The 72,089-nt window shown below is 38.9% G+C and overlaps 1 long non-coding RNA gene across 1 annotated transcript; it reads right to left on the minus strand.

Moving 5' to 3' along the window:
- Positions 1–12,709: 12,709 nt before the first annotated feature.
- LOC125175673 (uncharacterized) lies at positions 12,710–48,112 on the minus strand. The gene is made up of 4 exons (XR_007155922.1): positions 47,919–48,112; positions 15,456–15,609; positions 13,822–14,041; positions 12,710–12,831 (listed from the first exon to the last, which is right to left on the minus strand). It is a non-coding gene; the product is annotated as an uncharacterized LOC125175673 (long non-coding RNA).
- Positions 48,113–72,089: the final 23,977 nt, after the last annotated feature.

Here is a 72,089-nt window from a genome sequence, read left to right on the forward strand (position 1 = left end):
TAAGAAATCTAAATCACCTAATGGTAACACATTAAGACAGTGAGCATAACACAAAAAAATATAATGTCATGTACAGTACTTTTCAATAACCTTTCTTCTTTTCTCAAAAATGAAATTGGAATTGCTGAATAGCAAGAGCAGATCTATTTTTTCCTGAGCCATATTTTTTAAAGTCACCATTTAATAGAGACCCTTTATCTTAAATCCCCCTATTCCTCAAAAGTTATATATTTTTCCTTGACCTTTTCATCACCTTACCAGAGTAGACATGATGAAACTTAGGACATAAAATCATTAGCCAAAATGACCTCATATAGAGATACTCAAATCATAATAGGATATGGATATTGAATGATTAGGGTTTATGAATATCTAAAATATTTTTAACAGACTCTCTCCAGTTTTTTCCCCATTATACTGGTTCTTAAAAATGCAATAAAAAGCTAAAATAAAGTGAAGCACTGTATCTGCTAATCTAAAATAAATCAGATACACTGAAAATTTAGACTAGAGGAAGACCACCTCAAGGGTAAAGGTGTCTTCTCAGAAATAATTCACTCTATAGAAACCTACAGAAACAAGTTTCTTAACACAAGCCAATAACCACCTCCATGCATCTGAATATTGCTCACTCTGACATGTGCTACTTTGAACTGATGTGGAAAATTTGAAAACTGTATGCTTCAGGCAGGTTGACTCCCCTCTAGACTTTTCATTGTTCCAATACTGTGTCTTATACTATGTAATATGAATTACATAAGTAGCATATATTTGAGTAACAAGGGACTGTGATTCATAACAAATGGTGAAATGCCCTTCTCTGCCAGTGATCAAAGTTTTCTAGTCCTGGCAGGGTAAGGACTCTGTTTTCTCCTATATTTTCCTATGGTTTCTCCTATATTTTTCCATGGATGATAATGGTAACAAAGCAACAGCAACTCAACACTCTTACTCAGTTCTTATGGTGCCAGAAGTTTCAGCATTTAGTGTATTATTCACTCTCAGAACAACTCTAAAAGGTAGGTATTATTACAGGGCACTAGTACAGGTGAGGAAATGAAGGCTAAAGGGAAGTTAAGCAGATCCCCCCAGAGTCAAACACCTGTAAGTGTCGGATGCACACCTTGAGCTATCTGATCCCAAAGTTCATGCTCTTAACCACTACATTGTATGGAGCCTCCTGGAAATGAAATGTCATAACTAATACCAAGGGGAGAATAGCTGTTATAGAGTCTGATGTTCACCTCTAATTTTTTTTTCTATACAATTCTAATAAAGACACAAATGGTCCTGAGGTGAGTTCTTTCCAGACCTCTCATGTTGCTCTTGATGAGTGCTTGCAGAGATCATGGCCTCCTTTTTCTCTGCCATTCTGCAAATTGGTTGTGTGTGATAAGGCAATACCCAGAATCCAGACCCTCTCTCCAAGGCTCATGCAAGCCCAGAACTGAAGAAATTCTGGGGATAGTTAGGAGAGTAAGATTGAAGAAAATACAAATTTATACAGTACGTTTTCCTCAGGTCAAAGTGGACAGAATTATAGTCTTTAATACATTGTTTATAAAGTGTACATTCGTTATGAAATTGTTCCATAAAAATAATGAATTATAAAACTAAAGGGGTATTTATAAAGAAACTTCATTAAAATTTCCCTTTGAACATCGACAATGGTACTTACCTATGAATATTATCCAATGAACAGATATTTTCAGTATTTTTTAAGAGATGGCATATTATTTGACCAATGTCAGGAACACATTTATTTCATAAATATTTCATATTTACTAAATCAACTCAAGTAGATTTTTTTTATTACCAGCTTAAGATACTTGTATATTTAACCATTAAAACATGAGAGAATGTTTTAAATTGCATTTTTCTCAGTGATTTGCAGGGAATTAGGTAGGGGCGGCTATGAAAAATGAGCCCATCTTCCTAGTTTGCAGTGCGTTATATATAAATAAAATTAAACTTGTCAATAGATAAGACTAGTCACTAAATAATGGTCATTGAATGAAAAAAAATTAAATCTGTTTGCATCAAAGTAATGCCATTTGGCAGACGATGTTAATGAAAAATAAATGTTTTGTTCTATACATTTTTGAGTTTATCAAACACATGTACCATATCTAAAGATATCTTTTTACACAAGTCTTTTCTGCTACATTCTCTTCCTTATCAAACTTCACATAAGCAGCAAATTAATGTGTCTGATGTGACAGCCTAACAACTTGATCTTTTCTGAATCCAAAATAAGATGAAGATTTTGGACTTTTCCCTGAATGAAGTCCTCAGTGTGATATAGACAAAAACTCCCACCTATTTCATCATCTTCCTTTTTGGTACAATATAATCCTGGAATGGCAATCCTGGCCAAGATCTCATTACATAGGTATATGACTGGCAATGTGCTCTAACAGCAAGGGCTCGGTTAACACTTTCACAGTTCCAAATATATATATGTTCTTCAGGAAAAGTGACAGTAGGCCTTAGCAAATTCAATCTCATTGAAAATTATTCTATAAGGCACATAATAAAAATGCATTGACATGAAAAATTGTGCAGAATGGGCACAAATACAAAATAATCCAGTGAGCAGACATATTCTGGGCTATAGTATGCAAGGTTGGTGAGATCCACAGACAGTAAAATATTGCCAGATCCCCTCCCTCTTGTTCATCTATCATGCACATTCTCATTACATCAGTTCATGTGATATTGATGCTGTTTTTGTCATTTTCCTCATTACCGGTCTGACCATGACTAAAAAAGATGGTAATAGCAAGGTTTTAGGTGCGAATTTTAGCATAAGAAAATTATTTGGAACAGAACATCTAAAAAAATTGGAAGTATGAAAGTATTTTTAATCTATATAAAATTCAAATGGAAAGCCATTTTTAAACTGAATTTTCCTAGGATATAGCAAAGTATTTCAGAACCATGCCATAATCTTAAGAAGTCCAAACAGTTGGGCTCCAATGTGTAGCTGGTGTTTTCAATGGGAATGGAGTGTGGGCATTTATCTCAATGGAGAACATTTTTCAAAATAAGGGCTGGGGCACCTGGTTGGCTCAGTCAGTTAAGCATCCAACTGCAGCTCAGGTCATGATCTTATGGTTTGTGGGTTCAAGCCCTGTGTCGGACTGTGTGCTGACAGCTCAGAGCCTGGAACCTGCTTCAGATTCTGTGTCTCCCTCTCTCTCTGCCCCTCCCCCACTTATGCTCTGTCTCTCTCTCTCTCTCTCTCTCTCTCTCTCTCTCTCTCTCTCAAAAATAAACACTAATAAAAAAAATAAGGGTTGATCCCACATTTCTACCCACTGCTCTTTCTTATCTCTTGAATTTCTTTAAAGTTACATAAGCGGCTCATCTAAATTATCAAGAATGCCACTAAAATAAGACATCTTTTAAATCTCTCTCATCCATCACTGCCAAAGAGATTGTCCCACCAAAGAAATTTAAACATATTACTTTCCATTTTCTGCAAAACATTCCCTGCCTCATGACCCACTCCGAGTTTCCTCAGTTAGCCCACTGACAGTGTACTCTCCTCTCCCCATAATACAAAACAAAAAGGATAGGCTTTGAGCCTGAAAGACAAAATATTCTCTGCATTAACCAGGGCACGTGGCACATACCTGAAATGTGGCAAAAGGCTGAAGACGACATTCTTGGTATCTCAGAGTTTTTTTTTTTTTTCCAACGTTTATTTATTTTTGGGACAGAGAGAGACAGAGCATGAACGGGGGGGGGGGGGGGGGGGAGGAGGGAGACACAGAATCGGAAACAGGCTCCAGGCTCTGAGCCATCAGCCCAGACCCCGACGCAGGGCTCGAACTCAGGGACCGCGAGATCGTGACCTGGCTAAAGTCGGCGCTTAACCGACTGCGCCACCCAGGCGCCCCTCTCATAGTTCTTAAAATGTTGTTGAAAGACTCTACTGGAGAGGGCCTCGAAACTGGGTTCTGTGACTGGTTACATATCTAAATCTTGCCGAGTCTTGGTTTCCACACATAGATAGGGGTAAGTAATAATAGCATATGATAAATAGCCCATGATTATTTCAGAGAGCAAGTGATATGTGTGAAAAATCGTGGCAAATCATGAAATCACTCAAGTTATTATGAAGTGCTGCTATTACAGCTGATGGTTGTGCAACTCTCTCCATAGTGCAGCAAAAAGAAACATGGATCCAATCTGGTTTGTGGATGGCGAAGGGGCTATGTGGTAAGCATTATGAAGAACACAAATCCTTATTGCAGAATGAAGTTTGAAAGTGGAAAACCATTCTCAGGTCCTTACAAAAGACACTCATCTAGTTTTACACTCTCATGAATATAAAGACTCCCTACTGACTTCATTAAAAAAAAATTTTTTTTAAATGTTTATTTTTGTGAGAGAGAGTGTAGGGGAGAGGGGCAGGAAGAGGGGGTAACAGAATCTGAAGCAGGCTCCAGGCTCTGAGCTCTTAGCATAGAGCTGATGTGGGGCTCGAACTCACAAACCGTGAAATCATGACCTGAGCCCGAGTCGGATGCTTAACCTCCTGAGCCACCCAGGCGTCCTCCTACTGACTTTAAATTCAATTCAAACGATGGCTTTTTACCACCTGTACAGGAGAGCTGGATGCTAAGGGCATCCACAGGAATCAACACTCAGGGAGGTTCCTCCCACTGCCCGTGTTTTGCCCAAAAAACTCACTAGTTTCTTTCTACTTCTTCCTTTAGATACAGTGTCAGCAAAGTTATGAAAGTCAGAGGACACTTAAAAACAAAACCAAAATAAGCACTAATCTGGGAGAAATTTGGGGTGTGAAGGGAACTTTAATGTAAACCAAAGTCTGTATTTTGGTCAGATTTAAGCAGGTTGTCAAGTTCCTCTCCATAGAGAAATGAACAGTCTGGGGGAGTAATGTTATCTGAAACGCTGCTGAAATTCACGAACTGTGTTTGGCTTGGAAGGGCTTCAAACAATTAAAAATATCTTCCAGAGCAGCCTGGCTGGCCCAGTCAGGCATGCAACACTTAATCTTGGGGTTGTGAGTTCGAGCCCCACGTTGGGTGTAGAGATGACTTAAAAATAAAATCTTGGAAACACCTTCCATAGTGTATCAGTTCTCTAAGGCTGCCATAACAAATTACAACAAAATGGGTGGCTTAAAACAACAAACATTTGTTCTCTCAGAGCTCTGGAGCTAGAAGTAGGATTGGTAGGCGTTGGTAGGATTGTATTCCCACTGAAGGGTTTAGGGAAGAATCTTGCCTCCTTCCTAGTTTCTGGTGGTTTATGGCAATCCCTGGCTTGTAGGTGTCTCATCCCATGTCTGCCTCCATGTCCCCATGGCCTCATTCCTTTGCATCTCTGCATCCAAATCTCCCTTCCTCTTCTCTTATGAAGATATCAGTCCTCAGTTTTTTTTTTTTTTTTTTTTTTTTTTTTTTTTTTTAAAATTTTTTTTTTTTCAACGTTTATTTATTTTTGGGACAGAGAGAGACAGAGCATGAGCGGGGGAGGGGCAGAGAGAGAGGGAGACACAGAATCGGAAACAGGCTCCAGGCTCTGAGCCATCAGCCCAGAGCCCGACGCGGGGCTCGAACTCCCGGACCGCGAGATCGTGACCTGGCTGAAGTCGGACGCTTAACCGACTGCGCCACCCAGGCGCCCCTCAGTCCTCAGTTTTAGGCACTATGCTAATCCGGGATGAGCTTAATTTGATCACATATTGTTGGTTCAAAACCTCCTCAGAAGCTTGTCAGGTATAATCTGAAATCAGGCCCCATATCCTGAGGTCAGAGAGAGACCAAAGAAAGAGGCAGGCCACTCCAGACTGCTAGGGCTGGGTTTAATAAGCAAGAGAATTTGTATATGAAGCTTGCCTTGGGCAGCTGCGAGATGAGATCTCTGTACCCACCCACCAAATCTTAAAAGTTTATACAGAGGCCTTAACATAAACTGTCCAGATGATCTCAACACCACATTGCTGTCTCAAGGCTGTGTCCTTGAAACGGCTTCTGGCAGCAGGGAAGCCCAGCAAAATGCACATTTCACAGCCTCTGATCGCCAGGTTCCAGCTCACGGGTCAACTGGAGGTCATGTTCTCTGGATGGCCTCCCCTAACACATTGGAAAAGACTTATTTCCAAATAAGCCCTCAATCCCAGGTACGAGGGACTAACACTTGAATGTATCTTTTGGGGGGACATAATTCAAACCCCTGCACCTAGTAAAAGAAGGATTTCATTCAAGCCTGAAATATTGGAGGAGTAATAGATAAAACAAAGTGAATTAAGAATTAGGGATTAAAGTACTAAATCAGACCTCTGTGTGTTTCTTGAAAACTGGCTTTAATCTAAGCATATAATCTTTTAGAAAAGTAGTATATGCTGTTCACCTTTAATTTTTTTTAGTGTTTATTTATTTTGGAGAGACAGAGAGACACAGAACACGAGTGGGGAAGGAGCAGAGAGAGAGGGAGACACAGAATCCCAAGCAGGCTCCAGGCTCTGAGCTGTCAGCAAGGAGCCCCATGCGGGGCTAGAACTCACAAACGGGGAGATAATGACTTGAGCCGAAGTCGGCGTTTAGCCGCTGGAGCCACCCAGGCGCCCCTCTACTATTCACCTTTATATGCACAGCAAATATTTAAAAGTTGAGAGAAAACATTAGACATGAACAAAATAACAGTTGAAATAAGTGATACAATAAATGAGTTTGATAGTCACATAAATTCCATGAAAAAAAAAAAAGAATATTGAATCAGAATGTATAGTACTATCCCCAAAATCACAAGGAAATGATAAAGAGCTAAAACAAAAGGGGAAGCTAGGAGATATAGAATATAGAAACAAAAGTGTCAATATCCACAAGATAGATTCCTTAAAGGAAAGAAAAATAAAAAGATTGCAGGAAATATCCGACAAATAATGAAAGTAAATTTCCTAGAATCAAAGGAAGATGAAAAACATCAGGTTGAAAGGGTTTATCGAGTGCCAAACAGAAAAAAAAACAACTTGTGGAAACATTATGGCGAACTTTAAGCATATCAAAGACAAAGACAGGCGCCTGGGTGGTGCAGTGGGTTAAGCCCCACCCCCACCCCCAATTTTTGATCACGACTCAGGTCATGATCTCACAGTTCATGACCTTAAGCCCCACATCTGGCTCTGCTCACTTGGGATTCTGTCTCTCTTTCTCCCTGTCCCTCCCCGGCTCTGTGGTCTCTCTCTCTCTCTCTGTTTCAAAATAAATAAATAAACTTAAAAAAAAAAAAGAATATCAAAGACAAAGAGGAAATTCAAAAATATTTCAGAGAGAAATAGAGGACCAACAAGGAAATGAGAATAACCGATGGACATCAAACTTCCACTCCTAATTTAGATTTCTTCTATTTTAAATGTTAGAATTTAACGGAGAAAATAAGAGACCCACAAATGTTGAGGTATCTGGAAAGCTCAGAGCAAATTCTGCTGATAAAAGACACTCTCAATTCTATTTTTTTATCTTGAAACATGTAAATATTTTAGCCAAAGTACTTTCACACATTCTGTCTTTTTGTTCCATCCAAAAGGCCTTTCTCTGATATTTTTATAAAACAGAATTTTATTCTTTTCAATGTTTTGCCAGGCATACGGCTACAAAACCATAGTCATCTTCAATTCTATTGCATTGTGGCCTAGAATATAAATTTATCCAATTAAAGACAGGAATGCTAACAAAAAAATCTTCGTGTAAGTCAAGAAATTCAAAATAACCGTGTTTAACTTGAAATTGTTTACTTTGAAAATTGAAACATTTTTCATCTTCCATTGTTTGATACATGCAGTTCTTCCTCTGCTTCTGTGGTAATAATTTTAACCATCCTCTTGTTTCTGATCCATGTTTTCAACAATTGCAATTAGCCAAAAGTCTCAAAAGATTATTTTTTTTCAGTATTTGGTATGTTAAATACTTTGATCAAAGGTTTCCGAGTTATTAGGAAAAAAAAAATTAATGTTTATTTTTGAGAGAGAGAGAGAGCACAAATGGGGGAGGGGCAGAGAGCGAGGGAAACAGAAAATCCGAAGCAGGCTCCACACTGTCAGAGCAAAGCCCGGCATGGGGCACGAACCGGTGAACCAAGAATTGGATGCTCAGCCGCCTGAGCCACCCAGGCACCCCCGAAGTAATTTTGAACAAAATAGAAGGTTTTTTGTTTTGTTTTGTTTTTCTTTTTGTTTTCGGTTCTGGGGGCACATTGAGTTTGTAATAAGTTTATAAAGTAGTTCTTCAAATTCAACCTTTCTGCAATTGAACTGATGATGGGCAGTAGGGAGAGAAAGCATGCGCCATCACGTTAAAGTGCCTCTCCTAAATTCAACATTAGCTTCTTCACAAATATGTTGTAGTTCATTGATTCTACCCATGTAATATATACAAATTTTCGTAAATTTTGACAAGTCTTGATTTCAACTTCGATCGGTAGGGTATCAAAGATTATACTGGTTTCTGTGAGTTGTGTATGCATTACAATCAATCAATTCCAAATACGATTCATCTCGATCAGTCTCTTAATTTAGTCAGTTTTTTTCTTTATATCATGATATAGCACTACACCAACATTTATATTCAAATAATTTTATCTTCAATGTTGAAAATTTTAACCAAACTTAGTATAAATTTTTAAAATTTATGATAAAATTTGCAATAATTGCAGATATTTCAACTTCTTTTTAATGAATATTTGAAGCTTTATTTTGATTACATAAATTGAAAATATTGACCTATGATTGGAATTAATTTGACTGATTTTTCTATTTGAGACATTTAATGACACTGATGTAAAAGTCGTATCTTTCGGTCGTTTGCCAAATTCTTCTAATAACAGGTCCAACTTAACTAACAGCTATCTTTCACTTTTCATGCCTGCACAGGAAACCACTGGGTCTAAACTGTGTAAAATAAATTTAGAAGAGCAACCATTTGATCTAAATGAATAATCATGTAATAAAAATAAAGCACACGTCCTGCTACTACTCATGTTAAGTTGTCATCCTTGGGCATTTCTTTTTAATAACTACCAATTTTTGAAGTGTACATTGTTGTTCTGTAGCAGATTTGTGTCTTCCCGTTCTCTTGCAGTTAGTGATAATCATGACAACACTCATAATGGATGATAAATGTTTACAAATATTTTGTGCAAATCATACAGTTATTATCACTTTCTTGGGAAACAGAAAATCAGTACTTAATTTTAACTAAACATGGACTTTCATTTCTCATTTAGCTTGTTGCTGTCAAAAAGGTTTACTGAGGGGAAAATATATTATGAAATAAGAAGAAACAGTTATAGAAGTATGCCTTAAAATTATTGACAAAACCAGCGAAGCAAGGGTGTTCAGATTGTTATTGATATACCCTACTGCACAACTTCAGCCTTTATTTCCCTGACATATTTCATGAACACCTAAATTATAACTTCCCATGTTTCCAATGGACTCCAACTGACTCTACCAACTGGCTGCTGACTTGTGTCTTCATGCATCTCACAGGCCACAGCATACCTTGCTTCTCCCACCACCATCCACGCCATTACCAATGTCCAGAACACTTCATTTTCTCAGTAAGAGCCCCACTTGCGGTTTGCAAAAGGGAGGGGTTAGTTGAGTACATCTGGAAAGGATTGAGAAAGAACATGGATCATGTTCCCAATTTAACAGTGTGTTAAAGTGAGAATTCTGTTCACTGCATATACATCCCACACACTACAAGAAGACACCAGCTGGAAAGACACAGTGAAGGTTTATCAAACCCATCCAGCTTTATTCTAATACAACTATAACTAGTAATACCATATTTGAAAATGATAAATTCATAGTGAATGCTAGACAGAAGGCAGGGCACCAGATTCCAACGTGTGATTATAGGATGTCTAGTCACCCTGTTTAAGGTTTATATAATGATTTAGTACTAAAGATGCCAAAAAGGCTTCCAGATTTTACATATAATTGAACAATAAAGCTATTAATACCATGGCCTATTCCTGATGGAAAATGAGGGGAGTTCCAGTTGCCCCCTGATTGCATCTTATTTTATTGCAGGAAAAGTTTGAAAAAAGAAGTCGCAGTTACTTAAAAACTACAAACTCAGAAATGGCAAATCTCAGAATGCCAAGAGCTAATTTTAAAATAATCTTTTGAAATAAAAGAACCCTTATTTTAGGATAGCAGGTTGAGAACAGAAGTATTAACCATCTAGTAGTTTTAGTTATCCAAAATTAGACATGTTTCAGATTGGCTATAGGTTTTGTTAAAAATGGGGCTGGAGATTTTCTGCATAACTCAAGGTTCATACGGGGAGATAGATCTGGAGTACAAAGATCCTTTTTGCCAGTTCTTCTCCAAGATGTTACAATTGCAGTTACCCAGCAGCTTTTATGATCCAAAACATCATAATTCTTCACTTAAAATTTTTTAAGTCAGTATCGTGAGCATGCAGGACACAACACGTACCATTATTACAACACTAAATCTATTCACTAGCTTAAGGTAAAAGAGAACAAAAGTGAGTTTACTGAAATTAAGAATTGATGTGTTTTTAAACGGAGCCCATTTTGAGGTCATCAGATTTGTTGCTATGTCTCTTGTTACATGGGTTTCAGGGAACAGCACATATCCATGAATGCCCGAGGCCATGCAAAGCTCAGAAAACAGTAGTTTCTCCTGGATCCTTAAAATTCTTATTTCTTTTTAAGCAATCCTTTATTTCTTGCTTGATTTCATTATTAAAAGGGCCCTCTTTAGGTTAAAGTGATCTATTTCCCAAGAGCTGTGTAGTAGCAACTAAAAAACATAAATAAACTTGAGTCAAGGAATAATGGGTTTTCTACTGTTGAAGTTCAGCATGACTCCAAAGATCCTGTTTTCTTACTCAGAAGCCATTCTTCACCAAATTATCACATGTCTTTGCTACATGTTTTAGATGCCATAAATTTTACAAAGTGCTATGTGGTACTATAGGGATTCCATCCTGTGACCCAAAGCATCAGTCTGTGAGCTCATCGTCAAAGCTATGGAGAGAAGCAGTGGGGTTGAATGTATGACCTCATCCTCCCAGTTTCCAAACTTGACGCCAGCCAGATACATGCAAAATGATGTCAGAAATAAAGTTTGCACTTGGGGCCTAAGTGGCCTATTTCCTTTTCTTTCCTTTTCCCACTCAGCCATTTTAATGTTTTTCCAGAAATGTTTGTGAAGTCTTCTGCAGTGAGAGCTTGCTTCTGCCCTGAGTGGAAATATATCAAACTCTGCTGATACCTCTGGAAGTGACATATTTGAAAGACACTCCTTTACTCTTTATTCATGCTCCTTACTAATACCCTTTAATGGCTTAGAAGAGGAAGAATAGGCACTCACTGGCTTCTCCTCTGTTATATGTAATGAATCTCTCTATGGCTGTGGTGAGCCATTAGAAGGACCTCACACAAAGTTTTAGGCCTTTTCCAGAGCAGCCAGATCTCCTGTGCAAACAACCAGAGAAACAATAGCCCTCAATGCGTGACCAAGAAAAGATGCTGAAAAATAGAGGGAGTGTTCTGACTAAAGCATGCCAAGTTCTCTAATACCACTCACTTGACTGATAGACTTTACCCTTTCTCTAAGTACCTAGACCAGTGGTGGGCAGCTGAATGCAGCCCCCTTCCCCTCCGTCCAGACATAAACGTATCACAGGAGGTGCCTTGGAAGAATGGAGGGGGTCTCTAGGAGCATGTGCAGCCCCTATCCTGCTGAGCCAGAGAAAGGAAAATTACACTCCTCAGAAATAGGAAGCATGCTCGCCCACCTCACATTGGCTTTCTTTTGTTGTACTAACACGGGAAGTGCCTCTGAAAGCAAAATGATTTACAAACGAAGTACAATACTTCTCCCCAATATAATCTTTGACACCTAACTCATGAGTGGACCCTACTTGACTTTTTGGAAACTGTACTGTCAAACATGATAGAACATCAAAGGCAGTTATAAATATCCCACAGGCCTTGAACAAAATCACGTGGAACTCCAAATGCCATTAATCTTTAAAGAGCAAACTGCCCAGCAATTTGCTTTAGAAGCCTGATGTTAGCACTCCAACGGTTCAGCCTGAACAGAAAGTTGTGAATTGCCGAAGTCACGGGTATCAGTTTTGAACAAGATGGTCCTGGGGCATGGGGAAAAAAGACAACCCAAAACTATGAGAGACACTGATGTGCTTACAGCAATGGAGGAGGAGGCAGAAAGGAATTGAAGTTTTAAAAAAGTTGTGTTTTTGTTAATGTTTTATTTTTGAGAGAGAGAGAGAGAGCATGGCCGGGAGGGGCAGAGAGAGGGAGACACAGAATCTGAAGCAGGCTCCAGGCTCTGAGCTGTCAGCACAGAGCCCAACGCGGGGCTCGAACTCACAAACCATGAGATCATGACCTGAGCCGAAGTCGGATGCTTAACTGACTGAGCCTCTCAGGTGCCCAGGCACTGAAATTTCAAACCACGGTCTTGAGTATCTAATTACTGAGTTGACTTCCCAGCATAGGTATTGTCATTCTGCAAGGCACTGTGCTCTGGGGGCCTCTGAAGGAAAGGAAGGAAATCAACGTCTACCGAGCATAAGCCATCGGACAAGCCTTCAACATCAACTTGCTCTTTCATCCCCGCGATAATTTTATGAGGTTCATTAGATGCACTCACAACATCTTCACTCACCGGACATTGAAATGACTGATTTTCTTCAGCCTCTCCATGTGCCAAGGGATGTCTGCAGCCAGCGGGGAGGCTGTTTTGTGTGCTCACTGGCTTCTGCTCTCACCATTTGAGTTGTTTGCCTGCCAAACACCAGTTGCATCACCTTTCAAACCACTTGCAATTATAATTAGGTAATCTAATGCGATAGTTAACATATCAATGAAAAAGTGAAAATGAAAGAAAGCTGTGGTTTCTATGAAAACTGAGTTGAGTGACCTAAAAGGACTTGTTTTAAAGGCAAGTCAGCTAAAACAAACGAAAAGCTGTAATCAAATTTGTCACGGGCCACACTCTTGTAAAAAAGTAAAAAAATAAACAAAGGGTGGAGATAATGTGAGTGGGAATAAAGATCTGGAATGATTGTTTACTTAAACTGAAGTGTAAGTCTTCAATCCCTTTAATAACAAAAATACAAGAGAGGTGACAATTCATCACGGGCGTCACTTTTGCAAGAAAGGAAGGACTCCAGCTTTATTCAGAAAAATGCTTCAACCCTGCACCAAAATGTTGGGTAATAAATGCACTCTCCTGTATTTTAAAAAAATATTGCCAGTATAATGCCTATCATTGCTCAAAACTGCACACCTGAGCTGTTTGTTTGTTTGTTTGCTTGCTTGATTTTTATTAACTGACCAAGTACTGGCCCTAATTGTGTCACGTATGAGGACTGTCACTAAATTTTGACCCCATATTATAGACGAAGAAACTAAGGATCAGAAAGAATAAGTTGATTTCTCAAAAAGCCACAGCTGATGAACGGCTAGAGCACTAGACTTGTCTTTCTGCTATATCTAACATGGAATTAGTTGATTCTGTGGTTACACCTTTCAAATCCCTATTTATTCTTTCCTTGTCATTTCACCCTGTGTTTCTGTCCTTCTGTGAACCACCTCAGAGTCTTGCAGGCTTCCTACAGCCTACGAGGTCAGATGGCCTCCCATCAAGCGCTGAGGAAGCGTCAGCACAGAGTGCCTCAGCTGAGGCTCCCCCTGGGATTCCTCCTGAGCCCTGGGTCCTGGAATCTGCCCTCCTCCCCAGCCTCTCCGGCTGACCTCTTGGGGCAGACTTACTGAGCTCTAGTTGGATCTCTCTGACCTCATGCTCTGTAGCTGGTACTACTCCTCCCAGACCTCGAATGTGACCTGGCATCCTGGAACCTCTGCCTGGGTCTGGTGCCTCCAACTTCCACTTGTCTCAGAGGGCATATTAGGCACCCATCATTTCTTCTCGTCCAGATGACTCCTTGTGGCCATTTGCTCTAATTTCAAGGAGGTCATGTTTTCCTACACCCTGGGAAGAAACCAAAGTAGAAAAATTTCAGTTTAATTCCAGAGTCACACTGGTAATCTGAATCTTCAGAATCTTAGTCCCATCTCTAAATATTTTCATAGCCTCCTTCTTAATCTTGTCTGTCGCTGGGCCCTGGAGAAAGCTTTCCATCCCCTGTGAAGATGCAAAGTGATCAGCCACAAGTCTTTTCTTCATCCTCGTCTTGACTCCCTGTTCTTACTGCGTCTGGAATTAAGGCATTCTCAGTCAAGACCTAAAGAGAGGACTTGTACTTCAGGCAATTTGACTAATGTGAATTCACAGCAAAGATGAGTGTTCTCTAGAGCTCTACACATCCCTCACTGAACTCTTTTCCACCAATCCACCACTCTGAGGGGAGAAATAATTGTAGCTAAGCAGAACTGAGCAGCTTTTTTACTTTCTTCAAAGAAGAATTTTGAGTATGATGTCAAACAGTGGAATGTCAGGGGTTTATTCATTTCTTTTGGGGGGGGGAGCATCAATAAGCAGCTAAAACAGGGATTCATAATGGATGGCCCAGCTTACCCCTAATATTTCACTGCTCCACATTGTCATGACACAGCTGTACTGAACAGTGTGAAATCATCAGAAATAATGAGTTGTCTGTGAAAATGTTGCAGGCTGAAATCCTAATGAGCTATTTAGGCTGAGAAGCTTAAATATTTTCATTACTATAGTAGGAGCTTATACAAATGAATTTATGGATATAAATACGATTTAAAAACTAGAAAATGGTAAAAAGAATGTTAAGTGAAGCTTCCTCTTCCATGTATTGGCCCAATTTGAGTTGTCATACCAAAACCCAGACCTCTGCCCCATATCCCTCGACGAAAAAATAACTTCAGCCATTGCCAAGGGAATTTGCTTCTACTGACTTCATATCAATGATAAGTGATCTCTAGGTTCTCAAGAAAATATTCTGGAAGACAGAGCATGTTTTCATTTGGGGTGAACCTGGGCTCATAAGAGTGGGGGGGAAGACTCTTGTGTTGAGCTGTTATACTTTGAGTCTCTTTCTCACAGCAATTTAGCCTACCCTACCTAATACATAGGTTAATAGTATGGACGGGAGGGAAAGATCTGGGATGGTAAGCTGGATGAGGTGCAACAGTCTAGGCAACCCTTCTACCATTGACTACTGTCACCCGCCATGACACTGCTCCTCCCAGCCCCAGCCAAGCTTGGGGAATGGAACTGGAGAGGCCAAAGGAACAAGTTCCTCCAGCTCTGGGTGAGCTGCTAGAAGGTTTGGATCCCAAAGCCTTTTGGGGGGCCTTTCCCAAATCTTTGACTCTAGCCAAATAATCACTTGAATTAGTTTGGACCAAACTGGGATTTTCTAGTGCCTCAAATGTATCATAAAAGCCAGAAGTTTCATAACTAATCCACTTACCTATGGAGTTTCTAGTGATTCCCGTAGCAACAGAGGCACCAGGTGCTTAGGGAAGGTTATTTAAATAAAGGGGTTTCACCAGAGGCTGCCAGGGTTAACCCGTGGAGCAAGCACTTTGTTTTACAGGAACATGTTTCTCCTTTCTTACTGGTGACTGTAGAAAGAACAGATGTGCGATATTTAGGTGTGGTGATAAACACCTATGGTGCAGATGAGAACATTTGCATCCTAAATGCAAACTTAGAGTTAGCAAAGGGAAGGCAAAATAAATAAACAATGATCCACCAAAGATTTTAGATACCTACTGTATGTCAGAGAGAGCACTAAAACTATCATGTTAAATCAAGACCATTAAACACACTTAAAATATCACAAACATTTAGGAATGATGTCCTGAAAATAACACATAACTTTACTCAGCCTTTTCAAAAACTTTTAAGTGCATCTGTTAGATCATGTCAGAGTTGAGATTTTCTGATATAACATAATAGGCTCCTAAACACTGTCTGAGACACCTAGGGAGATAATTGGAGAACTCAGTAACGTTTGTTACGTTTTTGCAAATCTTTGTGATTCTCAGATATCATAATGAGGATAGAAGTGTGGAAAATGCTTTCTTTTTTCTATGCCTTAGAAAAGAAAATGGTGGATGCCCACTTAACCACAAACAGAGATGTCAGTCATAATTTAATACCAAATTTCTAGGCTTCTCGGGTTATGCCGACAAAGGATAGTGGCTCAAAGATCTAAATCCAAGAGTGCAGACCATACAACTCTTAAGAAGAAAATGGGGGTGGGGCGCCTGGGTGGCTCAGTCGGTTAAGCATCCAACTTCAGCTCAGGTCACGATCTTGCCCTCTGTGAGTTCAGGCCCCACATCGGGCTCTGTGCTGACAGCTCAGAGCCTGGAGCCTGTTTCGGATTCTGTGTCTCCCTCTCTCTCTGCCCCTCCCCCGCTCACGCTCTGTATCTCTGTCTCTGAAAAATGAATAAATCTTAAAAAAATTTTTAAATAAAAAAAAAGAAAAAAATAGGGGAAAAGCTGCTTAATGGCATTGGATTTGATAATGATTTCTTCTCCATGACACCAAAAACATAAGCAGCAAAAGAAAAAATAGAACTGGATTATATAAAAATTTAAAATGGAGACCATCAACACAGTGAAAAAGGCAACCCCACAGAATATTTGCAGGTCATACATCTAATAAAGGGTTAGTATCTAGAATATATAAAGCACTCTTACAACTCAACAACAACAACAACAAACCCAGACAGATTAAAATGGACAAAGGAGTTGAATAGACATTTCTCCACAAATGGCCAATAAATACATGAAAAGATGCTCTACATAATTCATCGCTAGAGAAATGAATATCAAAACCACAATGAGATACCACTTTTCACCCATTAGGATGGCTATTACCAAGCAAAAACAAAAACCAGAAAAAAAGTATTGGTAAGGATATAGAGAAATCAGAATCTTTGTGATTTCCTGGTGGGAATGTAAAATGGTGCAGCTTCTATGGGAACCAGTATGGCAGCTCCTCAAAAAGTTAAAAATAGAATTACTCTGATTCAGTAATTCCACTTCTAAGCATATATCCAAAGGAACTGAAAGCAGGGACTTGGACAGATATTCGTATACCAGTGTTCATAGTAGGATAATTCCCAATAGCCGAAAGGTAGAGCAACCCATGTGTCCATTAGTAGATGAATGGATAATAAAGACAGTGTGGTATACAGATACCATGGAAGATTATTAAGCCATAAAGAGGAAGAAAATTCTGACACACGCTACCAAACGGATGAATGTTGAAGACATTATGACAAGTAAAAGAAGCCAGTCATGAAAGGACAAATACTGTATGATTCCACTCCTATGAATTTCCTAGAGTAGTCAAACTGATAGAGACTGAAAGTAGAATGGTGATTTCCAGATGCAAGGGGCAAGGGAAACCCAGTTAGGATGTGTAATGGGTATAAAGTTTCACTTTTAGAAGATGAAAGAAGTTTTGGAGATGCATGGTGGTAATGGTTGTACAACATTGTGAATGGACCCAACACCACTGAACTGTATGACTCAGAATGGTTAAAATGGTAAATTGCATGTTACGTATATTTTACCACAATTTCCTAAACAAAAAACAAATTAAAAAGGATAATGGCACATATTGTGAATTATTTAAAAAGCACTTTATTCTTAGTTACATATATAATTTAGGAGTAAGGGCTTCAAGAATCTGAATTATTCAGCAAATCTGTATGCAGAGACCTAGTCTTTTGGGAGATGAATAATCTGCTAGGCAATTTTATTCCCGTTAAGAAAAAAAAGGTTAAGTAAGTTGATTGTGGTTATAGTTTGGAGTATTTTATTCAGGTCCAAACTCTTTAACTGCTGTCCTTGCCCGTGATGGTTCCCCCTGTGTCTTTTACTACTATGACCAGCAGCATGCATGCCATATATACTATGAGTCTACACCCCCTCTATGGCTGATTGGAACAACAATAGTCACCTGACCCAGCTTGGGGGGTGCTTTGCCGGGGAATGTGGAATTAGGAGACAGAGAGCATGTAATAGGTACCCTCTTAAAAGACCCCCAGTGATCTCTATATACTGGAATGTATGCTCTCTTGAGTGTGGACTGAACCTAGTGTCTCACTTCTAACAAGTAGAATAAGAAAAGGTGATGGTATGTCAACTCTGAGATTGGGTTATAAAAAGACAGCAACTTCCATCTTGCTCTCCCTTTCATGCTCAGTCTGCTAGAAACCAGCTTCCATATTGTGAGTTGCCCTATGAAAAGGCCCATGTTGCAAGGAATTATGAGAAGTCAATAGCCAGTGTGCTCAACAACCTCCAAGGAACTGAATCTTGCCAACAGCCATATGAGTGAATTTAGGAGCAAATCCTCCTTCAGTGAAAACTTTCAATAAAACTGCAGCTCTAGTCAGCATTTCAATTGCAGCCTTGTGTGAGATTTTGAGGAAGAGGCACCCAGCTAAGCCACACCTTATTTCCTGCCAGCACAAAAACTGTAAGATAATAAATGTTTGTTGCTTTAAGTTACTAAGCCTTAGGGTAATGTGTTATACAGCAATAGATAACTAATACAAAGGGACAGATGTCATGACCTTTGGGGAAGCAAAACTTAAAACATATAAATATGGCATTTGAAGGTGGCAACATGATGCCATGTAAATAAAGGAGCAGAGAAATGTCTCTTAAGAGAAAAACAATTAAGGATAGACGCAAAGAGAAGCAGAGACCAGAATCTGAGTGAGTATACGTCTAGGTTCCCAGGGGCTTCCTAGTTCCCCATACTTCCTGAGGCCTGGCTGCATTCCTGTCTTTGTGTTCCATGAGGTCCCTGGCTCTGCACAATAAATCGTCCAGTTTTACTTTATCTCAGTTGATTTTTATAACTTGCAATCAGGATGGATCCTAAAATCTTAGGATGTATCAAATTGTATAGTTGGATAGGACCTATCAAGTCTCACCCAAGGCTGATTATTTAAGGTCTTCAGATACTTGACACTGAGTTTGACCGTTTAGAGCTCTTGGCCTGAGAGGCACCTGAGAGGCATATGCTAAGCCACTTGACTTTGGGTCAAAAGAAATTGAGCCAACTTCAAGAGTAACTAGCTGTCAATCTACTGCTCTAATCAATGATCAACCATGGCAACATCCATCCGGTATTAGTTGGTTTGGATAATATTTGTACGGAACTTAGAGATCCCAGCTGAAAGCTGTTTGAAATAGACAATGTTGCTGTTGATACAGAACAAATTGTTGTCCTTTCTTGCAAAGAACACAGTGATATTTTTGGAGCTCCCTTATTATGTTATATGATACAAATACATATCCAGAGGAAGCATATTTTAATTCTTAGAAACAGAGTAACTACATAAAATGTACTATCCTTCTCTCTTAATCCAGTTAAATCTCTTTGTTGTTTTCTGTTTTAAAGTCATATCACTGTCTAATCACTCACTATCTTAACAAAATTCAAAGCAGTTTGTGTATTACAAGCTTGGCAATAAAATAGGGACTTAAAAGCAATAAACATCTTTGAAACAATTCATCAAGCCCTAAAAAGGTGCCAGAATGAGTTTTGGAATGATAAGTTTGAATTTAAAAATCAAAATTTGTTCTCAGGCTGGGACTTAAAATGTCACCAATACATTTTTATAGCCAAGATTTAAACCTTGAAAAATAGCCTAGACCTCCAAGCAAATACAGATGAACTGTAGTCGTTCTGACACACCAACAGTACCCCGTTTTGGATCCATGAATGTGTGTACCCCACATGTGTGAATTATCTGAATTTCTGCCTTGTGTCTTATGTCCTCATGTTTACCATTCATTCTTACATTGAGAGATGTGGGTCTGGCATGATATAAACACCATGCTGGTGTGCCAGGAGTCTGTAGCCCCACTCCAGCTGACTACAAAAACAAGAGACACATGACCTAAAGGCATTCAAACTCATTTTTTAAAAAACATTCAACAGTATATTAACTGTTATTATCCTTAGGCCAAACAAAGCATCCTCAAAACAAGGCCTCAGGCATACAGCTGTCAACCACAGACAGAACTTTTCTTTCCTCCCAGCTCATCCTTAAACTATACTGGTCTGGTATCCTGTCCCTCCAGGACCCATCTGCCATGTACACCTAGGTGTGTGTCACATCTATCCATAGATAAGTTCTTCCTACCTTCCCGGATGATCCTATTTGCATAGTCAGGGCTACTGGGCCCTGGATGCCAGGATCTTGACTGCAATTGTCAATGGGGTTTCCCATTTTCAGGTAACTCTTTTGAATAATAGCATAAAGGTTTTTTTTCAGTTCTAACATTTATGGTGCCAATAAAATTGAGAATATCTGGTGAGAATATTAAATAAACTCTATGCAGTTTACCAGTTTGTTCACTTTGGAAAGATATGTGCCTGTGCATGTATTCATCGCATGAATGTCTGTCTCCTCAACAACACCTGTGGCCTCTCCTTGGGCTTCTGCCTTCTCTCCTCCAGATACCCAGCTCACTCCTTTCTCTTCTTTAGGGCTCTGCTCAAGTGTTGCCCTATCACAGAGCTTTTCCTTGACTGCCTGTATAAATAGCATTCCTGTCCTTTCACACGCACTCTCTCTCCCTTGTCCTGCTGTATTGTCCTTCATGACACTTAACCACCCTCTGACATGCTCTTGTCTGTCTTCCTACAATGGAATCCAAGTGCCCAGAGCATAGAAACAGCTGGCAACCGAAGCCTAGACAGAACCTGGTCTTCAATCAGTTCTCAATAAATATGTACTGCATGAATAAATATGTATCTTACATATACATACCAAAAAATAAATCCAACATTTCAATTAAATGTGGTTATAAGGACTGATGAAGCTTGGTCAGCACTAGAACCATTTTATTTTGCTCTTCGGGATCTTTCTTTTTGTATCACTAGAACGTCTTTCCTGCATTCTTTTCCCTGTTACACTGATCTGTATCAAGTTGCTCCCTTGTATATCTGAAATACTGCTTTGCAGAAAAATATTACTCTCTCTGTGGCAGCTTCTCAAAGTGGTCATTATAGGTCAAGTTTTGATCAACTCTATACCTCTAATTATCTCCATCACTAATGGCCTCTATACAACTCTCTGCAGTCTGAGAACAAGAAATTTCCTCCCTTCTCAAAAGTGCAGTCAGCAAAAGTAGCAGCAGAAATGATCTAAAGTGGCTGGCTTTCTTCTATGCTCTCTTTTCTTGTGTATGGTTTGGGCATCACCCCAGACCCGCATACTTGCCTTGGTGTTGCTTAGAGTCATGGAGCTTGGTTGCTGCTGCTCCTTCTTCTGTAGACCCAGGGCTCTGAGTCACATCCCTGGTGTTGTGTGGGTGCCTCACCTTACAAATTCTCTAATGCTCCCCTGTTGCTGCAAAGTGCAAACAGACGTGCATCCAAAAAGTAAAGGATATAAGGGCATCAACATACTACAGATGCAAGTTAAGATCAATAGGAGTTGGAAGCCAGTGGAATAATCCTTCTCCCTTTCTCCCCTTGGAATGATTGTTGACAGATCTAGTGGCATTGTGTGTACTTTCCAGAGCTTCCTATGGCACCGAGAAAGCAATTCATCATAGAGTGCAGGCATCTCTTTTTTTATAAATTAAAAAAAATTTTTTTCAATATATGAAATTTATTGTCAAATTGGTTTCCATACAACACCCAGTGCTCATCCCAAAAGGTGCCCTCCTCAATACCCATCACCCACCCTCCCCTCCCTCCCACCCCCCATCAACCCTCAGTTTGTTCTCAGTTTTTAACAGTCTCTTATGCTTTGGCTCTCTCCCATTCTAACCTCTTTTTTTTTTTCCTTCCCCTCCCCCATGGGTTCCTGTTAAGTTTCTCAGGATCCACAGAAGAGTGAAACCATATGGTATCTGTCTCTCTCTGTATGGCTTATTTCACTTAGTATCACACTCTCCAGTTCCATCCACGTTGCTACAAAAGGCCATATTTCATTTTTTCTCATTGCCACGTAATATTCCATTGTGTATATAAACCACAATTTCTTTATCCATTCATCAGTTGATGGACATTTAGGCTCTTTCCATAATTTGGCTATTGTTGAGAGTGCTGCTATGAACATTGGGGTACAAGTGGCCCTATGCATCAGTACTCCTGTATCCCTTGGATAAATTCCTAGCAGTGCTATTGCTGGGTCATAGGGTAGGTCTATTTTTAATTTTCTGAGGAACCTCCACACTGCTTTCCAGAGCGGCTGCACCAATTTGCATTCCCACCAACAGTGCAAGAGGGTTCCCGTTTCTCCACATCCTCTCCAGCATCTGTAGTCTCCTGATTTGTTCATTTTGGCCACTCTGACTGGTGTGAGGTGATACCTGAGTGTGGTTTTGATTTGTATTTCCCTGATGAGGAGCGACATTGAGCATCTTTTCATGTGCCTGTTGGCCATCCGGATGTCTTCTTTAGAGAAGTGTCTATTCATGTTTTCTGCCCATTTCTTCACTGGGTTGTTTGTTTTTTGGGTGTGGAGTTTGGTGAGCTCTTTATAGATTTTGGATACTAGCCCTTTGTCCGATATGTCATTTGCAAATATCTTTTCCCATTCCGTTGGCTGACTTTTAGTTTTGTTGATTGTTTCCTTTGCTGTGCAGAAGCTTTTTATCTTCATAAGGTCCCAGTAGTTCATTTTTGCTTTTAATTCCCTTGCCTTTGTGTCAAGGGATGTGTCAAGTAAGAGATTGCTACGGCTGAGGTCAGAGAGGTCTTTTCCTGCTTTCTCCTCTAGGGTTTTGATGGTTTCCTGTCTCACATTCAGGTCCTTTATCCATTTTGAGTTTATTTTTGTGAATGGTGTGAGAAAGTGGTCTAGTTTCAATCTTCTGCATGTTGCTGTCCAGTTCTCCCAGCACCATTTGTTAAAGAGGCTGTCTTTTTTCCATTGGATATTCTTTCCTGCTTTGGCAAAGATTAGTTGGCCATATGTTTGTGGGTCTAGTTCTGTGGTTTCTTTCTCTTCCATTGGTCTATGTGTCTCTTTTTGTGCCAATACCATGCTGTCTTGATGATTACAGCTTTGTAGTAGAGGCTAAAGTCTGGGGTTGTGATGCCTCCTGCTTTGGTCTTCTTCTTCAAAATTACTTTGGCTATTCGGGGCCTTTTGTGGTTCCATATGAATTTTAGGATTGCTTGTTCTAGTTTCGAGAAGAATGCTGGTGCAATTTTGATTGGGATTGCATTGAATGTGTAGATAGCTTTGGGTAGTATTGACCTTTTGACAATATTTATTCTTCCAATCCATGAGCAGGGAATGTCTTTCCATTTCTTTGTATCTTCTTCAATTTCCTTCATAAGCTTTCTATAGTTTTCAGCATACAGATCTTTTACATCTTTGGTTAGATTTATCCCTAGGTATTTTATGCTTCTTGATGCAATTGTGAATGGGATCACTTTCTTTATTTGTCTTTCTGTTGCTTCATTGTTAGTGTATAAGAATGCAACTGATTTCTGTACATTGATTTTGTATCCTACAACTTTGCTGAATTCCTGTATCAGTTCTAGCAGACTTTTGGTGGAGTCTGTCGGATTTTCCATGTATAATATCATGTCTTCTGCAAAAAGTGAAAGCTTGACTTCATCTTTGCCAATTTTGATGCCTTTGATTTCCTTTTGTTGTCTGATTGCTGATGCTAGAACTTCCAACACTATGTTAAACAACAGCGGTGAGAGTGGGCATCCCTGTCGTGTTCCTGATCTCAGGGAAAAAGCTCTCAGTTTTTCCCCATTGAGGATGATGTTAGCTGTGGGCTTTTCATGAATGGCTTTTATGATCTTTAAGTATGTTCCTTCTACCCCGACTTTCTTGAGGGTTTTTATTAAGAAACGGTGCTGAATTTTGTCAAATGCCTTTTCTGCATCGATTGACAGGATCATATGGTTCTTAACTTTTGTTTTATTAATGTGATGTATCACGTTGATTGATTTGTGAATGTTGAACCAGCCCTGCATCCCAGGAATGAATCCCACTTGACCATGGTGAATAATTCTTTTTATATGCTGTTGAATTCGATTTGCTAGTATCTTATTGAGAATTTTTGCATCCATATTCATCAGGGATTTTGGCCTGTAGTTCTCTTTTTTTACTGGGTCTCTGTCTGGTTTAGGAATCAAAGGAATACTGGCTTCATAGAATGAGTCTGGAAGTTGTCCTTCCCTTTCTATTTTTTGGAATAGCTTGAGAAGGATAGGTATTATCTCTGTTTTAAACGTCTGGTAGAACTCCCCTGGGAAGCCGTCTGGTCCTGGACTCTTATTTGTTGGGAGATTTTTGATCACTTATTCAATTTCTTCATGGGTTATGGGTCTGTTCAAGCTTTCTATTTCCTCCTGATTGAGTTTTGGAAGTGTGTGGGTGTTTAGGAATTTGTCCATTTCTTCCAGGCTGTCCAGTTTGTTGGCATATAATTTTTCATACTATTCCCTGATAATTGCTTGTATCTCTGAGAGATTGGTTGTAATAATTCCATTTTCATTCATGATTTTATCTATTTGGGTCATCTCCCTTTTCTTTTTGAGAAGCCTGGCTAGAGGTTTGTCAATTTTGTTTATTTTTTTTTTCAAAAAACCAACTCTTGGTTTCATTGATCTGCTCTACAGTTTTTTTAGATTCTATATTGTTTATTTCTGCTCTGATCTTTATTATTTCTCTTCTTCTGCTGGGTTTAGGCTGTCTTTGCTGTTCTGCTTCTATTTCCTTTAGGTGTGCTGTTAGATTTTGTATTTGGGATTTTTCTTGTTTCTTGAGATAGGCCTGGATTGCAATGTATTTTCCTCTCAGGACTGCCTTTGCTGCATCCCAAAGCGTTTGGATTGTTGTATTTTCATTTTCATTTGTTTCCATATATTTTTTAATTTCTTCTCTAATTGCCTGGTTGACCCACTCATTCTTTAGTAGGGTGTTCTTTAACCTCCATGCTTTTGGAGGTTTTCCAGACTTTTCCCTGTGGTTGATTTCAAGCTTCATAGCATTGTGGTCTGAAAGTATGCATGGCATGATTTCAATTCTTGTATACTTATGAAGGGCTGTTTTGTGACCCAGTAGGTGATCTATCTTGGAGAATGTTCCATGTACACTTGAGAAGAAAGTATATTCTGTTGCTTTGGGATGCAGAGTTCTAAATATATCTGTCAGGTCCATCTGATCCAATGTATCATTCAGGGCCCTTGTTTCTTTATTGACCGTGTGTCTAGATGATCTATCCATTTCTGTAAGTGGAGTGTTAAAGTCCCCTGCAATTACCACATTCTTATCAATAAGGTTGCTTATATTTATGAGTAATTTTTTTATATATTTGGGGGCTCCCATATTCGGTGCATTGACATTTATAATTTTTAGCTCTTCCTGATGGATAGACCCTGTAATTATTACATAATGCCCTTCTTCATCTCTTGTTACAGGAGTGCAGGCATCTCTGAAACACACTCCCTTGTATTTGCTCACCCTCCTTCCTAGCCTCACTCCATTTCTTTCTCACTCCTGTTTTCCTGGGATTCACTCCTCAATAAAGTATCATCATATAAGTTTTGTTTTAAGCTCTGTTTTCTAGAAGGGATCAAAAGTTTACTTAATGGGGTCAAGAGTCTAGAAATCTCAGTCATAAACTTCTGCCGTCTGAGTGCTTATATTTGGTTATGTGTTCCAATATAGCTGTTAAAGGACATAAGATAACTTTTAGGCTGAGAGCTACAAAAAAAGTAAAACAAACAAAAGCAAAGACAAAACAATAATCAAAACTGTTCTATTGTCTGGAAGTTACTATCACTGTTCTCTCCCATGTCATAGAATAAGAAATCTTCCCTATGTAGAGTTGCTTGATTTTGCTGTTTAATTATTTGCTCTCCAAAGATGTGTGGGTTTTAAAAATACTTTAAAATATACAATGCTTATTCATACACATCATCTAATTTCCTCCTGGGTTAGGAGGACATGTGCTGTTGACCATGTTACATTAAAGAGTAAATTCAGCTCCTCCCATACCACACAAGAATCCTTTGGCAATAAAGCACCCCTAAGCTAAGAATGAAAGGGTAGCAATGACAGTTTCTGCAATGTGGGTAGAGAAGGCAGGTGAGATCTGTGGGCTCTTGAAGTATGATGGGTGCCTCAGATCAGACCACATTGGTAATTAAGATTTTAGCTTAATTGTATTTCTGCCTCTAGTGAAAAGTTAATCCACATTATTTGTTGGTTCTCTATAATTAAGGCATTCAGATTTGTTTTTCAAATTATAGATGCTTTATGATTTGGGAAAAATAAAGAGATTTCTTAAAAATCAACTTAGAAATGTTAACATAAACAATATATAGAGAGCTTAGCACCACAAAATGAGAAGGGATAAAAAGTTTACTTAAGGTGTTCAAGAGTCTAGAAATAATCTCAGTCATGAACTTCCACAATCTGAATGCTTATACTTAGTTATGAGTTCCATTAAAGGCAGTTCAGGGCAGGGCACCTGGGTGGCTCAGTCAGTTAAGCAACCGACTTCAGCTCAGGTTGTGATCTCAGGGCTCGTGAGTTTGAGCCCCACGTCGGGCTCTGTGCTGATAGCTCAGAGCCTGGAGCCTGCTTCAGATTCTGTGTCTCCTCTCTCTATCTGCCCCTCCTCCACTCATGCTCTCTCTCTGTCTCAAAAATCAATAAAGATCACAAATAAAGTTTTAAAAATAAAAATGTTAGTTCAGGGGCAACTAACCCACTCCTTTGAAGACTGGCATCTCTAAGTCAGTCATTTGGAAGTTGGAACATATTTCCCATGGGAACAATATTCTACATGGTGATTAAATCTCAATGCTTATTTAACCCATAATGCAGATGAATACTACTTCTAGGCCCATTTGGGTGAAAGGAGGAAGAACAAAGTGAGAAAATGAACTTCCCCTGGTTTCCCCAGCTTAGGGCCATCCTGCAGCAACTTTTGAAAAAGAACATATTTGACTTTGGCTTCATCTCACTTCTTTTTCTTCAGCTCTTTCTTCCCTTTCAGCATCCCCCCAAGACCTCATCAGCATGGAGCCCACATATCACTCCAGGCCACGCCCCCCACCTTTCCATCAAGGCCAGTGCCCCCCAGGGTCTGTCTGTGATCCACAGGATGGACACCTGCTCCACGCTGCTATTCTCAGATGATTGGGATGAACACCACCCACCCGACTAATTGACATGAATGTGGGACTGGCCAGTCACTGGCCAATCATCAATACCTTTCCTTAAGTGTAGACCTGCTTACATAGCTTAGTTTCATATAAATGGTCATTAATATAAGAGAATTTGTGCACATATCAGGTCACCTAAGGGAATCGTGTGGGGCCTGATGCACCTGTGGTGATCAGTTCCTCTATACCCGATCATTCCGACGATGTAGGGATTTCAGAACACCAAAGGCTTTCTCCAGCTCCTTATTCTGTATCAAATGGTGGCTGTTTCATATATACTAATTTTCCAGGACTCCCCAGAGATGTGTCAACTCCCCAGAGATGATCCTACTTTCATGTTTTTTAAGATAACATTTTCTATTTTTTAAGAGCAATTTTAGTTTTATAATAAAATTGAGAGGAAGGTACAGAGATTACTCAAATATTCCCTGACCCCACACATGTATAGCTTCTCCCATTACCAACATCACTCTCCAGAATTACACATTTTTACCAAGGATGAACCTACATTGACACATCATAATCACACAAAGTCCATAGTTTACATCAGAGCTCACTTTTGGTGTACATTCTATGGGTTTGGACAAATGTATAATGACATGTATCTACCATTATGGTATAATACAGAATATTTTCACTGCCCTAAAAATCCCATGTTTGGCTTATTTATCCCCCTCTCCCTCACCCCTGGCAACCATTGATCTTTTTATTATCTCTGTAGTTTTGCCTATTCCAGAATTTCATATAATTGGAGGCACAGTATGTAGTCCTTTCAGATTGACTTATTTTACTTAGCAATATGCAGGTAAGTTTTCTTCATGTCTTTTCATAGCTTAATAGCTTTCACCACTGAATAACATTTTATTTGCAGAATGGCCTATAGTTTACAAATCCATTCACTTACTGAAGGACATCTTGGTTGCTTCCAAGTTTTGGCAATTATGAATAAAGCTGCTACAAACATCTGTGTGCAGGTTTTTGTGTGAATGTAAGTTTTCAACTCCTTTTGGTAAATATCAAAGAGCAAGATTTGGTATGGTAATAGTATGTTTAGTTTTGTAAGAAACTGCCAAGCTGTCTTCCAAGGTGGTGGTACAAGTGTTACTATTTTACATTCCTATCAGCAATGAATGAGGGTTCCTATTGGTCCACATCCTCACCAACATTTGGTGTTGTCAGTGTTCTAGATTTTGGTCATTCTAACAGGTGGGTAGCGGTACCTCATTGTTGTTTAAATTTCCCTGATGACACATGATGACTAGCATCTTCTCATATGCTTATTTGCTATGTGTTGCTTCTTTATTTCAGAAATTATAGATGTCTTAAAAAAAAAACAAGTTTTGATGTGTTTGCCTGCTTCCTATTTGCCAGGGACTCCACCGGAAAAAAGAGGAGACAAACAGCAGATCTAGATGATGGTTGTCATCTGAGCATGGGAGTGACTGGCAAATTGGGGATTAATTATTAAGTATACAAAAGAAAAATCTGGGCATCTGAGAGTAATTTCTGTTTTAGACAAAAACATGAAAATTTTTATTTACAAAAATATTTAAATCATAAAAAATGCTTGACCTTTTGCATTGGATTCAAGGACTAGTGGTCAGTCTTTCTCTAAATCAGCACAGTGACCTCAGGAACCAGTGAGGATAGGAACCTCCCAATCCCTGCCAGCCTCCACCCACCTCTATGACCTAGAACACTGCTTTGAAGATAAAATAAGTGAATTTTATTGAACTCTGATTTGCTAAAACTTCTACTTGTTCCTCTAAAAGCCATTAAACATATCCAAGGGTGGAAAGAGGCAGATGAAGATATCTAATGACACAGCCTTTTTTCTTTCAGCCTGGTAATGGGAAAGAAAAGAAACAGAACCAAGAACCATGCCTCCAGTTCATCAGCTGTCTAACCTGGCAGTCTTTGGACCAAAAACAAATAAATCAAAACCCATGAAGTTCCTGGCTCCCAACACAATGAGGTAGAGAATGGTAGCTGGCTGGAAGGGCAAGAGGGTGACAAAAGCAGGGACTCTCCTGGCAACTTGGTTAGAATGCTATAAATCAACATCTTAGAGCACTGCAGGAAAGGTGAGGAATAAAAGAGAATAAAAGGACCCAGATGAAGCCAGGAGCTTGCCCCAGGACCAGCAGCTTGGGATGGGTACAGGAGCACTCTGGGTGCCAGAGGAACCAGCTATGAACAGTCTGGGAAGAGGGACTGAGCTGCTAAGGACAGTAAAGCCCCAAGAGATAGCAGGTGAGGCCCCAGAGAGAAGGTCATCATGCACTAGGAGCCCTCAGTTTTCAATCAGCAACTAAGTTTTCTTGGAATGCTCCAAGTCTGCCCTTCCATTATGTAGAATGGAAGGTACCGCCTACCCATATCCACACCCTCCCTAAACCTCTAGGCTCTCACTCTGGATGTGTGGAGGATATATTTAGTATTAAAATAAAAGCACTGTTATTAAATGTGTACTGAGCACTCTTGTCTTCTGTTTCTCCTCTGTCCTGCTCTCAGTATTTGTTCAAGCCTTGAGGAAAGGGGTCTCAGTGAGAAAAGAGGGGTGAGGTACAGGTTGGGAGACCTCAACCAGAGCCTGGTCAATAACAGCCAGATCAACAGTGAGATGCTCAAGAGGAAAGCACACCCAGGGCTCCAGCCCAGATCAGCAGTGCCTCCCCACCCGCACGTTCTTGGTAGAACCAAGCCTGGGAGCAGCTGGATTTGTCTGATAAACGAAGCACCCAAACTCACAGCTCCCTGCATGGTCTATCATTCTGCTGTGGATTTTTTTGCCTTCTTGTGTCTTTGATATGCAATCAAAAGATTAGAAGTAGTGTTTATATCTTCTTTTTATTGATGAAGAAACTCACACAGAAAGAAAACAAACCTTATAAAGTTAAAGCAGGAGAAGCACTGAATTTGGCATTGGCTCCTAAAAATGGCCAAGTGAAATCACTTTAGGCAAAACTTAGCTTTGTTTAAGAAACCACCTTCCCCAAAGAATACCTGTTAGAGAATTTCAATGTGATTAAGTCAACATCACTGTTAGGTGCAGGGCTTTGGACTATGCAGAGAGGCCCAGTGAGCAAATCCAGAGACAGCCTTTGCCTCCAGATTTGAAGGGAGATGCCTCCTAATTGTTAGAAACTTGGGAACCGCATTTTTCTCCTCTCCTGTATGGGAATATTATACTTCTAAGTAGAGGCTTTGTCCTTCCTTTGAGACAAGGCATGAGTTGCTTGGGAAAGGAGAGCCGCTTTTACACTAGAAGAGAAACAATGGGTCCCCAGTGAGTTTGGGTTAACCGCAAAGTGAATAATGCCAGTTGATCTGTGGGCAGATCAATTCCCATAAAAAGTCACCAAACAGAAATTCTGGAGCCAACTGACATCCGCCCTCAATCCTGCTCCTCAGGAGCATCATTGTTCAAGGTGCTGTTATGTGCAAGTGCTGCTGTGCTGTTTATGCTCTGTTTCCTCATTCAGTGGTTTTACTGCAGGTACACGAACCTAAGGACCCACCTGGAGACACAAAGGAAGCTGTCCTTCTGATCTAGTCATTTCGATGGCCTCTCTGAGGCAGTGCAGATTGATGCAGGCAAAGCTGTCGGGATCAATTGCAATGATTGGCTCGTCTGTTGCCTGGTTTATTCACTCACTCTGTCTAGACTCCAATTTCTGGAGTCTTTAGTGACTCATTTTTCAACAAAAAGCAAATAATTTCACTTTGCTTTGCCTTAAGCACTATATAACCTATTATTTAATGTGCAGTGAGTAATACTATGTGTACCCCAGCAAAAAGCAGCCTGCAGATATCCCAGAATATTGTATCATTTTGACTTTGATCATAATTACACATTAGCCCTCGTACTGAAATCTTGGTCTTATGAAAACTTTCATCCTAGAATCCTACTCGAAGGTACAGCACTGACCCACCCGAATACCTTCAATAATGCCTTTTACATCTCATATTTGGTTTACAATATCTTAAAATGCCATGACTTTAGGTTTGTTTTGAGGTAAATACTATCATTCCGCTAAAACCTAACACATTGTCTTAAAAGACTAGAATCGTCCAATCACAATGCATTATTGTGCAGGGGACCTTAAATGAGTCAGAATGCAGACTCAGTAGCAAAATGCTGGGGATTATTCCGAAAGCAGCCAACTATGAGTGTACAAATACATCATCATGGGACCTGGTTATGTCATGTTTTCAAGCAAACATATGTAGGTACAGGGTCAAACACCTTGTTTCAGACTCCATATCTCTAGGGTTCTTGGGAGAAGCACTTAACCCCTTTTTTTTTGCCTATAGATTATCAGAGAACTAGAGGTAGAGGCAGAAAACCATCTGGTGGAGTCATTTTGTCAAGCAAAGTGCAGTGGCGGGGTTACGTATCCCTACAACATTAACCGTGCTCTAATGAGAACAGCCCCTTACCTTCACTGAGGAACATCGTTCTCCAGACTAATAAAGCGTAATGTTAAAATGATTTCCCAAAATAACACTTTCCTTCAAGACTATTATTTCTGCTAATTCTATACGATTATTTGGAACATGTCTGCCTTGTCCTGGAATTTACCTTTTCACATACATGTTTCTTGTTACCTAACCAGAATTTTCTTAATTTTTTTCTCATAAACCAGTCTTTTCAATATACTGTTTTCTTTTAAGTTTCTCATTTCTATTCACTTATTACCCTTCTTGTACTCATTATTTCAATGCATGTTTGTTGAAAGTCTATTATAAGCCAGATATCTTTTTATTCATATATATATATATATATTTACGTTTATTTATTTATTTATTTTGAGAAAGAGAGAGTGCGCACACATGAGAGGGGGAGGGGCAGAGAGATGGCAAGAGAAAATCCCAAGCAGGCTCTGCACAGTCAGCGCAGAGCCCCACATGGGGCTCAAACTCACAGACTGTGAGATCATGACCTGAGCCAAACCAAGAGTCAGATGCTTAAACCAACTGAGCCACCCAGGCATCCTCACTTATATAAATATTATATATATTTATATATAATATTTATATAATATATAATATATATATAATATATATATAATATATATTATATATTATATATTTATATAATATATATATATATAATATCTTTTGGGCCAAAACATAGTGGTGAATTGGACAAAGTCCCTGTTCTCATGGAGTTTATAGACAAGTGAGTAATGATAGCTAAAATCATCAAATGCTAAAGCCTTTATACCCACCTCCTCCTTGAATTCTCTTCTCAGTCTTATAGGGAAGACATTATTATTCTTATTTTACAGGTGAGAAAAGTGAAGCTCTGAACAGTATGCTCAGGGCCCCCCCCCCAAAAAAAAATTGAATCCTGAACCACTTCTGCATCCAGCCCACGGTTGCTGATTATTAACATCCAACCAGAGAACCCTCCACTACCTTTCCTCTGTCACCCAAATTCCTGCATACACATGGGCCTTCTCCTTCCTCTGCTATCACAGTCATACGTCCCAATTGCTTTTCTTTATTACCTCTGAGTCTCCTCAGCGGTACCCGTTCATACCAAATAACTACTGTATCTATATTCATGCTTACTTTCACCACGTGATTACCAAATAGGAAAACATCTGTAACATTACGGGTTTCCTTCCTCTCTTAATTATGGGCTTAGCAATCAGAGGAACTTTAATATTTAATAGCTAAGCAAAACACTTAATGATTACAAAGTGATGCTCCACTTTTGATGTAAAATCAAAGTTAAAGTGAACTCTAAGCAAACCGGCTCTGTGTGCCTGACACACAGGCAGGCCAGCGGCTGGAAGAAAAGAATGCGTTTAAACTCATTACCGATGACTTGTATAACCAACTCATGCCCCAGCCTTGGTCCCTGCTTTGCTTTTCGCTCGTGAATTTTACAGGCGATTTAAATCACGAAGAAAAGCAAGGCCTTTCATTGTCAATACGCTTCACACACTCATTATGCAGATATGTTGATAAACAGGCTGCTAATTATATTAACATTCTGCAATGTATGATTCAGGGTTGTTCGCTATAAAAACCAACCTCCTTTTCCTAGAGTATTTACTTTCTTTACCGATAGCGCTTTGCCTCGGGTAAGTTTTGGAGGACCGCCAATATTATTCTCCTATGATAGGTGACAGATTTCAGGAATTATCAGAGTATATCACTAAGTGATCTTTTTTACATTAAAATGAAATACCAGGACTGCCTAACAGATGACAACTTGAAACTAAGGAGGAACAATTTCTATTCATAATAAATTATCAGAAAGATCCCTGCCTATGAATATTTATAAAGGGTCACTAAGAGTAGCTTGACTTTGCCAAACCTCGTTTAAAATGAGCCACGTAAGGGTTGACGGGGTTCAGTCTTTGCTGGTGCCATAACCAGGATGGGAAGGAGATTCCAGGATTTCTGGATAGGCTCTGGAGGGTTACTCAGGGCAACAGAAGATGGTAGAGCAAAAGCAAAACAAAACAAAACAAAACAAAACAAAACAAAACAAAACAACAAAACTAAAAAACACACTTCTCAAAAGACAGTGTCAGATAACAATGTTGACAACCCAAGTTTCATGCAAAGGAAGGTAAGAGATCAGAAGCTATAAGGTTGGAGACTGCCAAGGCAGCTTCGGATGAAGAGTTGGAACCAGAGCTATGAATAATGCAGGGCTTTGGAGGCACATTTTACACATTGCTGGGATAATTGTGCAAAGCCCCACAGCTTTACCTTGGCATTATAATGGGATTGATTTCCTTCTCATTGGGTGCCAGAAGACTTGGTTTTGAGTATTGGTTCTCTAACTAACTAGGTGGCCTTAGGCTAATAAACTAAGCTTTCTAAGTATGTCTTCTACCATTAGGTGTTAGCACTGTTAAAGAATAAAGTATGATGTGACTTAGTGTTTCATCCATGGAGGTTCCCACTTGTAGCTTTTATTATTCACTTAGAATTTATTATTGCTGGTGTCATTGTCACTAATACTTATTTTCTGGGGTGAGCTAGTTTATATGATTTCTTTTTAAAAAATTTTTTTAATGTTTATTTATTTTTGAAAGAGACAGAGACAGAGTGCAAGTGGGGTAAGGGTGGAGAGAGAGAGGGAGACACAGACTCTGAAGCATGCCTCAAGCTCTAAGCTGTCAGCACAGAGCCAGATGCAGGGCTCAAACTCAGGAACCACGAGATCATGACCTGAGCCCAAGTTGGACATTTAACTGACTGAGCCACCTAGGCACCCCTATGTAATTTTTCTAAATTATTCTCTTCCCTCCTTTTGGGAAGATTGTATTTCTTTTGACATTAGGCTCGGTCATGTGAATTCTTTTAGCCAATGAAACGTAATAGTGTTTTGTGCCCCTTTTGGGTGGAAACTTACAAAATCACTACAGAACATTTTCATGACTCCTTTTCTATTACCACAAGGCCAAACTTTCCCAGACAGGCTGACTTTCAGCCCAGATCCCACAAGGAAGACACATAGAGCAGAGATATGGCTGACCTGCACCTGGCATGCAAAATGCGTTAAAACTAAATGTGTGTTGTAAGTCACAAAGAATTATTTGTAACTCTGGCACAACCAAGCAGAACTGACTAACTCATGGAGTTTCCAGCATTGGAGTAAGTGGGAAAGTGGCCAACTTTTCAGCTATGATCCCATCCACCTCTAAAGATTCTACTCCAAGCTTCCCATGATACCAGTGGTGGTTCCAAATGTTGAGGATGCCATTGTGGTAAAAGAATAGAGTTTCTTCACAAGCCGTTTTTATTTCTCAGTCACTTCCCATTACCTGCAGTGCACCCCATGCTGAATCTCCCATCCATCCTGTGTATAGAACATCTAACCTAGATGCCTCCGAGTGTAGCAATGAATTCATGCTAAAAATTATTAAAACAAATTGTTGAGAAAGCAGAAAGAATCTTAAGAAACATCTGTGGTAAACATATAGGAGCAGAATATATGGCATTTTTCTCCAGTGAGAACCCTGCAAATCCTTGTCAGGCTCCCACTGTTCTAGGAGTTGTAGAAAATCCAAACTTTATTAAGACATACACCCTCTCCTCCATGAGGCAACGGGTGAAGGAAGATGAGATACTGCACAAGTAACCACAATTGAAAGAAATGTGATAAATCCCACAAAGAGATGCAAACTTCTACAACAAGCTGTGAGATCACAGAGAAGCAAGAGAGGGCAACTGACTGAGGTCAGAGGAAACTCATCGAAGTAGTTGGTCTTTGACTTGCACTTCTGCAGGCTACATAGTGTTGAAAGGGGCAGATATTGAGGTGAGGAAGCACTCTGGGAGGTGGGGGGAGGACAACAACAGCACAAAAACATAAAAGCAGGAAATTAAAGTTATTTTCAGGAAATTGTGAACAATTCAGTTTGATGGGAGCAAAGGGTCCGTGAGAAAGTAGTGGGAAGCAAGGCTATAGTTCAGCTGTTTGGCACTGAGTCAGAGAGGGCTGAAGGACAAGGAAGGGGTGAAGACAGGGGAAGACATTCCATGTATTTGAAGAGGGAGTGACTGTATTCATTCCAATCTCTACATAAGCAGAAGAAAGTCAAAAGCTTTGACTAAAGAGGAAAGATTGGAATGCAAAAATCAAGACTTTCTATTCAAGATGGCGGGCGGCCCTTGCATATGTACTTCACCCCCTCCCCCAAAGAAGCACAAAAGCAACAGATCCATAATAACATTGAGAATGAGTGAGTATATCGTCCAGCCAGAGATTTTGACAAATTTTCAGAGGATGGAAATTTACCGAGATCATCCTTGTAGATAAAAAAGAATGCAGGAAGTCCCTAATTAGCATCAGAAGTGGTAAACACTCCTTGTGGTAAGCTCAGGAGAAGCTTGAAGTTAGACTTAGTGAGGAGAATGAGAAAGCAAAAATCTGGTGGCAATTGAAGGTCTGTCTATGAGTCCCCTGCCAGGAGGTCTGCCCCACCACTACTTCTCAAACCCCAACCACAGTGGTATTTCACAGCTAAAACTGCGAAACTCTTCTCTAAAAAAGTTATAATCCACCAAGGGAGGACTGGGAAAACTGGCCTGTGGGTTGTTAAGGCTGTCTTCATTAGAGTGCAATGGAATATAATTGGATGAAGCCATATTTTCTCTCCTAATAGGTGTCTGGAGAGACTGTCTAAAGTTGACGGATGACAAGAGTTGAGTACATTATAAAGAGGTATAGAGGTAACCAAAACAAAATCCAAAATTTATAACATAATTAACAAAAAGGAGCAAGTGGGAGAAGTGGAGAGAAACTGAAGTAGGCTGAATGTGTCATCTTTCACAATGGGATGTTACTGGGTACTTTTAATTTGTTTAACCCCCCACCCCCACCCCCAAAAGTATTGCTGTAATCCCGTGATTTAGAGGTACAGAGGTAGCCACTGGGAGAATCAAAACGGTCAAGGTAAAAAAATTGTGCCTTTGGAGGAATGAAGCTTGGGTCAGGTAGAAGACTTTCAGGATTGGGAGAGAAGTTTTTATTTTATTTTACATCCTTCTATTCTTTTTGAATGTTTTTTTAACCGTGGATAAATATTTTCTGTTAAAATTTTAAAATGGAAAAGGAGATCATTTGAATTTTACTTAATGCCCTAGATGACAAGCATTACCAATAATTTTTTTTGTTCCTCAGAATTCGTTTTTAAAAATTTTTTTGTGTTTACCTATTTTTGAGAGTGTGAGCCGGGGAGGAGAAGAGAGAGAGAGGACAGAATCGAGCAGGATCCAGGCTCTGAGCTGTCAGCATAGAGCCCATTGTGAGGCTTGAACTCATGAGCCACAAGATCATGACCTGAGCCAAAGTTGGACGCTTACCTGACTGAACCACCCAGGCACCCCTGACCCTAAGAATTCTTGGTTAAACCACAAGTATCACCAATCTACTGTGAATTTCTCTTCCTTCTCATGTTTATGAGCTGGGATTAGCATTTTTTTTTGTGTTGTTGCTTCCCTGTCTTACATGATTTTCTTCTCTTAGAAATAAAAAAGTGTCGTGCTGCTGTGTGAGTTCTACACTTGGACTTACACCTGTCACTTTATTAGCAGTGTCTAGTTTTAAAGTCTCTAGGAACAACAAGCCCCCAAACAGTATTGCATGAGCTCTAGGTGTTACTGGACCAGTCTTAAGGAATCTAAAGAAAAACAAAAATGATGGATATTCAGTGTTAAACGTGTAGTTGGGTGTAAAAATTACTATAGAATAAACATAAAAATAACAAAATAGTTTAATTTAGACATACTTAGTTACTTCAATTTTCCCTGGCCTGCCTGACTATACACTGAAATTTGCATGAGAGGGGCTATGAGGAAAGATTTAAATGAAGTTATTTTCCTAATAAGATTTCAAGTAGGCAGATGTTTGCCCCAAGGAGCTGTTCAGACAACAGAACTTACAGAAGAACATCATGAGAGCCAGAAAAAAAGTGCATTATAGCTCTCAAATGTTTGCATCATTTTTAAGACAGATCATGGTCCATTTGAATTTCCAATGTATAATTTTTGAACTGGTGAAATTAACCTTTGTCCAATGACACGTTTTCCACTGAAAAGACCTGGAAAACTCTAAATGTTTACCCTGAAAATTCTCCTGAGAATATCGTAGCTTTAAAAAATGTTAATTTATACAGATATGAACTACTCAATTAGGCTCATGCTCAGAACAGACTTCTCTGACAAGAGCCGCCTACCATCTGTTAAGTCAACTATTTCCATTTCCAGTGATCCCTAGTTCATCATTTTAGCTGCTGGGATTGAAATTCTCAGTCAGTCATAAATATCATCTGTTCTATCCCTCCATCCTCCTCCTGTGTTCACTTAGGTCATTATTTTTTTCCCCTTCTTTTTTAATCAAGAAATTTGAAGGCAACACCACAGAAAGAATGTATAAACAATTTCATTTTCTTGGCCGATGGCTTTGAAACAGCCACTAGCTCAGTCTGATAGTCCAAGAGGCTGCTTGTTTTCTTAATCTCTAGAAAGAAACAGGTGGCAGGTGGAATAGAAAATCTCAAGCCCAGGGAGGATTGTAGGAGGACCTCATTTTCCATACCCATCTCCAGATCAAGTGTCACTTCAGACCAGCACATAGTTACCTCCTCAAATCTAGAAGCTCTGACAAAGTCAGAGATCCCACAACAATTTAGCAGTTATTTACTGCAGCGGTCAACAATTTTATTAGCATTGTTTAGTTTAGAATTTTTAAATCCAGCAAGCCTCCAAAAAACCCTTGAGGAGATGGTCACCCTAGCCATCTCTCTCTCATGGTCCTTCAAAGCCCTTTTGTTCTCTTCTCTTTAGTAGGAAAGCCTAGAAGTTGAGGTGAAGTCCTTTCCACAGGCTCCATCCTCTGTGCTCAGTGTCGCAGAACTCTGTGTAAGGAAGGGCTAAAGTACTCATTTAGTCTAGTCCCCTAACTTGAAGTAGTTGAGGTAAAGATTCTCCTTGAGAAAGACTTCTCTTAAGAAGCCTTTCCTGAACTGCACAAAATTTTATCAGATGCCTTTCTTTCACACCCCAAGGACCCAGAACCTGCCTTTGTCATAGCCCCTACATCACAATCACAATATCTGCTTCCTTGTCTGACTTTCCAACCAAACTTTAAGTTCTTTGAAGTTGGAAGTTCCAGAGTCTTCTTTGTACCCATGTTGTATGCTCAACACATGTGGCTTTCAATACATATGTTCATCTGTAATAATGGAAGTCACTGGGCTGCCATCTTTATAGGTATATGTGGACCCACACCACTGGCCCAGAGCACACAGACCCTGGCATGCCTGTTATTAAATAGACACAAGGATCCTTCTCTTCTCTTACTGACCCTTGGCTTCTGTAAGTTGCCCTTTGCCCAATAAAACCAATTTCTTAATCTATGCTACGTGCTGCTATTAGAATTCATCCAACCCTTGGTGCAGGACTAATGGTGGCTCAGATGTGACTCAACTCCTACACGAAGTTACATATTCGATGTCTCTAACACTGCAAGTTCTTACTAGAAAGTACTTTTTTAGGCCAACTCGGCCTCTTATTAATTGTTTAATACCTCTTGCCTGATAGATATAAGATCCAAAAAAGTGCATATACTTATTATATTTCTAGGAGGCCAATTATCATAGCAATTAAGCACAAGAGCTTGGATTAGACAGGCCTGTGCTTGGGTCTTTGCTCCACCATTTTCTAGTCATGTGAACCTGTCAGAACCAATTGTCCCTTCTATAAAATGGGTGTAGTAAAAGTGTCCACTTCATTGGTTGACTATAACTCAGCTAGGCCACAGTAATCAACACAGCGCCTGGCATGTGATATCCCTTCATTAATTTTGATACTGTATCATAATTAGTGTTTCTGGTCAGTGTCTATGTTGACCCTTGGGTGCTTGCCCCTCTTGAGGTCACTGACCTAAGAGTTGCCTATCAAAGTGTTTGTTTGCTATTGATTATGCCAATTCTCTGCTGTAATGTTATCCTTTAGTTCATCATCCATTCTTTTTTTTAAGCATAGCTTGCATTTTATCATTTCCTCAATGAACACCTCTAACCTTTAATTTTCTTAACATTTTTCTTGTCTCTGTCTGCTTTCTAAGAGAAGTGCTGCACATTACCCAGCTCTATGCCAATGAGCAACAAATCAAACATGTTTTGTCAGTATAACCATCTCCACTGTAAAACCAACACTACATTCAATGACAGGTCTGTCTCTTTTTTTCTGTTAAAATGTGTATTCCTTTTTTAAATTATGAAAGTATGAATATATTAGACAGGAGATAAGTGCTGACAAAGATGTGGAGAGAAAAGAATCCTTATGCACTCTTAGTGGGAATGTAAATTGGTGCAACTACTATGGGAAAAAGTTTGGAGGTTTCTCAAAAAGATTAAAAATAGAACAATCATATGATCCAGCATTTCCTATTCAGGGCATATATCCAAAGGAAGTGAAAATAGGATCTCAAAGAGCTATCTGTAACCCCATGTTTATTGCAGCACTATTCACAATAACCAAGATGTGGAAACACCCCAGCCACAAGGAAGGAGGAAATCCTGCCATTTGCAACAACATGGATGGAACTTGAAGCCATTATCCTAACTGAAGTATGGTAGAGAAAGACAAATACTGTATGGTCTCATATGTAGAATCTAATAAATACTGAATTCATAGAAACAGAATAGAATAGTGGTTACCAGAGGCTGAGGAAGGGGGGAAATTAGGAAGTAGTGGTAAAAGGGTACAAACTTCCAGTTGTAAGATTAACAAGTTCTGGGAATCTAATATATAGCATGGTAAGTATAGCTAATAATACTGTATTATGTACTTAAAAGTTTTTATGAGAGTAGATCTTAAAAATGTTCTCAACACACACACACACACACACACACACACACACACACACACACGGTGGTAATTATGGAATGGAATGGAGGTGTTAGCTAATGCTATGGTGGTAATCATTTTGCAATACATAAGTGGCTTAACTTAAATGTTTTACACCTTAAGCTTACACATGTTATATGTCAATTATATCTCAATAAAGCTATGGAAGAAATGTGAAAGTATGAATGCATTTTTTTTTGAAACTAGTTAAATTATTCAATAATGTATAAATAAAAATTTGCTATTTATTTCCCCATCCCTTACCACCCCCACTCCTGACCTGAAGTACCCAGTGATAATAATGTATATCTTTCTATACCTCTGTATTGTTCATACACACACACACACACACACACACACACACACACACATCTATGTAAATATATACACAGATGGACAGATGTGGTGTTACTTTTGTTTTCTCTCTTACTTCTCTCTTGATTTTATCAGCATTGGATTATACTAAACATATTATTTTACAGTTTTTTTGCATAAATATACCATAGATATTGTTTTTAATAGCTTAATGGAAATAAATAGAATAGATGTACTATATTTATTTGAACTTCTCATTATTGACAGACATTAAGATTGTCACCAATTTCTATTCCACTAAAAATAATGTAGTAGATAGCTTTATACATACATCTTTTATGTACCGAAACTCTCAATCCTTATTGCTCTTATTTTGATTCCTTCCCAGAAATGGGGCTATAGTCAGAGGGTACGTATAATGGAGGAGGATTTGCCAGGAAGCCAATGAAGTTTCAGCTTCAGAGCCCTGGTTGTACAGGCCCCTTAAATGGTCTAGACTTAGTCTTGTACTTGTAACTTTCCATTACTTTTCTTAAAGAATAGTGAACGAAAAGCAAAAATGAATGAAGGTAATGAAATGTTAAGTTTTGGGTTCCGTGAATTCCAGACCTTCCTTAAGGATGTACACATTTCATTTTAACAAATACTGACAGATCATTTTCCCCAAATGTAGCAACAATTCATGCATCTACCAGCAAGCAAGGGGAGAGCCCAATGGTTCATGTTTCTGACAGCACTGGATGCCATTGGATTTCAACCTTCTTGCCAGTCTGATGGGTAAATATATGGTATCTTATTCCTTTACTGTATATTTTCTTTAGTTATGCAAATTTAAGCATTCGCCATATATTTATTGACCACTTAGATTTCTTCTGTGAATTTTATAGCCATTTTTCCAATGGAATTTAATCTTTTTCTCATTCAGGGCACTTTTGCAGGGATAGAGCAGTAAACAAAATCCCTGACTTCATGAAATGCTCTGCCTAGTGGAAGGAGATAGCCTAAAATCAAATAAACAAAAGTAGGAGGAATGTGTCAAAGTACCAAAGAGAAAACAAACAATGAAAAGGAAAAGCCCAGGTGAGAGATGCTGCTCTTTTTTGTAAGTTGTTCAGGGAACTGATAACAGCACACTTGAGCAAAGATCTTCAGGTGGAGCCAAGGGAATATCTAGAGAAGAGCATCCCAAAGGGAAGCGTCAGCAAGGGTGGAAGGCTCTAAAATGACAGCAGATGTGGTATATCCATGGAACAGCAAAAAGCCAATGTGGGTGGGGCCGAGTGGACAAGGGCAGGGGTGGGTGGGCGGTGGGGGGGGGAAGGCGGGGGGGGGGGAGGGGGGCACTGGAAGCAGGTAAGGAAGGCAGGAAGTAGCTGTCCATCAGATTACCCTGGACCTCCTCAGTCATAGTAATTGTGCTGGCTGTTACTCAGCAAAATGAGCCGGTCAGAGTTTCATCAAAAGACTGACATGGTTTAATTTATAAAGATCTCTCTGCTGCTGAATAGTAAATATTCTGGATATACTGTTATCTATAGTATTTGTGCTGGCTGTTACTCAGCAAAATGAGCCGGTCAGAGTTTCATCAAAAGACTGACATAGTTTAATTTATAAAGATCTCTCTGCTGCTGAATAGTAAATATTCTGGATATACTGTTATCTATCACATCTATATCTAATGCAATATTTCCCCCAGTCTATTTTTTGTCCTTTGAATTAATGCTGTTTCTACTGAGTATTAAAAATAAAAATGTTGTATAGTTAAATTTTTTTTGTTTCTTCTTGAATTTCTTATAAAAGCCCCTCTAAAATGAAAGCTGTAGGCAATTCTGAATTTTCTTTAACATTTTTGAAAATTTTGCATCATTTAAGTTATAAATACAAGTGTTAGAGATTCAGAATCTAAACTAATACCACAAAACATTGTCCCTTTTCTCTATGTCAGATGGTTTGGAATCACACTTAAGCACATATTTAACTCTTCAATTTGCTGAACTGTTTAGAGCTCCTGGGATACACAACTATTTTATTTTTTAGGAAAGGAAGATGGAAAATAAAAATCTCTGACCTAACACTGTTTACCCTCTTTCTCACAAAGATCAAATGACAAGAGTTCATCACAGCGAAATCTCGCTGTATAAAGACTCTTTTCTTGTTTCAGGACTGTGCATGAATATAGAAAGATAAATATATCAATACTCATGCTCTTTAAGAGATTAAACTATGTGTACTATAATCAATGAGTTAAAGGTAACACTAATATCTAGAGAAAAGAGAAGGAAAAAGCTTGTTTATCACATAAAAACAACCATAGTAAAAAGTTTCTTTGGGTGCCCGAGTGGCTCAGTGGGTTAAGTGTCTGACTTCAGCTCAGGTCATGATCTCACAGTTTGTGGGTTCAAGTCTATATCAGGTTCTGTGCTGACAGCTCAAAGCCCGGAGCCTGCATTGAATTCTGTGTCTCCCTCTCTCTGCCCTTCCCCTGCTCATGCTCATGCTCTCTCTCTCAAAAATAAATAAACATTAAAAAATGTTTTTTAAGTTTCTTAACACTGGAGTCTGTAATTATTTACTCGTTCAATTATGTACATAAGTTTGATGTGTTGAAGTATTAAAATTAATGCTTCAATATGGATCTGAAAGTTTCATATAAATAAATACTGAATATATAGAACCATATTCCTAACAATCGGATTTGTCATTCTGATTTATTTACTCAAATAATGTATGACTACCAGAAGTTTAGACAGTTTCTATTATCCTATTATCTTAGATTTCACTGACCTATTTTCTTTTTTTTTTTTTTAATTTTTTTTCAACGTTTTTATTTATTTTTGGGACAGAGAGAGACAGAGCATGAACGGGGGAGGGGCAGAGAGAGAGGGAGACACAGAATCGGAAACAGGCTCCAGGCTCCGAGCCATCAGCCCAGAGCCTGACGCGGGGCTCGAACTCACAGACCGCGAGATCGTGACCTGGCTGAAGTCGGACGCTTAACCGACTGCGCCACCCAGGCGCCCCTCACTGACCTATTTTCTGACCTTTAACATATACACAGTTTGCTAAAATTTTGGTTGCAGGACTTAGCAAATTTTAGTCTGACCCAATTCTTCAGTATTCATGTAGGCAGAGTCTAAATCATAATAGATATAGCATGAGATGTAACTCTGGTCAATGTCCTTACTAATAGAGGGGAACAATGGCCTGGATAATGCAATAAAGCATGTGATTCCTGGCTCTCTCAATTGTCTCGGGTTGAATGGAGATGACAGCTGTCAGAGTGAAATAGGTGAGTGGGTAGGATGTGTGCCAGCCCTGCAGTCACTGCCCTGGACCAAATATCATCCTTCTGAATAGCCCTGGACACATCCAAATTTAAATTTTTATGCCATTGTTCTCTTCTATATCATTTTCTTTTCAATCCCATCTTCCACACATCCTGCAGAGGACAGAGATGCCCCTGCTCCTCACCATGATCTCCAGCTGCCTGCTCAAGGAACATCAGAACCACAGTGCCACTCAAGGGTGTCTTATTAGGGGAATGGCAGAGTCAGCCATGGCCTTTGCCAGCATAAAGAGAGTGAGTGTAAAATTATGGGGAAAGGAGATCACATTTCCTTCCAATCACAGCTTACGGGACAAGCTATGAAAGGCACTTACCACCAGAAATGTCATAAACATTCACAAGAGAGTTCTCGCCCTGTCGTAGAGCTCAAGGCTGCTCTTGAGCCAACTGCCATTAGTGCTTACTTGGAAACCACATAAGTATGTCTTTCCAGAGTTAAGCCCTGGGGTCACCTGTATGTGCTTTCTTTCACCTTGTCATGGCTATAGGACTCGGTCTGCTTTACTCTTCTCTTTGTGACCATACACATACACACACACACAACAAGCAGTGCAAAGGGCTGACATTCCCACAGCTTCCTTCCTCCTTATGGCCCCAAAGTCAAGCACACAGGCTCTTTCTGTTGTCAGACTTTTAGTCCTAATCACTTCAGAAAAACAATCATTGTGCTACAAAACCTTACAGAATGTTTATCTTCTTGGTCTCCAGGCTGTTGATCCTGCTTCCATTCTATTATAAAAGCAGAAAGGCCTGGTCAAACATTTGAGCTTTCTCAGTGCTCCCTCTATGTGCTCTCAGGTAAAGCTATTTCTTCTTTCACGATCCAGGATCTTCCCTTATTTCCTTTAGGCTAAAATAAACACCTCTGACCCACATATAAAACATACTTTTGGATATCTCTTCAGATTTTCCCTGAGCTCTAACTGGGCAAGGAGAAAAGGTCACCAGCAGAAATCATAGTGTAATTTTAGAAGTGTTCTTTGACATATACCTCTTTGATACACATTTTAGACAGTTGCATAGTTTGGAGAAATGAGAAAAATAAACTTGGAAAATTCAGGAAGGATCTGGCAATAAATACAGTCTGAGCGCATTCCTTGTTCTTAATTGGACTCAAGAAACTACCCTGATGGAGTAGAGGAAACCCAAATGGAAATGCCACCCGCTTTGTGGGACCTGTGGTATTGGGCGAAGAGAGTGAGGTTGGGCGGGAGATCAGGCTGTCAAGCACACTATCGATCTTCAAGTGGGAAGCGGCCTCGAGGGTCCTCCTCCTAAGGAAAGTCCCCTGTGCACCCAAAGGAGGTGCCACCTCTGAAGGAGGTTGAGTATCAAGAAGGCTGACAGGCTCGGGGGTGGTGTAAGCCACAACCATATCAGGAAAGGCTGGTTTGGAATAGGAGCCCTCCATACCACCACCCATCTGCTCAGACCAAGCAGGCATGCCTCTCACCAATTCTGAAGGCAAACCACAGCAGAGCCTGGAATCCAGGGGGATTGGTGTCTGTCTCTGGCATATCCTTGCTAAATTCTACCCCCATCTTTCCCTTTGACAATCCTTACTCTAAAGGAAATACGAGAATCTTTTTTGTTTTTTGAGAGAGAGAGAGAGAGGGCACAAGTGAGGGGCAGAGGGAGAAAGAGAAAGAGAGAGAGAGACAGAAGGGGGGCTCACCCAAAGTGGGGCTTGTATTTTACCTGAAGTAGGGCTCGAGATTACCTGATGTGGGACTTGAACTCAAACCGTAAGGCCGTGACCTGAGCCGAAGTCAGATGCTTAACGACTGAGCCACCCAAGCACCAGAAATACGAGAATCTTATTTTAAAAGTTTCGTAGGTCATGCAATAATAAAAGTGAAAAATCGCTAACATTTATTGAGTACTTATGGGTCAGGTGTTCTTGTAAATATTTTACTAATGTTACCAACGTCACATCATTCTCCAAAAATCCTGAGAGGTGAGTGCTGTTATTATTCCTTTTTACAGACAGAATGCTTGGCTCAAGCTGCAGAATTTCCCTTTCTTCCCCAATCAGCTGTATTCTTTCATTCAGATAGCAAACGTATATTAAGCATCTACAGGGCATAAAGCCACGTTCTAAGCGGTGGAGCAACAGAGATGAAAGACAGTCCCCACCTTCAAGTTGCTAACAGCCTAATGGGGGCTTACTGATAACAAATTTAAAAATTTTGAATTCAGTATGATAGATGAAAGAGTACACAGACTGCCATGATAGATAAGAGGAGGCTCACCCGCGCAAGATGAGGGTAGGGCCTGCTACTGGGGGATGTGCGAGGTGGGTCAGGGAAGATTTCCCAGAGAAGGTGATAAAAGCTGAGTTGACTCTTACAGGACAAAGAAGTGCCAAGCATTAGACACGCTGGAAAAATGAGCTGGGGATCGTATCTTGAAAGATAGATATATCACGCTAATACACTGCGTTTTTATCCCCAAATTAATGGGAGACCACAAAGTGATTTTTTATTTTAAAATACACACAACATCACATTTACCATTTTAATCACTTTCAGGTTCAATGACAGAGTTCAGTTCAGTGACGTTAAGTACATTTCCATTGTTGTACAACCATCACAACCATCCGTCTCCAGATCCTTTTACATCCTCCTAAACTGAAACTTTCTAGTCATTAAACAGTCATCCCCCTCCCCCAATCCCATCCTCTGGCAACCACCATTTGACTTCCTGTTTCTATGAGTTAACCTATCTAGGTACCTCATATTAGTCCTTTCGGGACTGGCTTATTTCACTTAGCATAATGTCTTCAAGGTTCAACATATGTCATAGCATGTGCCAGAATTTCGTTCCTTTTTAAGTTTGAATAATATTCCATTGTATTTGTATACCATATTTTGTTTATTCACTCACCCACCAAAAGACAGGCTGTTTCTGTCTTTCGACTATTGTGAATGAATGCTGCCATGAACACGGGGCTCTCAACGTCTTTGAGCTCCTGCTTGCACTCCTTTGGGGTGTACACCCAGAAGTGGAATTGCTGGATCAAATGGGAACTACTTGTTTAATTTTTTTGAGGACCCTCCCTATTGTTCTCCACGGTGGCTGAGGCACTTTACATTCCCACCACCAATGCACCAGGGTTTCAATTTCTCCACATCCTCACCAATACTTGGTATTTTCTGTTTTGTTTTTTTTTAATATATATAATAGCCATCCTAATGAATGTGAAGTGCTCTCTCGTTGTCGTTTTGATTTGCATTTCCCTAATTATCGTAACAGTAAGCATCTTTCCACGTGCTTACTATACAATTTCTTTGGAGACATTTTACTCGTCTTTCACCCATTCAAAATGATTTCAAATCAGAGGAGATACGATCTGATCTGTGTTTCAGAAAGAGACCTCTGGGGCAGAAGGAATCACAGCTCAGAGGGCGAGAGGCTGGAGGTCATCCGGGAATGACATGACTAGGCCAGAACCACACTGGTGTTTGGCAATATGGTAAGTCGGGGGGAGAGAAGGAGAGAAGCTCCTTGCTGGAGCTAGGCTTAAGGCAGTGGTCCTGGGACCTATCTCTGCTCAGGCTTTACTCCATTCTATGGAGCACCTCGCCAGAGCCTCTCCAGTCTTCCCTTTCTGAATTCTCTAAGGTTTCCTCCCTCTTCCTAACAGATTCCCCATCCATTTCCCTCCCTCTTTCTCCTTACCTGGTCATGAAGCAGTGTCCCCACCAGCCCACAGTTCTGCAGCTTCGAGGCACGTTTCCCTGCATCACTACCACGTATCCCTTCAAATCTTTTACTGCTTCTTTTCTTGCTCTGGGGAAATCAACCGCTGATGTACTTCTGCCTGGAGAAGTGGACGAGGCAGAAGAAAACCAACAGCTCTGAGGCCACAACAGGAGAAACCCTGGAAATAAGCATTTTTTTTTTTACTTCATGAATCTCAATCCCCTCTTCTTGAATGAATCAATATCATTTGTCACCCTGTATTGTAATTGTTGGCTCGCTTACCTATTTCTTCTCAGGAAATTTTAAACTGAAACATGGTTATAATAATATTTATATTATCTTATACTTACAAATTACAAAGAATGGTATCAAATCCAATCTTGGCTGATCAGAACCAAAACATATGCTAAAACCATGAGAAAGAAAAGATTTTGTACTTCTTCCTAACATATGCCTTTTAACTTGCCAGAAAGGAATTTTAGCAGATATTATAATAAATATAATCAAGATATCAAAGCTGGATAATAAATGGTGAGGAAAATGTAATGGGAAGTGCTCAGGTTTTGTGGTAATTCACACTGAAGAGCAATGTTATAACCCCATTAATGTATCTAAATATGGGGAACAGCACTAAATATTGCACTAAAATGACTCTGTGTCACTTTTTAAACACTTTTAGATGATTAATTATTAGGTGGGGGTCAAGAAAATAATAAAAGAGATATATTTCATTACAAAATTATACATTACCTATGATATGGGTTCTCATAGTGAAATTAGCAAGTCTTTGTCAGCAATTAGGATTTCATAAGAAGCAAAGCAGAACTGAGACTTTTTTGGCTTTTCATAAAAGTTTTAACTGAGTAGACTTTTTCACTTCCCTTTTCCTCCCCCCTACCTGGCTCCTCCTTCTTCTTTAGATTGATATTTCTGCACTACACAGTAATAAAATCCACTGCCAAGTTGACTCAGTCAATAAAAGCAGGTTTTGAAAGCAGAGATTTTGTAGACTTGTATTCAGAAGTTGTTTCCTTATCTCTCATCTCTGGGAAATGATCTAACATCAAAATATGAGGAAACAACCTTTTGAGTAAGAACTGACAAGGTGTTGCGCTGCTCTTCTGGAAGAAAAATCAACACTACCCTCAGAAAACAGAATGTGTTCTTTCTAGTAAATAAAGTTGCAAGCAGGTAGATGACAGTTTATGGGAAGAAAGAGTTGTTTCAAACCCTCCAGCAGGATTTTACACCGAACAAATGCCTTAAATAAAAATCACATCTGCGAGCTACAATGCTGCATAATGAACAGGACACAAATTTTCTTTGTGCAGTTAAATCAATAACAATGGGCAATGCTGAAGTTGCATGTTTTAGCTTTTGGTGCCAAACTCACTGCCTGACCCTCCATTTTAGAGAAAGCCAAATTGGTTGCTACTTTTAGATAAGAAACATCTATTCAAGGGTTAGTTCGGAATTAGGGCAGTTGACAGTCCCAAGGACTCTATTTGTGATGGACCAGTAAGGACCAAAATAGCTAATGGTACGACATTACTTACTGCAATCACTGACTTTGAAAAACAAGAGGCTAAAATCATTAAGAAAAAAATAAAAACAACTCAAATGCAACAACTAAGAAAAGGGGCAAAGGGCACCTGGGTGGCTCAGTCAGTTAAGCGTCCAATTCTTGATTTCGATTCAGGTCATAATCTTCATGGGTTTGTGGCATTGAGCTCCGAGTCTGGCTCCTCCATGACAGCATGGAGGCTGCTTGGGATTCTTTGTCTCTGCCCCTCCCTGAACACACACACTCTTTTTCTCTCTCAAAATAAATAAATAAACTTAAAAAAAAATAGAGAAGGGACAGCAATATCGATTCACTACAGAAATGGAAAGATCAATAGCACATGAAAAAATAATATTCAACCTCCCAAAAGTAAAATAGAGAAATTCTAATATAATAGTATGAGAGCCTATTAAATTAGTAAATATGATAAGAAATAATGATGCCCTAGTTTGGCAAAATTCTTGGGAATATAAATTAGTATAAACTTTCTGAAAACCAATTTGATGTATATATCAAGAGTCCTTAAAAATACATCCACTTAAGGTCCATAATGTCCCTGCAAGGAAACCAACCCGAAGAATAGAAAATTGGACAAATATTTACTTACCAATAACATAAACAGCATGGTTTTTAAAAAATGAAAATAACATAAATGTCCAAAAATAATGGAAAAGTTAAATTAGTTAGTTTGTGTATATTATGGAATATCATTCCACCATTAAAAATTGTGTTAATGAAATGGGGAAATGCTCATGACACAATGTTAGATGAGAACAAGGATATAAAAGTATTAATATATCATAACTCTAATTTTGTGATACATATCTCTGTATGTTAAAAACATATATCCATATACATAAAAATAACTTGAATTGATAAATTTTAAAATGTTTATGTTTATGCAGGGATAAAAAATGGAAAAATACATGAAAATTGTAACCAAAGTTGCCTCTGTTTATGTGGCAATAAGAGAAAGAAAAGAAAATATATTAAAATTGAATCAAAGGTGATTATAATTTTTTTGCACCTTTCTGTGTTTTCCAATTTTCCCGTGGGGAGCAATGTATGTATTAGGATTTATTTGCCACAGCTCAGCCCAACTAACTTATGAAATAAAGAAAATTTATTGGCTTTCATAATGCAGTGGTTCTGGGATAAGCATTGCCTCAAGGGTGGCTAAATACAGCGGCTCAAAGTAGTTTATCAGGATTCTATTTCTCTTTTAAATTATACTTCCTGTGTTGACTCCTTCTGAGAAAGGCTGTCCCTTGAGGTCCCGGTTCTAGGGGCTGAATATTTTAGGTTCAAGTTCACATGCACAGCCAAACTCCTAAGATCCATTCTGATCAGTCTGCCTTAAGTCATGTGCTCAAAATAAACTAATTACATGTGGGAGAATGCTAAGCACTGATGGACGCTGGTCACGTGCTCTGCCCTAGTCTCTCTGGGAGCCCTACTCATACCAAGTGGAAAGAAAACTAGGAAGACACAGATTCCCAGAGAAAAATCCAAGCTGCTGTCGGGAAGGGGAGGCAAACAACAAATACTGAATACAAAGCTGTATTCCTTCTATGAGGGGAAAAATGTGGCTTTAGTTTTTTTCAAACCCTAGTGCTCCTCCTCTTTTCCATGAACTCTGAATCCATTCTCCTTTCTCACTAGTAACAATTGTCAGTCTGTTAACATTTTCACAGGATAGAAATGTTCAGTTTGCCAATGGCAAATGTATTGCCTATACACTTTATAACTGCAAATGATATTTCTCATGAATATTTAGAAAGAGTGATAAGGTAAAACTCATAGTTCCTGTTACAATTCAAAGTAAAATTTTTAGTGACGAATTAAAAACTGGTGTTGTCAATAATCTCATTCTATGCTTTCTCCTCTGTTACATCAGGCCAATTTATATAAAATTACTCTATTATGTTGCAGTATTGTTTTGCAGCATTATTAGAGAGACAGAGAAAGATAAGAGAGAAGGAGAAAGACACCCAGGTATTAGCTTCATCTCATCTAATACTTCTCCGCCTTATTTGGTGATGGTAATGTTTGTCAATTTGGGAACACAACTTTCACTAGGATGAGTCTTAAATATCATTTCAAATATATTCTTCTAACTTATTCATTGTTCATTTTTCAGTATCAATACTTTTTGAAATGCAATGCAGACTTTCCTTTAAGCCTTTCTTCATTTACCTAAGTGAATTTGGTGAGCACAATCTTCCTCTGCCTCGTGAAGATAATTTACCCTTGAAAATCATTTGTTAAGTGCATTCTCATAAGCTTAAAACATAATTACTATTAACTCTTAGGAATATGCATTTATACTAAGACAACACCAAAGCCCATAAAAATCAGCCCAATTACTTCAACAGTCACATTAGTTGAATGACCTAACAAGAACTTTCGCTTCATTAATTACACTAAATTATGGTTGTTCTGTTATTCTCATTAAGTTCTTGCAGAGCAATCATGTGATATATAAAGATTATTCTTACAAATAAAACATTGGGTATTCAATGTTTATATAATTCAGTCTTCACTATAAAATCATAATCATAATCATAACCAAAAAAATCACTGAAAATTAGGGCAAATTATTTCATACTCATCAAATAATTTGACATCCTTAAGGCCTGAGATTACCATGGCCATAAACTACAAAACACTAAGTCTCTGAGAGAACTTCAATGTATCACATTCCATCAAATGATTTTGAACACAGCCATACGGTGCTTCTGGTCTGGGAAGGTTCAGCTACCCATGTGATATTCAAACTCCAAATCTGTCCTCGTAAATGCAAAGAAATGCCCTATTAGCCAAAGCGAGGGTACCCGATGAAACTTTGGGGGAAAAAATCAAATTCATGTCACTGAATGCTGTGTCACCTAGCCACTCCTCAGTGCAGCTGACAGTCTGAGTTTCAGACTGCTTACAAAATAATCCCACCAAGCAATGAGCATTATCAATATCTTTTTAAATAGCGGGTTCTAAAAAAAAAAATGTTTCATTTACCTAAACTAGTTGAGATATTTGTTTTCAATTACGCAACTAAGTATCTTCGTGTCCCATCCCATGGTTAATCAGTGAAAAACACATAGACAACATATGATCACAATCATTATTCTGTCTGGGGGAATTTGCTGAACTTGATTGTCTAAGAAGGTGACTGTTTAGCAGCGTCCATAATCATTGCTGCCCCAGGCAGCCACCTTGGACTACAAAGGTGGCAGAAACCAGCAAAGCCTTGGGGAACTTTTACCTCATCTGTACCCTCCAGTCCTTTCCTTTGCAACTGCAAATTAGTTGTCAGCTTTTTGCCCAGCTTTATGACTAAGGATACTATCCTGAGAAAACACATCCCAATGACAAAGAACAGCTCTAAAATCGCAGTAGGACCAACAACACTTGAATCTTTACTGTCTTTGGAAGGAAGCATGTAAAACAGGAAATGAGCTTTAGCCTTGACATTTGCCTGTCTTGGTAGAAGTTCAACAAAGAGCTGAAAATGAAGTATGCTTCAGACTTTAAAGGTAATGATGAAATGAGAGGGAGGGTGTCCGTCAACACTATAGAAGTAGCTTCAGCCATGTTAAAATATTTCAAAGAAATGAGCCGTTAGAGCAGCAAGCACTCCATGTGTTTGTTGTTCAGCCCATCCAAAGTGCATCAACAGGCTTTTTCTAAAAGTGTGTGGATATAATACTTTGAGCTGAGATCTGTAGCCTTAGCCTTCTAAAGATGATATCTACAGGTTGTCATGGTAACTCACAGGGCACCATCTTTAAAAACATTAAATTCTGAGGAAAAATACACACAGAAATTTCAGCCCTAAAAGCTATTCCCTCAGACAAATTGTCCATTAGCCTACATATCTCTGTCCTTTTAAAGCTTTGCTTTGATTTTTATTTTCATTCCGTGTTCAATGAATACAGAACCCTGAAACAAGTGAAAAAAGTTTGAAATGTTTTACTATAGATTTTCATGATACACTCTACATTAGTTTTAAACTGAATGAGTACCACCTCTACCACTGATATTTTTCTTCCTTTTAATTGACTTTTTTAATATGAGCTTTTCCCTTCTATCAGTAGAAACAACTTTTGTTCTTTTCCTCTTAATATTGTCCTGTAGCCATTATTAAATTGAGGGACATCTTCCTTACTTTGAAACTGTGAGGTCTGGATGTCAATCCATTTGTCAATACTTTGGAGACACAGTGACTTTCTGCCCACACCCATAAGACTTATTTTTTTGTGTGAGTCATGGAGGAGTTAGCAAGTTTGACGTTGAATCTTTCTTTATTTTCACATTAGCATTTGCTAACCCTCCAGCTGGATTATGAAGTTTTGGTAGATTAGGGAAGGTACTTTATGACTCTTTGTGTCTTTAGAGTTAGAAGCACTACACACAGGGGTACAGTAAATATTTTATGACTTAGAACCCAACTTTAAGATAAAGGCACTAAAAGGGCCTTCTAGATCATCAAATCTACCCCCTTATTTTCATAAATTAGGGAAAAAAAACAAGGAGAGGTAAAGTATCTTAGCCCAAAGTTGTATCTAGCTAAAAACATAATTTTGAGGTTAACAAAGGGGATTCCAATCTCCATTCTGCCAGTGTGGGGAAAGCAAAAGGAGGCAAAACTAAGATTCTTTATTCATACAAAAAATTGCTTATAGCTGTTCCTGAATTTCATACCTCATTAAATTATTGTTTTGAGGTTCCAGTTCCATAATACTCTATTCCAAAGAGAATGTGCTAAGCATTAGCCAAATATGAGGTGCTAGGAAGAGAAGGGGTATAAAGAGATAAAGCACATGAGGAAAGATGAATGTAAAAAATACAAGAAATTAAATAATTGTTGATAATATTGAGCATCATCTTGTTCTTAATTCATAGGCAATATCATACCAAAAAAGTGACTGCATTTGGAAGGCTAATAGTAGGGAAAAATCTAAGAGGTTAGATTTAAGGTCTCCAGAAACTGGGGTAAAAATAACTGACATAAGGCAATGTGCTAATCAAAAATCTAGAATAGACACAAAGAGTATTATAGAGCAGGTTCACCTTCTTCTCTGAATTTCTTTGTAGTTAAGCTTTGTTGGGAAGCTCTACTGGGGAGAATCCCATGTGTGTATGTGTTCTATTAGTTCATTTGTAACTGTACCAGAAGGCAACACAGGTATTTAGTAAAGGAACTAATAAAAACATGTAGAGATTACAATGGTGTGTGTGTCTGTGTGTGTAATTTAAATTCCCGATGTATTGATTAAAAAGAAAGTTGGCTAATAACAACTTACAGTTGTATAAGGCCCTTGCAGTTTATAAAACTTACATTTAGCAAAGAAGAGCTTCCATAAATCTCAGATGATTGGACGAAGAAGTGTTCTCATACTTGTTTATTGATGAAGCCTAGAGTGGTCAAGTGATTTATACAAGGTTATACGCTGAAGAGTTCTGACACCAAATATAAGGCCTAACTATTTTGGAGAAAGACTCCTCTCTATTCCTTTTGTGGGTCCCATTCAAGACTATGTCACTACCCAAAGATGGCTTCATGGAGTTTGGGCACATGTGAGGAAAGGAAATAAAACAGCTGTTTCATAAGCAGTTAATCAGTTTGAAAGAGAGGTTTAGGGGCTTAAAATGAAATTTTAAATCAATGAAACACTATCCTATGTGTCTTCTCCTGCAAAGGTCACACTTGATTCGTTAGAGCTTCTACCAGGAAGACTACATTGAAGAAGAAATGACTGATACATCTATATCAAACTGTTTCAAGGGCCATTTTACTATTAATTTTATAAATGCAATGGTAAACAATTATTGATCATAAATCAGAGCAAAGTTGAGAATAACAATTACCTCTATAAACACATTACCAATTATCAGTAATGATTAGGGAATCGTAATTTAACAACTGTACTTATACTAACAGTCAATCATGGAAGTTTGGGGAAAGAATTAATGGTTTTTCAGAGACCACCTGGAAACATGATTTAGCATATCAATTCTTGACATTGAAATCTGACTAGAAAAGAATGAATGACATACTTGGGACCAGCTTGAACAAGGCTCAGGAAATTCCCAGATTTCAGTCATATCCCAGCACTGGCCAAGCGTTGGTTAATAGATTCAAGCAAGATTGAACAGACTCTGACACTGTTGAATGTCAGATGGTAAAATCATCATCTATAGGGGCACCTGGGTGGTTCAGTCGGTTGAGCGTCCGACTTAGGCTCAGGTCATGATCTCGTGGTCTGTGGGTTCAAGCCCCACGTTGGGCTCTGTGCTGACAGCTCAGAGCCTGGAGCCTGCTTCGGATTCTGTGTCTCCCTCTCTCTCTACCCCTCCCCCGCTCATGCTCTGTCTCTCTCTCTCTCTCTCTCTTTCTCTCTCTCTGTCAAAAATAAACATTTAAAAAATTTTAAAAAGTCATCATCTATAGAATGATAAACAAGTTACATGGAAAGAGCTAAGAAAACTTCTTGTATTTCCTAAAAGAGATATCAAGAGGATCTAGGGTTAGAGATCTTACAATGAAATTCTCTGCAGAGACCTATGTCAAAGCCCCTTTGGATGGATAGTGTAACCATGACATTCTTGTGCAGGAAGCATACATGTGCAGAAGTAGGTTTAGATGCATGTGAGCCTGTGGGTAATACTATGAGATTAATAAATCTGCTGCAAATAAATATTTAGGCTTCCATGGGATTCCTTTTTTTTCTCTTCCATAAAATTTTACAGTTTGAGAGCATATTGACTTTTTGTTTTACATTATCTCTCAATTCTATAATGGTGGTGATTCTCAGACTGACTAAAAATGGTGAGAAATCAGAGTGTGTGTCAAGAATAAATAAAGCCATAGTTTTCGTGTATTGAATACATGCCATGTTCCAGTACTGTACTAAAACACTTTACCTTGAAGGGATTCAAAATATGCTACGCCCAAATTTACCACTTTGTTATGTGGATTATTTTGAGTTGAGGGCAACCAACACCCAGTTGACTAAGGAAAAGCTCTTATCTCCCCCTTAACAGCCTGAAAGAAAGTATAAATGTCCCCATATTTGAGGGAAATCTACATTTATAAAGGGAATTTCTCTTAGAAAGGGTACCTGTTCCAGGGAGAGCAACTCCCAGAGATGACATCTTTTTTTTCACCTGAGTGACTTCATCTACATAGCAAGGCAACCTCTGTTTACCATTCTTCTACCCCCCACATTCCTTCAATTGCCTTCTCCCTCACCTGGAAGTCCCAAACCCGAACACATCCCTTAGCTCAGGATGGTATAGAAGTCTCGATTAGCTGTCTTTGGAAGTCTCCTATCTTTGTGAAATTCCCATGTGTATGTACTAATCAAATGTATGTTTTTCTTCTTTGTATCTATCTATGTCAATTTAATTATTGGACCAGCCACAGAACCTAGAAGGGTAGAAAGGAAAACATTTCTTCCCCTACAGTCTATATCATCTTCTGTAATCCTCATAATAAACCTAACCTAACCTCATGAAAGTATGATCACTTTCATATTACTCATGAAGAAATCCAAGCTTCACATAGTCAAATTAATTGTAGACCTGGGATTTAAACCAGGTCTTGTCTACCTATAAAGCCTGTATTTTAATGTCCAACTTATACAGCCCCCAATAGGAAGCAGAGAGACAAACAAAGAGTTCCTTGATAGGTCAAGAGGCTGGAAATGTTCAACAGGCACATCGTTAGTCTTTCCTCCTTTCTTTTATCTCGAATGGCCTGAAGGGGAGAGAAAAGAGGGTTTGCTCCAGGGCCCACAGACTTTGTCTCTGCCTGCCTCCATAGAGAGAAGGCTTTTAAATAAGGTCTCATTTATGAGCAATGGGATGTTTCAGGTAATAGGCAGAAAGTTTAGGATTCAGCGGGGGTTTCCTGGGTGAGGGTAGAGGCTCAGAGTTTGAATCTGAAAAAGGAGCTCTAAGCAGGTCTAATCAGTTTAATCAGAGGGCAGATATTCTTCATGTATCCATGCTTTCTCCCGGGCTGACCTCGAAGTTCGCAGCCTGAAGAACACTGGATGCCTACTTTTGTTTTTGTCTGTTTGTTTGTTTTTTTTTTTTTTGTTTTGTTTTGCAGTTTCATTCTCCTCTACTCAGGTAAAGAAGTGTTAGGTCCTCCAGCCTTCAGATGGTCTTTCTTCTGACTCTATGCTCTCCCTCCTGGAAATGTGACCCAACCCTATGTATAAACTAATTCCTATATACTAATTACATGTATAAACTAATTCCTCCCAAATGTGTATCACTAGGCTGCATCCCTCCTCAGATCAGAGCCCTAAAACCAACTGCCTACTTGAGTGTTCCTCAAACATATCTCAGAGGAATCTCGATCACATAGTGTCTGACATCAATTCCTTGATCTTCATCATAAGACCTGATCCTCTTCCAGTGCCCCCTGTCTTGATGAATGGCACCACCACAAGCACTAGAGACCAGAAGTCACCCTTGATGCCTCATTTTTCATCACTGCTCTATCTAATCCATCACCAAACCATTCTTTCTCTCTTGTCTGCCCTACAACTCTCTGTTCCAGGCTATCATCATCTCTCACCTGGACTTCCAACTTCTCGCTGTCCTACCTACATCCATTTTCAAAGCCAAATCAAGTCATATGTTAGATATCCCAGCTTAACATCCTTCCTTCACTGGCCATTGTTCTCTGGAAATTATAGAACTTTCTTTTTTTTAAAAAAAGGTTTATTTATTTATTTTGAGAGAGAGAGAGAGCACAAGCAGGGGAGAGGCAGAGAGAGAGAGAGAGAGATGGAGAGAGAGAATCCCAAGCAGGCTCCATGGCCATCAGTCCAGAGCCCAACATGGGGCTCAGTCCCACAAACCATGAGATGATGACCTGAGCCAAAATCAAGAGTTGGATGCTTAAACAACTGAACCACCAAGGAACCTTGAAAATGTATTACTGTTAATGTGGCCTGAAGGGCCTGCATGATTCCCAGCTTCCCCCTACACACCCCTACAGCCTCATCTGCCCCGTGGTCTACCTTGCTCTTTCCATTCACCACTTCCCAAACATCTTCCATCTCAGGGATTTTGCATATGATATTTTCTATATCTGGATAGTCTTCTTTTTCTTCTTTGCCTAGTCAATACCTCACTATAATTCAGATCTCAGTAAAGGCTTCCCTAACTTCTCTAACTAGATCAAACACATTTATTACAGGCTCCCTTAAATTGTGTAGCTATTTTCCACTTGTAATTAAACATTTATTTGTGAGTTCATGACATCAATATTTGTTTCCTCAGCTAGATGTTAAGTTTTTAGATGGCAGTCTATGTCTTTTTTAGCTCGCCGTTGTATCTGTTTAGTAATGCTTAATTTGTTTAATATCTGAGAGCCAACTGAATGAATAAGTAAATGACTTATGTTATGGGTGTGTTAAATTTCAGTAACTGCTATAATCCTAAAATATTAACATCTCTATTTAGAAGCAAGTTTTGGCTCAGGTCTTTTTTTGAATCTCACCTTCTCAATGAGACCCAACCAAATTATTTAACACTGCAATCTATTCATATGCCTCCCACCAGGACTCCCTAAGTCCCAAGGCAAGCTCTATTTTTTTTTTTTCTGTAGCATTTATCACCTTACAATACATTGGATAATTCTACTTGTTTATCATTGTTCTATGTTTTCTTAGACTCTGTATTTGTCTACTCGTCATCCATTCTTCACAGGGTGAATCATAGTACATATATTTTCCTATTTTCTGTATTCTTGATCTGGCATTTGTGGACTCACTGACTGGAAAGAAACTTGCTCTTCTCATGTTTAGACAATTCCTAGACTAGCAGAGTCCTTGTCCAGGGGTCTTTCACATGCAAACTAATCAATCCAAAGCCCACACCCCAGCCATCTCCTTGAATCCTTACATGGCCAAACAATATTCTTTGGCCCTAAATAAACTCAGGACAAGGTACCAGAGAGCCATTAGGAAAATCTGTAAGCCCCAAAGCTTGCTGGAACTATTCCAGCTAGCCAAACCCTGCTCTGCCTTGACTTTCCTATGGACAACACAATAAAGGACGCACCTGGGCTTTTCCCATGCTCCTTTTCTGCCTCTGGCTGGCACTGGTGCTTCCCCCTGAGCCCTGAATGGCATAGTGTATCCCCTCCTCTCAGGAAATGTAAGTAATAAAAATATTCTTTCCGGGCACCTGGGTGGCTCAGTCAAGTGAGAGTTCAACTCTTGATTTCTGTTCAGGTCAGCATTTCACAATTTGTGAGATCGAACCCTGAGTTGGGCTCTGCACTGGTAGTGGAGATCCTGCTTGGGATTCTCTCTCTCCCTCTCTGTCTGCCCCTCCCCTGCTCATGGGTGCTCTTGTGTGAGTTCTCCTCTCTCTCTGTCTCTCTAAATAAATAAATAAATAAACAAACTTAAATATGTGTACATGTATATATATGTGTGTGTATATATGTGTTTATATTTATATATATATATATATATCTTACAATGGCATTAGCCTCTCCATATCAGCACTCATTCACCTGGATACATTAAAATCCCACATTTACAATAGAGGCAATCATGTTACTATTTATCACCTGGCTCCCTCCTTCACCAATGGAAAGCAAATGTAATAAAGTCATGGACCTATATCTGTTTTGTTCCTGCTTTTGATGTCCAGACCAGTGCCTGCTACATAGAACTTCCATAAATATATGTTGAATAAATGAATGTTTCTGATCCTACTTCTGATATAATGCTATTTCAGAATTTGAGCTTCCCCAGGACAGAAATTTTATCTTACTGCCCTTCATATGACCAGGCTCTTTATCAGCATCTGGCAATTGGTGAAAAGCTCAATAATGGTTTAGTCTAATTCATGTAAATACTGCATTCTGGGTAACTTTTGTTGGTCCCAGAGCTCTGAGAGTGACCCTTCAAGTTCTGCGGTCAACAATGGCTTCTGTTCTCATTAGCAAGGAATCCTCTTTCCTGCATTTTTTTAAAAGTGGTTTCCAATCACAGAGTGTATGAGCTGTGACCAGCAGAAATGTCAGAACCTGGGTCAAGAACCCTGCTCCACCTCTAACCCTGGGTGTCCTTGAACAACTGAACTGATCATTGTGGAATATGTCCAGTGCTATCTTCCTGAATATGTAAGGATGGGAAAGACAAATACACAGCATTCAATGCCTCCAATATGGATTAAATTAATACCCAATTAACTGACTTTTCAAGATTTCTTTGAGTTTTATGAGCTCATGGTCCATTTGTGGTTGCTAAACATGACTGATTTTTCATGCATTTTCCAATTCTCCTTCCAAACAAATGATAAGGCAACGTTCAGTGCTTAATCTTTACATATGCAAGGCTACACAACACTTATTTTTTATATTGCATTAGCTCACCTTCTATTGATACTGTACTCTTTAAACATGTTCTAAGTCCAACTCTTGTAAGCTCATTTGCACAAATATAACTTTGGAAATCCAGAATTCTCTTTATAAGTCTAGGAAGGTTTGGCTCTGATAATAATAACTGAAAATATTGAGCACAATTTCTTATCTTTTACAAATGAGGAAAAGAGGGTCCAGAGCAGTTAAGTCATTTGCCTTAAGTCACGCAGCCAGGAAGCACTAAGAAGAGGATTCACACTTAGGTAGTTGTCTCCACACACTATGCACTTAGTCGCTTATGCACGCACGTTGCCTCTATGGGGTAACTGAACTTCACAACCGATTTCTTACTGACTTGAATCTATTCTCTTTTCTTATGATCTATTATACAAACACGTTGTTTATGACACATGCTAAACTTTCTTGAGTCACATACTGTTGGTAGGTGAGTATAATCATCCTTATTATCGATCAGAAAACATATGTAGACAGATCTACAGTGACATTGAGGGAGCCAATAGCCAGAGTAGGGTTAAAATTCATAGCCTTGGTATCCTGGTATTTTTATCAGTCCTTTGAGACTTTATACATTCTATGTGATTTTTTAATTTCATGAAGGTGTTCAGGGGCTGAAGGCAGAATCAGACTTCACTTTGGGATAAAAGTAGCAGCTTAGATTGCAAATTACTTTACAGACATTTTAGTACAGGTAGCGGCAGGTATGTTTGGGGATTCTAAGTTCTTTCCATCAGAATGCAGAAACACCACCAGCTGCCTAAATTATTTTCTAATAAACTGGGTCTTCATTATGTCCCAATTGCCCACAGTGTGTTTGCCTTGTCAGACTCAGATTTTTAAAAGCAGTTCAGTCTTGAACCACTTTAGCTAACATGGATTTCTCCCTCCCTATTCATTTGCAGTCCTACTTTCTGGTGCTCTATCTCTCTTTTTCAATATATTTGAAAATGCTTTTATTCCTTTTAATCCTTTCAGCTTTTTTTAGCACAGTCAGCAATTTTCAGACCTTATCTCTTTCCTCTTGCTCCAACAGTCTGTTGTTTGCATTTCCACAGTTTATTGGCAGCATGTTTTTTGACAAAGCCATCTTGGAATCTAATTGAATGTTTCTTGTTTTAACATTTCTTTTGCTGAAGAACACTGGACGGCTGGATCTCTAACACTGGCCTTTTCATTAACCTTCTATCTGCACTCCTGCCGTATAATATAGTTAAACATTCAAAATGTGCAAATCAATACGGGTTGAATTAAAAGAAAATATTTTGAGAATACAGTTGACCCTTGAGCAACACATCGTTGCACTGCCACTTATACATGGATTGTTTTTATAGTACAGTACTATAAGTGGCAAATGTATTTTCTCTTCTGATGTCCTTACCAACATTTTCTCTAGCTTACTTTATTATAAGATCACAGTGTATAATACATACAAAATACAAAATATGTGTGAAACAACTGTTTGCGTTATCGGTTAAAGATTCAGTCAACAGCAGGCTATCAGTAGTTAAGTTTTGGGGGAATCAAAAGTTATATGTGGCGTTCTGAGTACACAAAGAGTCTGCATCCCTACCCCCTCGTTGTTCAGAGGTCAACTGTATTGTAACATGTGGAGAAAAAAGTGCCACTAAAAGGCAATTTAGACTGGAGTCCAAAGAAAGCATTATCACAATTTCTAACAACCTTCCTGGGACACACATATTTTACTTTCAGTTCCAATAAATTTCCTAAGTGCCCAGGAATAAAAAAATACCAAAAGGTCAAAAAGAAAAGAGAGAAAAGATTTTGGTATGCTGGTATATCATCCTGATTCAATGAAAGCAGAAAAGAAATAATTTTCTACTCAAATTCTATCTTTGACATAAATAAGAAACAATCAATAAAATAAACAATAAAAAATAAACAAGCAATATTTCCAAAACTGATGGTCACTGATAGTGAAGATTACATTATTTTTGAGATATGCATTGAAGTTCTACCTTTTATTCTTTGGCTTAATTATAATGTACCTCAGACTTTAAAATAACTGAACACAAGCTCCTGTAATCCGATGTCATACTTTTATTCAGCTCAAATGCATCTTATTATCTCCCAGAACAATCTGACTACATTATAAATAAGGAATGAAGGACAAAAAAAATAGAAGAATCAGACTCCATTATTTTCATTTTGGTGTTTACTATTTATTTCATGTCAATAGTAACTATTTGGAGCCACTTTAAATATCCGTGTATTTGTTGCTGTAAATCTAGAATAAGAGTGCCTAGAAATGATCCTGGAAAATCAAAATTTCTCTTTAATTTAATGTATTTATTTAATAAGCCTACTATATGGAAAACATTATGCTTCATTCAGTGGAGGATATAAACACAGCTATTGCCAGAGGGATCTTTTAGAGCTAAATCAGGTTTTGTCACTCCTCCATTCGAATATTCCATGGCTTTGCACCTTATTAGTGAGGGAAATCAAAGATGAAAAAACAGCCTTGCAGAAACTGACTTCAGGCTCAACATTCAAGCTAGAAATACAATGCTGAAATGGCCCCCTTATACCCAGATGTTCTTCCCATGCTTGGCTCCCTACTAGCTCTCTGCTTCCACACTCTCATCTCTCTTTCTCTTACAGCCACACTGGCTTCCCTACCTTTGCTCGAAAATGCCAGCCTGGATCCTGCCTCAGGATCTTGGTGATTTTTATCTTTGCCTAGAATGCTCTTTCCCCAGATTCCACACTTTCCACATAACCTAACTCTGCTCGCTCTTTCCCTAGCTCTCTCTTTCTGCCAAATATTAGGAAGACCTTCCCTGAATACTCAATGTAAAATAACATCCCCCACTCGAATTCTCCCTAATCTGCCTTGCCTTACTTTATTTTCCTACTTAGCATTTATCAGCACCTCATAGTATGCATTTGCATGTAACTTACAGGCAAGCTCAGTGCAAACTTGACTGCTAGGTTTGCCATGGGATCCTCAGAATCTAGAAGAGGGCCAGGCATATGGTTATTGAATTAGTGAATGACATTATCCTCTCTGACCTCCCAAGTCAGATAAATTATGAAGGCAAATATGGTAAAACATTGGATTGCCCAGTAACTTCTTCTGCAAGTGTTCACAAGATGAGTAAACATTTCTAATAAATTTTAACTTGATATACAAGTGATGTCTTGCAATATGAGTAGTACATGATTCCAAATGTCACATGATCACAACTGAGCCAATGGTTCTTCTCTCTTTCTTTCTTTGTCTCTCTCTCTCTCTTACTGCGGGATTGTGAGATGTCATCCCCTATACTTGGATTTTTGGTCTCAGGCTTCAGTGTTTGGCAGAAATCTGTGATTATTCAGAACGTTGGAAGGTGCCCACAACTGGCACTAGTGTAGTTTTTGTCACTTCAAAGCGCCGATGGACAGTCCTTTGCTTTTCCATACAAGAGTGAGCTTGGGAATGCTTTACTTCATTCTAGATCAGGCTGCCTGCAGATATAGACCCTTTCCTCTGCTGCCTTATTGCCAGTGACATTAATACAGTATTTGAGGAGCTTGTTAAGACTGTACTGTAGTTAACATCCATGTGAGCATATACAATGGCCCCCATGAATAAAAAGATTCCATTGAGCCAACAGATAGCAATGATTCTGTTAGTGACAGTGAAAGTCATCCTACACAATAAGCCTCCTCTCTCTTGTCTCCCTCACACCAGCCACAAAGGTTTTCAAAGGTAAGTGCAGGTTAATTTGTTTATTTTTCTTTATAGTTTGTATTTTATTTATTATTTGGTATTATATTACAGTATTGTAGTCATTTTTATATGAATATGTTTGGGTTGTGGAACGAATCATCTGAGTTTCCATTATTTCCTTTGGGGAAATTCACTTTGAGATACAAGTGCTTTGGATTAAAAGCATGTTTCTGGAACAAATTATGCTCACAAACCAGGGTTTTGCTGTACATATAAGTAAAACAAGCATTGGACTGTATGTGGTGGAACAAGAGAGACAAGTGCTGAACTTGGGCTTAGTGGGAAACCACATAACCTTCAAGTTAGAAGTTGAAATGCTAAAAGGGCTTTCAAGTGTCAATGGTGTGGCTCATACTGGATTCCAGCCTGGAAAATGGGGTCAGGAGAAGAGGCCAGATGCATGAGGCATTTAAACGTCCCTCGCCCGTGGAATGATGGGTGGTAAGGATGTTTTCAGTGACACTCACTGCTGTCTGAGACAGCCATCATTTCAAGCATACTGGACACTTGCACTGGGAAGACTGGAATGGCCTGAATGGGTTTATGCCAATCAGAAGACATTCGTTTCTAAGATATTATAACTGAAGCAGACTTTTCTAGGCATGCTGCAGAGACAAGTCTTCAAAACAGACTTTATAGACACCTAAAGAAGTGTATGTGTGGGAAAAACTAGGATTCAGATATATCTCTGGTACTTGGGCTCGCAGGGTTAAAAGGGACAGCTGGAAATGCCCCTGGCCCATTCAGTCTCTGTGTGAGATCAAAAAAGGAATCCCTTCCTCCTGGGGATTATGAAGCCTTATGCCCAGGAAATAGATCGCTTGTCCAACTGCCCTCACACAGGGAACAATTCTTGGTGGTGGCCCTAGGGGTGGTTAAGATGTCTCAGAACAAAATGACTTTACTGCCGGCGCTCAAGATTTCCATCCTAGGAACCATCCATGGCCTCTGGGACTCCAGTGTTCTGAGTCCCCCATCCAAAATGAGGAACTCTAAAAGTGCAAGGTCCTTGTCTCTCGGGTCTTCTCGCATTGTTGGGATGACTCACTGGTGGACATCTAGTCACAGCACCCGGTGCATGGGATCTTCACTTCCACTTCGTGCTGTCCTCATCTGTCTCCAAGGCTCTTCACCTATCTATCAAGATGTTTCTGTGCCAACCAAGGTCACAGAGCATCCAGGATAAAAGCAAGATGTCTCAGGCTTAGATTTGACTCCAGGGTGGCTCATGTCACTGAGAAAAAGCTCTTAATTTCCCTAAACCTCAGTTTTTCTTTAAAATGGGAGTTTAGTGAGAGTAAATATTTCAGATGATTGTTTAAACTTGAAATTATAAAATACACTTATAAAGTGGCTGGCAGATAATGCTATCATTGTTATTTTCTGCTAGCTGTTGTTATTAATATTAGTATATTTGACCATAATTCATGCCCAGATGGAATCATGAATCTAAGATCTTTGCTCTGAAAAATGGTAATTCCTCATCATTGGAATAAAAACTTATATTCCAAATGTAACTTAGATAAGCCCTATAATTGACCTCGTAATATATTACATACATTTAAGACAATGCTTAATGTATGTGTTTTTTTCTGATATTAATATAGATATATCAACTTCCTTTTGATTTGCTATTTGCCTCATATTATCTTTTTCTACATTTATTCCAGAATTTCTGAGCCCTTTTGTTATGCCTCTTTAAATAGGATATCGTACATTTTTGAAATCCAATCTCAAAATCTCTATTTTCTCATTGTAAATTTATTTTATTTAAAAGCTGTAATTGGGATTAGTTCTACTACCTTATTTAGTGCTTTCGATTTACCATGTTTCTAGTTTCCTTACCTTCTTTTCTGACTTTTATCAATTATATTTTCTTCCTTTTTTATTCCCTCCTGGCTTAGAATTTATAAAATCTATTTATTGACGATTACATTTAAATTTTTAGTTTGTATACTTGGCCTAAAAAAGTCTAAATTTGACCATTCTCTCTCTCTTCCTCCAGCACACATCTTTTCCTCCATCTTACATACTATTTGTATTGATATCTTAAGTCACCTTGCTTCTTTTCTCCCCCAGATTAAACATTATAGATAAAAATTTATACAACCAATACTTATTTATAACAACTTCTTGGCTCATGTTTGGTTCCTAACTAGCAGTCATTCCTCTGGATTCAATTTTCCTCTTTTTTTAAAATGTTTATTCATATTTGAGAGACAAAGAGAGACAGAGCATGAGTGGGGGAGGGGCAGAGAGAGAGATTGAGAGAGAGAGAGAGAGAGAGAGAGAGGATTGGAAGCAGGCTCCAGGCTTTTAGCTGTCAGCACAGAGCCTGGCATGGGGCTTGAACTCACATACTGTGAAATCATGACCTGAGCTGAAGTCGGACACTTAACCAACTGAGCCACCAAGGCACCCCTCAATTTTCTTCTTTATGAAGTCCATTCTTTGGTAGTTCACCCTTGCTCTTCTTGGCATTAAAGCCCAAGTCCTTCATTGCTGAGACCGGCACTGTCACCCACAGTAGCTACAGCATCAATGCCTGAGCTTATGGCTCTGGTTTCCCAATCCATCTCTGATCTTGGCAGCTGGAGGATTTCATTTCTGCCTTGTAAGCTCAGCTTTGCATGTAAAAGAATGTTTGTTGTATTATATTCTGCATTTCAAGGTATTTATAACTGGAGTCTATTTTGATGCGATCAGAAGTCACCATTCATATATATGTATTAGGTGGTAGGTTCTAGTTGTCAAAGATGTAAAGATGGAAATAAAAAAGGTGGAAATAAAAAGATGAAAATAGGTTGGCTGTCAAGGAGCTTACAATCTAACAGAGATAATAATGAATCTGATATGAGAGCCTGCACTAGATTGAGCTTCTTAAGAATAAATATATTCTTAATTGTCTTCCTGTCCCAGTATCTAGGGAAATATTAGCAGATAGAAGGTGACAATAAGTATTCATTGCCTAAATATATGAATGAATTATAGAAATCAACAAATCTTCTCACCGCTGCTTATTACCATTTTTTAATTAATGAAAAGTAAGATGTTTATCATTTTCTCGTGACAAGTGAAATTTTTATGAAGGTTTTATTTAAAAGATGTTTAATTTTATTGTACTACGACTAGTAATTGAGTCCTCACTCTGTAGCAGGCATTCGTCTCAGCACTTTCCAAGAATTCACTTATTTGAACCTGAAAATAACCCTGTAATGTAGGACTTTTGTGAGTGGCCAAGCCTTGGTTGCACATTTGAAACTATGTTGGGAACTAATTTAAATTAGTCTGACTATAACTTCTGTTTGTTGGTACTAAGTACGTATGCATTTGTCAGATTACGGTTTCAGTGGTAATTTCCAACTAGTGATTATCCTTGTTTTCACAGCCACGGTCCATGTTTGCAGAATCTAGGCCATTTACAACTTGATTACTGTCTTACTGATTGATTAATTGCCACTGGACTAGAAGACCTACCTCATTTCCAATGACTGTACACAAGGCTGATTTTACTGCTGCTACGTTGCTCTGAAAGTGCACAGCTAAAACTCACTTAAATCTGTGACCCGTCCTTCATCCATAGCTTCTTCTCCAACAACCTTCCAGCTAAGAATGGCACAGGCTAACTACTGCAATAAACAACCCCAAACACATACAAAAAAAAAAAACCCAAAAAACAAACAAACAAAAAAAACACCAAAACTGCTTAATAATAATAATCTAGAGTTCTAGAATTTAGCCAGGAACCAAAATTTTGTATGTTACTTGGTAGAATTTGCTTTTAAGAATTAGGCCAATATAAGCCAATACATTTTCCTGTCACCTTTATTGTTCTCCATGAGTTCTCAAAAATTATTGATAATAATTGTGCAATTATATCTGAAATTAATTTCAGTACCCAAATACATCATTTTTAAACAGTCAAAAATATTGAAATTGTTTCAAGAAGTTAGATGTTATTTTACTGTCTTGACCTTAAATGTCCTTTATTTGTAATTATTCTATCTCTCTCAGGTTGAATTTTGTCTCTTTGACAGACAAAATAAGAGTTGAACAGTTCACAAAGGCACGATTTATGATTGCCATCCATAGAGCAATAGTATTTTATGTTCACTCAGCAAATATTTATCCAGCACCCACTATTTCCAGGCATTATTCCAGGGGCCCCAGGTAGAATTGTAGATAAAATGGACACACATTCCAGATTTCATGGTGCCCACATGTGGTGGTATGTGACATGAATGACCTTTTCTACTCTGAACTCTCTGGGGCCCGAGCAAAACTTTCCAGTTCATTCTCACCTGCTCTTGCCACCTCTATCACTACCACCAGCAGACACACATGACCCTAAGACACACCAGACAGTCAATGGTTCTGGATCCAATCATGTATTCTTCCTGCCTATATGCCCCTATTGTGGGCGGGGCCTTCAACGTCAATCCTACCAGGAATGCCAAAGTGTTCATGATCTTTACCTGAAGGCCATCTTTATTTATCCTAGTACAAACACATATCTTCCTTCATGCTACCTCATTATACTTTGGATTACAGTGAGAGCATCATTTGTAATCTGCCTTGAATTGTGTTTACTTGCGAAAGTAGACGTACCCCTATTTGACTGTGAGAAATAGTCAACACCTGGGGTTAACGGACTCTTCCATTTTACATCTTCAAATTCCATACGGTGTCTAAATAGCACTAAACACAGAATATGTTCTCAATCATACTTGGTAACTTGTACAATCACGTCGTCTTCTCTACTGTGTAGCTTAATTTTTATTTACTTTTTCAGTTATCCATTTATTTATTCAAAAGATATTTAGTCAGTGCCTACCAGATGCCAATCATTCTCTTAAGAAACTGGGGATACACAAGCGAGAAAAACAGACAATAATATTTTTAGCCTAGTTTTGGAATTATTCAAGTTAGATTCCATGACAAATCACCTGTCTGTAAGGATTGGTATGACACTGGGATGTATTATTACAGGAAGTGTCAGAGTTTCTTATGGAGATTGTGAAGTACAGTCGACTTTCTATCTTGAGATATTTGAATGAACTCTTCCCTGGAGGCTAGGGGAATGGAGGTTTTGATTTCATAATGTTCGCCCCTTCAGGTCTTTGGTTTTATGAATTCATATGCATGAGGGCAAACAACCCAATGAGTCTATTCTCCCCTCACCCTCAGTTATTCATTTGAACAACGATGCCAGTGAAAGGCTTCTATAACAATCATTACTTGTGGGAATTGTAGTAAGTTTAAGACTTCCATCAGCCCTTTAGACCTCATCTAAAGTAATCTATTTTTCCAGGAGCTGAAAGAGTTTAACAACCTGGAAAGGTCAGTTCTCTATAAAGGATCTCAACAATATCTGGATTGCCAGAATTTTGTGAGGAGGGAAGATACAAGATGATTTTATAAGGAAAAAAAAAACGTTGAATAGCAGAAAACTCAAATTAGCTTTTTATCCCCCACAGAATAGTATCCTGAAAATGTCAGAAGGCTTGGCCAAACTATAAATGTACAAAACAGACCATAGGAAAGCCTGAAATCATGAAATGGCTATTCCTGGGGCGGGGGGGGGGGGGAACGTGCTAAGAGAGAGATGGTTGGGTCTTCTGTAGCCCCTGCTAAATAGAATCTTTAATGTGCATAGTACCTTTCCTTTAAAACCTTTGGTACTAACATATCATAAAGATGAATAGAGGCTGAATCACCAGATAAATCTTCAACATTGAAGATTTTATTCATGCATCAGCAACCAAGTTTTTATGCCTTCTACTGTCTTGTCCTCCCCTCCCCCCTACTTGCCTCCTCCAAGCCCGTGCAGGGGTGCCTAGGACAGGGATCCCAGACAGACCCTTTCTTAAGCTGACCTGACCACTTGCAGTAATTACAGTCCTAGAGTTCCACCATTTCTACTTCTTCTGTACTCTCTTCTAGAGCCTTAGTGTTATTTTTCCAACTTTATGACTTCAAATAGCCTTTATTTCAGCATTGCCAAAGTCAGAGGAATTAGCTGCTTCTGACCACTGCTTTATGCCAGGGAGATGCCTAAGTGAAAGGTTGAGCAGAATGATCTTTCTGTCATTATCACTCAGAACATCCTCAAAATCAGTCCTGACTGGAAAAGAAATACAAGCATGAGTAATCAAACTGTGCCTCTCTGAACAGCTGAAGAGAGAGTGCACAACTGGAGAAGCTCTATCATTCTCGGGATTCCAAGAAGACCTATTCCTTCCCAGGCTGTTTAAGTGTCTCCCCTGCTCCCTCTCAGAGATGCTATTAAGATGTGGAAACACCTCTCCACCTCCACATCCAGCACAGACTGTTGTTCTCCCAGAAGTTCGAGCAGCTACAAGGTCAAAGTCAACCCAGAACAAAATATTCCACTCAAGTTTCTGCCTTTATCTGGGCCATTGGCAGTCAGCCCAGCCATGAAAGAAATGTAGCTGGGATGAGGCAAGGGATTCCGTCAAAAAGGATTATAGAAGAAATGAGCTATGGGGGAGAGATTGTGTTTAGAGCTTTAAGCTGAAGGAGGATAGGCCTATCCTCAAATGAGAGCGGCTACCACCCACAGAAGCCCTCAGGCATTCATTCACTTTCATAGGACTTCAGTGGAGGCTGGTGCTGGTCTTCGGTTGGTTTATCATGTGTGATAGCCCATTCCTCACCATAAATTCAAACATCTCCCTTAGATTCATTGACATTCAGGAACGTGATTTTATACTCCTTTCATTTAACAACACTTATTCCAGGCTTACAGTGTTAACACAGGCAGTACCTACTCTAGGCTCTGAGCTTCTTCCTTGAAAACAGAAAGACAAGGACCTGTGTCACATGGAATTTTGCATTTTAGTGGGGGGGGGGGTCATTGAGAATAAACAAAGAAACAAAGATATTAATAAGGTCATCTCATATTTTTCATGGATAAGGAAAATAACATAGGACTATGTGATACAATGCAATAAAAATGATGACTTTTTGTTTGCCGCTTTGTTTTTATTTGCTCTGGTTTTTCCTTAGGGATGAATGATGGAGACTGTTTCTGCTGAGATGACCTTTGAACTTTGATGTCAATAATAGGAACAGCCACCAAAGATATCTGTGGGCAGGAGACTGTAATGGAGGGTACAAGAAGTAGAATATCTAAAATGGAACTAAAACTTACAATTTAAATATTAAAAAATAGATGAAAATGGACAGAAAAGAAAAGGCTTGACATTTATAAAAATGGCCAAAGAAGGTAAGATATATGAAAAATAAGATATTACAAGTCTAAAATTTTATAGATATGAAGTCCATGATTTTCATATATGTTATATATATCACATGTATATCTCATAAGCATGTATATCTCAAAGTAAAACCCATTTAACAAAAATTATACATATACTTTTAAAAAAATAAATTTAATTCTATTTCATA

Source organism: Prionailurus viverrinus, chromosome A1 (genome assembly GCF_022837055.1).
Source record: "Prionailurus viverrinus isolate Anna chromosome A1, UM_Priviv_1.0, whole genome shotgun sequence".
In the NCBI taxonomy this organism is placed as follows: domain Eukaryota; kingdom Metazoa; phylum Chordata; class Mammalia; order Carnivora; family Felidae; genus Prionailurus; species Prionailurus viverrinus.